The 60,948-nt window shown below is 41.4% G+C and overlaps 4 protein-coding genes across 8 annotated transcripts in view; 2 read left to right on the top strand and 2 right to left on the bottom strand.

The window, feature by feature from the left end:
• Positions 1-2,755: 2,755 nt before the first annotated feature.
• LOC137295643 (clotting factor C-like) lies at positions 2,756-21,623 on the top strand. Of its 2 annotated transcripts, none has more exons than XM_067827103.1 (18): positions 2,756-2,960; positions 4,279-4,603; positions 5,593-6,358; positions 9,354-9,507; positions 10,485-10,645; positions 11,403-11,492; positions 12,158-12,316; positions 13,188-13,259; positions 13,944-14,060; positions 14,261-14,450; positions 15,154-15,270; positions 15,740-15,849; positions 16,445-16,505; positions 16,722-16,918; positions 18,236-18,522; positions 19,144-19,441; positions 19,635-19,745; positions 21,097-21,623. In XM_067827103.1, exons 3-18 carry the CDS (start codon positions 6,352-6,354, stop codon positions 21,240-21,242), a joined length of 2,277 nt encoding a protein of 758 aa, XP_067683204.1. In that variant the 5' UTR covers positions 2,756-2,960; positions 4,279-4,603; positions 5,593-6,351; the 3' UTR covers positions 21,243-21,623. The 2 variants fall into 2 exon arrangements, with proteins under 2 accessions (XP_067683204.1, XP_067683205.1); XM_067827104.1 differs by having other exon boundaries at positions 2,794-2,960; positions 5,590-6,358.
• Positions 21,624-21,724: 101 nt separating this feature from the next.
• LOC137296644 (protein-serine O-palmitoleoyltransferase porcupine-like) lies at positions 21,725-49,785 on the bottom strand. Of its 4 annotated transcripts, XM_067828460.1 has the most exons (14): positions 49,590-49,785; positions 46,636-46,733; positions 37,899-38,184; positions 37,174-37,387; positions 36,355-36,395; positions 36,006-36,193; positions 35,213-35,319; positions 33,172-33,297; positions 31,712-31,812; positions 29,697-29,773; positions 28,113-28,176; positions 27,819-27,904; positions 26,105-26,209; positions 21,725-25,921 (listed from the first exon to the last, which is right to left on the bottom strand). In XM_067828460.1, the coding sequence occupies exons 3-14, from the start codon at positions 38,170-38,172 to the stop codon at positions 25,823-25,825; spliced, it is 1,482 nt and encodes a 493-aa protein (XP_067684561.1). In that variant the 5' UTR covers positions 38,173-38,184; positions 46,636-46,733; positions 49,590-49,785; the 3' UTR covers positions 21,725-25,822. The 4 variants fall into 4 exon arrangements, with proteins under 4 accessions (XP_067684561.1, XP_067684562.1, XP_067684563.1 ...); XM_067828461.1 differs by lacking the exon at positions 46,636-46,733; XM_067828462.1 differs by lacking the exon at positions 46,636-46,733 and having other exon boundaries at positions 49,594-49,785.
• On the top strand, positions 43,183-45,063 carry LOC137297369 (uncharacterized). Its single transcript, XM_067829377.1, has 2 exons — positions 43,183-43,711; positions 44,453-45,063. The coding sequence occupies exons 1-2, from the start codon at positions 43,183-43,185 to the stop codon at positions 45,061-45,063; spliced, it is 1,140 nt and encodes a 379-aa protein (XP_067685478.1).
• A 9,438-nt stretch (positions 49,786-59,223) lies between the features above and the next one.
• Positions 59,224-60,948, bottom strand: part of LOC137296715 (sodium/glucose cotransporter 4-like) — a 19,759-nt gene continuing 18,034 nt past the window's right edge. The window contains exon 16 of the mRNA XM_067828545.1: positions 59,224-60,654. Coding sequence (XP_067684646.1) covers positions 60,350-60,654 — 305 coding nt within the window. The 3' untranslated portion in view covers positions 59,224-60,349. The remainder of the gene's footprint in view (positions 60,655-60,948) is intronic.

The following is a 60,948-nucleotide window of genomic DNA, read 5'->3' as shown; positions in this document are numbered from 1 at the left end:
ACTACTACTACTGCTGCTGCTGCTACTACTACTGCTGCTACTACTACTACGACTACTACTGCTACTACAACTGCTGCTACTACTACTGCTACTGCTGCTGCATCTACCACCACTACTACTACCAATTCCACTTAGCTAATACCAATGATAATGCGACTTGGTACAGAGCAACACCAAGAGTACCAACATGTCATAACGCTTTACCAACTGTTTCTCTTTTCACAACAATGAAGATTTAGGACATAGATATAAAACTTTTGAGATCGACCCTCTCAGGCTGTTCCCTCCTTGTTGGAGAAGTACTAAATGCGTAATTGTTGTCCATAAACACGCTGTGTGAACTTCCCGCTTGGAGTGCATCATTTCGCCTATACAACAACCCAAAGTGCATGTTTCCCTTATCGTCAATAGTGTCCACATGTTGAAATTCTTCAAATGTCAAGCCTTTGTTGATGTTCCTGTAAACCACAGAACCAGGAAGAACGCTGTTCAACTTTCATGTGATATAATTATCATGAAACATGGATGCTATATGGGAAGGTAAAATGTTACACATTATTAAACAATGCCATAATTGTATCTCATTGTTTCTGTGTATTTCAGGATCAGGCAGCTGTGTGCAGGCTGGTCTGCACTGTTCTAACTGCCTTTGTTGCCATTTCTACTATTGTTATTTCATTCTGCCAGCAATTACGCTGACAATCTATTGTCTCCTACAACCGAAATGGCCTAAATTGTCAGTTATTTGTTTTGATCTCTAAACCGTGTGATTTACGAATGCTGGTATTATATTAACTGAGTAACATTTTTTATCGTAACATGGTTTTTGTTTTTGGTGAACCTATCGTTGGTTGGCTGGTTTGGCCCTTGTCCCGTTTACAGACAGCTCACACATCACGTATTGATTGCTGCTAAGTCGAACCCAAAAGGTACCTTTCGAGGAATATGTACAGTCCTCAAACACTGCAGTTATCATTACTGAGCGTGTTCTAAGTCCAGTGATCTTGGAGGCAAACCTGGGTACTCTCCCTGTGTCAGCCAACCGATCTCGAAGACACGAAGGAGAATAATACGTGATATTTCTGGAGTGAGGTCCGCATATTTGCTATCCATTTCCCGAATCTTTTCAGTCACATGGAAGGATAGCAAAAGCCAGTAATATGAATAATTCCAGTAGCTGTTTACAATAAGGTAAAGTCTGGTATGTTGGCTTCGGCGTCTGTGTATGGTCCAATTCCATTCATATTTGTCTTTTTCCATGAGACATTCAAGACATCAAGCATTAGAAGGAACGAGCCACGTCATCATATGATTTGAAATGATGCGGTTGTGCGATCTGTGGGCGTCTACGTACAAGGTGTTGGACCTCTTTGGGGTCATTACCTAACCCATATTTAAACTGCAAGTAGGAAGTGACCGCTATTTTATCACAAACAGAAAGCCCTCTGTTTCACTTTTCAGACCAGCCGACTCCTAGGCGAAGGACACATCAGGAATACTCTTCTCAACACATGAACTCGGTGCAGCAGTCGTTTGAGAGAGCCACCCCTGACAACAACTTAACCGTGGCTTATGTGACGCGACAGTTCACTTGGCTGGCACTCATTCCTTATCGTACAAATGTACAAGACCGTCTTTTTTGAAAACTAAGTTTATTATCATCATTATTTTTCGTTGCAAGGTATACGCGAAAAAGAACCCTAAAACAACAAATACAACCAAATATGGATTTAGTTCAGGTAAACTAACACTCCATCACAGCAGTAATTTTATATCCAACCTCCTTTCTTTAGAATGTCCTATGAAGAGAAACCAAATCTGGTTTGAATTAAACATATTTTATTCACAAATGTGAAAGGGATTGGGGACAAGTTGTCCCACTTATAACTCGCTCCCTAATATTTACATACATGTACATACATTTTCAATTACATGTATATACAGAGAGAAGACACACACGTTATCACAAAACGTTTTGATTGATAAATTAAGGTTTGCACATATTTAAAAGCGTATTCATTGTGTTGAATTGCCATACCAGGACTTCCAAATACCATCGATGACAATGTGATTGGAGAGTCGTGTTTACAATGCTTTTTAAATGTAATAAAAGTATCTCTTTTTGAATGTTGTACAGTTTACACGCTAATAAGAAGTGATGTGCACACTTTTCACAAGCATTGCCAGTTACAAGGGGCAGAATCTTTCATGCTGAAACGATACAGATCATAATTTAGCTGACTAGTCATGTATCTCAGCTTCGTGTGTATAATATTAAATTTTCAAATTCAAAACGAGTAATATGATGGAGTTCCAGGTTGCTCGCACTTTTATTACGACTTGAGACTTTGTAATGAAGGTCGAGTTCTTTCAGTATAAGAAATATCATTCCACATTATTACACTTGATGGAAAAGGGGACCCATACTGAAGTCTTAACTTTGCAAGAGGTGTGATAATATTGTCAGTATTCCTAAGGTTATAAATAGATCCTGAACCCAGTCTATCTGGAGTAATATCTTTAAACTATGCAGGAGCTAAATTGTCTAAGTTTTCTTGTTTTCATCTTTCAATGAGATTTTTGATTAAACTGAAGCTGGATCTGGGCTAAGGTATACATGGCCAGATTCTTCCAACGACGAAGACAAACATATATCTGGTAATTATCGTGAGTGTGTCCACAGGGTTAAGTATTATCATGAATAATGACTGTGCCTACATCTACTTGTTACCCGCCTGAGATCTCAAGAGGATTCAAAGGTTAAACATGGCTGTAATCTACATGGGTGTTACCGTTTGGAATTAAAGTTAATACTAGGCCACAGCGTGCACGGGCGTGTTATTCAGGCAATTCGGAGATTTTACTTGGATACAATATGTATTGATGAGATGAAGAGAACAATATGTAGCAAGATGGCAGTATGAAAAGTAGGTCAGCAGGCTACGCGGCACTTGTGTCAGGTGAGACAGAGAATGCTCATATACACCCGCTGCCCTGCACGTCAGAGAAGGGGTATAAAGCTCCCATATGCCAACTCCACCTCTCAGTCGCACACCACCCTACCACACCTCCTACCAACCTACTCACCAATCCATCCAACTGGTTAACCAACCCACACCACCACACACCAACCCACTCTATCACATACCGACCCACCCTACCACACACCAACCCACACCACCACACACCAACCCACTTTACCACTCACCAACCCACATCACCACACAACAACCCATTCCACCACACACCAACCCACATTACAACACACTAATCTACTCCACCACACACCAACCAACACTATCACACACCAACCCACTTTACAACCCACTCTACCACACATCAATCCACATCACCACACACCAAACCACTACACCAAAAACCAACCCACTCTACCACACATCAACACACACCCCCAAAAAAAAAACAAAAACAACAACCCACTCTACCACACATCAACCCACACCACCACACACCAACCCACTCTATCACATACCGACCCACCCTACCACACACCAACCCACACCACCACACACCAACCCACTTTACCACTCACCAACCCACATCACCACACAACAACCCATTCCACCACACACCAACCCACATTACAACACACTAATCTACTCCACCACACACCAACCAACACTATCACACACCAACCCACTTTACAACCCACTCTACCACACATCAATCCACATCACCACACACCAAACCACTACACCAAAAACCAACCCACTCTACCACACATCAACACACCCCCCCCAAAAAAAAACAAAAACAACAACCCACTCTACCACACATCAACCCAAACTACCACACACCAAACCACTACATCACACTCCAAGCAACTCTACCACACACCAATCATTCACCACACTCCAACCCACTCCACCACACAACAACCCACACTACCACTCACCAACATACTTTAACACACACCAACCCACTCCACCACACAACAACCCACACTACCACTCACCAACATACTTTAACACACACCAACCCATTCTACCACATTCCAACCCATTCAACCACACTCCAACCCGCTCTACCACTCTCCAACCAACTGTGCCACACATCAACCAAATCCACCACTCTCCAACCCACTCTACCACACACCACCACACACCAACCAACTGCACCAAACTCCAGCCCGCTCTACCACACACCAACCCACTCCACCACGCTCCTACCCACGTGGGTTCTGTCCACGTGAGCGTATGTGAAATTCTAATTATAAAAGAACAAATTTGCATGTGTGAAATTGTTTCTGCATTTCAGGATATATATATCCCGTGTCCTTGTTTCTACAATGACCTACCCCGGACTAACACGGAGAAAGAAACAGCCTTGAAATAGACTCCCATAGAGCACTTTTTGTAACAGTTGACGTGGGATCAAGCACAAGGAATGTCACAGTGGTCTGGTTTTCTGCGCAGTTTCCTATACTTGGGCATCCACATGAATCAAACAGTTCTCCTAGATACCACGTGGCGTCAGGTTGGTGTCAACGTGACGTTACTGTCAGACGGGGAGAACCACGTGACACAAAACATGTGACATACATGTCATGCAGCGGGTCAGTCTGTATGTCACGGCGAACCAGGTAATATTGATTGTCTCCAGAGCACGATGGCACCAATTGATCGAGGTTAGGTAACCCAGGTCAGTTCCTTGGGAATTCCAGTTCTCGTGAACTGGTTCTATTCTCAGTGCTTGAGTCTTCCATACGGCTTGTGAGGGTATTGATTCTGGTGCGATCGTCTAATTGATTCTGATAAAGCCAACAGTAGCTGTTTGTTGGTTTCTTCCAACATCATCCAAGAAGAAAGCGGGCGGGCGGAAAAAAATAATCAGTTGATAAACATAATGTGTTGTGTCTTACAGTTTATAACGCACATCAAATCGCTTTGCCTCGGAAACCTTTCCACATAATGTAGAAAGATCAAGATGACCTGTAATTTATAAAATGCAAGGGTAACACTAAGTGTATTTGCTGTATCTGGCATCAATTTGAACTGCGGCGTAGAAAAGTGAGACGAGACATAGCGAATTTATTATTTCACGCCAGAATGAAAATTTAGGGCGGGGTGAGATGGAAACACGGGGGACATGGAACAGACCAATATCTGAGAGTTATCATAGGATGTATGTCACTGTCGCTGATATAGATTCGTCATCTCATCTCGGACGGAGATCTTAGTGACGTAACTAAAGCAAGTTTACTGGGCATCCAGTGATATTGATACACATAATTGCATTAGAAAGGAAACGCTCAGAGATTTATTTATCTGTGCACATGAAATAAAGAGAATGGTCCCTACTGTTAGAAATAACGTTCTCCCTGACCATCATAACCTACACATAGATTTACATTACTATCAATTTTCCATCAAATCCGATAATATTACTGATGCAAGGGACGTACTGCTAACAGGAGTCACATCCTGAGTCGGTTTTGTAGGGACTTTCATTATCATTTTCATGTTCCCTGTCATAAATGCCACCTGGTATATATATATATGTGTGTGTGTGTGTGTGTGTCTATATATATATATATAATGGTATATTGCTGAACACGTGATATATCAGCAGAGGAGGGGGAAGAGGCGATGACTCCGATGTACAACAGATGATGTCAGAAGCTGTCTCTCGGAGATGCGAATAGCCAGCTGTATCCTATGACCGACATCCGAATTAAAGTTACGTCTGTTGAATATTTATGTGCTCAAGTCAAATCGACTATATTCTTCAAATACCCTCAGAAATCTCACCCACAACCCTCCTTCCTTGAAAACAAGAGGGAACAGTGAGCAAAAACCCACCCACCTTCTCACCCACAACCCTCCTTCCTTGAAAATAAGAAGGAACAGTGAGCAAAAACCCACCCACCAAAACAACGAATCGTATTTACATGATCACGAAGTAACACGACGTCATTTGTTCGATGATGCCAGCAGGGTGAGATACTACCTACCCGCGTTATACTTATGTACCACGAAGGCATAGAGTACATAATTTTGAAGTGCCAAATTTTGATAAACCTTTCTTCAACAATACCGCAAAACACAAACAACCCACGTACAGACAACTTTGTAAAGATCGGAAAATCCTCCACGTTACAAATGATAAAACCTGGTTCACGTGATAGAGCGGTTTTACAAAGTATTGTGGACAGGATCGTTAGAGGTAGGAGCTATTGATCTCGCCACAATATGGGGAGTCCCGTCTACTTCCTCCTTTCTGTTTCATCCTGCTACCGCCGTCCTGGGCGTCAGAGCTGTACACACCGCGGGGTCTGCGCTGCTCGCTAGATTGAACAAGTGTTCATTTGGCTACCTGGATGTCCTAAACATGCTTTGTAAGTACTCCTGAAATGCTCTGTAAGAGCACATGACACGACATCCTCTGTAAGTACATATTTCTCATGCTCTGTAAGTGCAGATTTCACATGCTCTGTAAGCACACATCTGACATGCTCTGTAAGTGCACAACTGACATGCTCTGTTCGCACAAATCTGACAAGCTCTTTAAGCGCACATCTGAGCTGCTCTGTAAGTACACATCTGAGCTGCTCTGTAAGTATGCATCTGAGATGCTGTGTGAGTACAATCTGACATTCACTGTAAGGGCAAATCTGACATGCTCTGTAAGCACACATTTGACTTGCTCTGTAATCAGTCATCTGATATGCTCTGTAAACATACATCTGACATGCTCTGTAAACATACATCTGACATGCTCTGTAAACATACATCTGACATGCTCTGTAAGTACACATCTGACATACTCTGCAAGCACACATTTGACTTGCTCTGTAATCAGTCATCTGAGATGCTCTGCAAGTATACATCTCACATGTTAAGTGTACGTCTGACATGCTCTGTAAGCATACATTTGACATGCTCTGTAAGTACAAATCTAACATGCTCTGTAAGCACACATCTCACATGCTCTTTAAGTACTCAGCTGATGTGCTCTGTAAGCCCATATCTGACATGCCCTGTAAGCACATATCTGATATGCTGTTTAAATAAACATCTCTCATGCTCTGTATGTGCACGTCTGACATGCTCTGTCAGCATACATCTGAAATGCTCTGTAAGTATACATCCTACATCCTACATGTACTGTAAGTACACATCTCATATACCCTGTAAGTACACATCTGACTTGCTCTGTAAGCACACAACTGAAGGCTCTGTAAACACATATCTGACCTGCTCTGTAACCACACATATGACTTGATCTGTAAGCACACATCTGACATGCTGTGTAAGTTCACATCTCACATGCTCTGTAAGTACACATCTCACATGCACTGTAATCACACATCTCACATGCTCTGTTAGCACACATCGTACAAGCTCTAAGCTCTAAGTATGCATCTGACATGTTCTGAAAAGTACACACCTGACACGCTCTGTAAGTACACATCTCACATGATCCGTAATCACACAGCTAACATGCTCTGTAAGCCCATATCTGACATGCTCTGTAATTACACATCTGACATGCTCTGGAAGCACACATATGACATGCTCTGTAAGCACACATATGACATGGCCTGTAAGTACACATATGACATGCTCTGTAAGCACACATCTGACATGTTCTGTAAGAATACATCTGAAATGCTCTGTACGTATACCTCACAGATTCTGTAAGTACACATTTGGCATGTTGTGTAAGTACATATATGACATGCTCTGTAAGCACACATCTGACATGTTCTTTAAGTACACATGTAACATGTTCTGTAAGTACACATACAACATACTCTGTAAGTTCACATCTGACATGCCCTGTTTCTGGTCACACCTGAAATGCTTTGCAACTACACCATATATGTACATCAAATTCTATATGTTCTGGTAGTACTCAACACCTGACATAATGTAAGTGCACAATATCTAACACGTAAATTTAAATGCCCTTCCGACACAAACATACGCTGTTTAGTTTGTCGATAACCTTTATGCAATACCTTACATAGATACTGCGTAACTTCGTCTGTATGAAGGTGTTGTGTATACAAAGGTGTTTTGCTAATGTGATTCATGAAGTGTGAATGTTGCCAACGTCTTGTGATTCATGTGTTGTTGAGTGGTATGTTCCAAGATGGGGACCAGGTTACTGCATTATAGCTGGCGGTCAGGGATGGCGTATTATATGTGATGAATATAAATGTAGATCCTTACCACTAAGGGCTTACGTCAACTCATTATGTCATTTCTGTTTGGTGTCCCAGGTAAGTGTATTTAGGCAGACATTTAAACAGTTTCGAAAAGGAATATATATACACACAGAATGCTCTGCACAAAAGCATATTCACAACGGGTGAAACGTGCATACATTATTATTAAGTGGATTCACGTATAGCCTGGTTTAAGTAAATTAGCAAAGGCACACACACACACACACGCACACACACACACACACACACACACACACACACACACATGCATCAAAAGGGGATGGGAAGGTTTGATTATTCATAACCGTGTATATGGAACAGTGTTGTATGTAAACATCCTACTAAATGGATTTGAAAGGTTTAAGCAGAGGTGTATATCATCGAAAGACACCATGCACAGAGAGTATCTGGTGGTTAGAGAAATATACATATAAATGTTTGAGAGTAACTAAACAAGGAAAGAACCCACACAGAATCATGGCATAGATGTGTGTAAAACTTCATACGTGATCGGCGGGTCGCACGTCGATTAGAGGGTCAATATACATGATAACGGTTTTATACAATAACATTCAGTGGTGAATGCTCATTGAATATTCTATCTTACACGCAAGGATCTATAATCATTAAACGACATGCACCATTTTATACAATATTTTTCGTCATGTGATATGGAAGTGCTTCAAATATTTGAGAAACTGGTCTTCATATGCATGGTCGGATTACGTGAGAAGAAAACTCAGAAAGTCATGTATGGTAAAGTATAACCAGACTGACAGTGCATATTTGACATATGCCTTTATGCTTGATTGCACTAATGTACTTCTTCTAAAAGGGGCGCGGTCGTCTGATTCGCAGCAGTTTATTTTGCAGAATTGGGTCACTCGTGTCCTTAACTCGTGAGTTCGAATCCCATCTTCGTTCTGCTTAAGCCAAGGTGTGTCAGCACCCTACCCGTGGGTTTGGCCAAAGAGTTAAATGTAAGTCACATGAACGACACGGCGCTTGCTTCACCGTCAACTGACACACCTTGATATAACTGAAATACTGTTGAAACCGGTGTACGAGTACAGTGATGGCCACCTCAAACGCTCCCGAATTGAGGTACTAGATGTTGTTTACCATGATGTATATATAGTGATCTATCTGCCCTCTACAGTCCCGGTGTCCGGTTGCATCTGCTTGTTGGGACTATCTTGTCTTGTCAGCCCTTCCGCCTTGGCGTTTTACTCCGGCGCGGAGAGATGTTCACGTGGGCATGTGACCTGCAAGTGTGGTCAGCAAAGGGAGAGAATTCGGATATCAGTCAGAAGGTAATAATACCTCTTATAACATGACTAGCAGATATCAGTATGGTACAATGGCGTTCCTATTCGTATGCTGGATTTTGTTCGGCAACACAGCGCAAATGATCGGGTCTAGAGCAGTCAGACCAGTAGTTGAACACCAACTGGACTGACGTATATATCAATGTTCTTTCGATAAAGAGCTTCCTGCAGCTGGATATGAATACGACTTTTTTCTACGTCCTAGTTTAAACAATCTTATTGATACCCAAAAATTGCAGACCTAATTCATACTTACTTGACACGATACAAGAAGCTGTATCGAAACGTCGCTTCACCCGACTAAAGAACTTTGCTCTTATCTGATTCACCAACTTCTAAAAAGCTTAAGGAAGTTAATAGCAGAAACGCGTGAAGCTTTCATGCCTTGTAAATAACAAAGCTTCCATGTCTTGTAAATAACAAAGCTTTCATGTCTTGTAAATAACAAAGCTGGTGAAATGTAACTTGTAAATGCCACATAGCTGGAATATTGCAGACTGCGGCCTTAAACAACAAACAAAAGAAAAATGTAAATGCTTCACCTACGTCAGCATTGAAGACATTGAATCGACACTGATTCCAACTGTACAAGCGTACACAGTTGCTAATCACTTGCATGATATACTTTTATCTGGCGCCTGTATTCATATATGGAATTTGAAGCCCTACAGTCTAACCTTTCTTCACTGGTACAGCAAGTTCTTTGCTGCTGGTTGTCATCATGTTGTTGTTGCTGCTGATTGTCATCATGTTGTTGTTGCTGCTGATTGTCATCATGTTGTTGTTGCTGCTGCTGCTGACGCTAATAAAGATAGTGATGGTCGTAAAGTAGTTGTTCATGCTGCTAGTTGTAGTGATGATGATGATGATGATGATGATGATAGTGGTGGTCGTAAAGTAGTTGTTCATGCTAGATGCCGATGGTGAAGTTGCTGTTGTTGATGATGATGATGTCGACTCAGGTGTAGCCTCTTTGATGGATACGAATCCTACTGTGACTACTGTACGCCCCGCCGGAAGCTAAAGCGGATACTGTGCCCTCGATATCGCTATTGCTCCACGTGCAACAGTGAGGGGTGTGTCACCTGTCCCCCAAACAAGTATGGTCCGCGATGCACTGAAGGTGGGTGTGGCTGTCCAAATGTAGTTGTCTGCAATGACAGACAGATCCTCTTCGTGAATCTAAGATGCCAAGGGTTTCTATTGGGTCACCTATACATTTTTGATTTTCACCTCTATCTGTAACAATGGAAAAAGGAAATCAAAACAGAGTTTTTAACTGATTATGTAACTACATATATGTATGGTTTAAATTTAAATCACTTGGTAGAAGATATCAATATGATTTAAAACAAAGATCGAATCGATTTTCTTCGGAAATACAACTGAAATAATATAGATGAAGAAAGGTTAAGCAAGGATAGAAGAACCTTTTGTCACATATGGGCACATATGTCTATGGTTGAGCGGAGAATTAGGATAAAAAAATTCACTCGTTTGTCTGGTTTTATTTGTATGCAGCGATAAACTGATTTGCTCGCTCACTAGATTATCCAAAGATGGCGTATGAACTGAGTATGGTTTTACGCCGATGTTAGCAATATTCCAGTATTATCACGACGGTACACACCAGAAATGGGCTTCACGTATTGTACCCCTGTACATGGAATCGAACCCGGGTCTTCGGCGTAAGGAGTGAACGCTTTAACCACTAGGCTACCCCTGCGTATTTATAAAAACGAAAACAAATGTATACTGCTGTAGACATATCCTTGTTTGTTATAAATGTGATGTGATAGTTATAGCCTGTAAGTTCATTATTTCGTCATCTGACACATGTTCAGTATGTGTGGTGCTCCTTCCATCCTTTGTGTCTTCAGACTGCAGTTCACGATGCTTCAACGGAGGAACCTGTATCAACAACCAGTGCCGATGTCCTGATGGCTTCACTGGGGATCGATGTCAAACAGGTACTGCTGACTAGAAAGTCAGAATCGTACAATTAAGTCTGCTTCGATAACATTTATCTCTCTTGGGCAGGGTTCTGTGTGTTATATACTGTGAAATGAAGGCCTATGCTCCAGTTGGTTTCCAAAACTATGAGCTTAAGTGTGCTGTCTTATCCGAGCTCGCACATGCCACATAACCTTCACGTGTTCAAGAGTGTCCTGGTGTTCAAACACTGTCGCTCCGCGAAGGTCCGGGTTAGAATATTGGTGTTCAGTGAGCCATGCTTGTGGTAAGAGGCACCTGACGAGATCGCCAGGATCGCTGACTCGGTTGATTCATCGCGCAGATCGATGTCCATGCTGTAGATCACTGGATCGTCTGGTCCAGACTCGAATATTTACAGGCCGCCTACATATAGCTGGAATATTGCTGGAATGTTGCGCAAACCTAAACTCTCTGTTGCGCCCATGGGTAGTGTTATCCACACCTCATAGTGTGCACGTCTAAATACCCTATAGTTAAAGGTCTTTAATAAAAATGTCTTCGTGCAGCCCAGCGTCCATATCTCTTTCCGAAGATCTTCATATTGCCTCATATGATTATTTATCCATGTTCCCTACCAAGATCATCTGTTCATATTTTTTCATATCTGTTGCCGTGGTTATACCTGCCCATCTCGCTACAGGTACGGAATGCCGCATTGTCACGAAGCCCGCTCACGGTGATGTTAAAGTGTTGGGGATGATAGCAACGTACACCTGTTCCCATGGTTACTCCCTAGTGGGTCAGCATATCCTGCAGTGTAGGCCGAACGGCACGTGGTCATCGGAGTCTCCATATTGTGGTAGGTACCATTACATGTAACCTACGTACGTGACAGACGTGACGATAGACTCAATGGAAGGGTACATACGTCACAAACGTCAAGACGGATTGTGAAATACGTCACATGTCATGACAGACTCTTTTGTAGGTAACATACATTATACGTCATGATTTACTCATCATAGGTTACATTTGTCACACACGGTATGACGGATTCTGCGGAGGGCTACATACGTCACACATGTCCCAGAGGGCTCTGTCATACGTAACGTCATCACACACCGTATGGCAAACAATGGGAGAGGTGGCTTACGTTTAATGCATCCTGATATCACCTCTAACAAATACCTACGTCACACACGTTGACGAACTATATGGTAGGATAGATACGTCACACGCGTAATGACGGACACTATCGTACGTTACATACGTCACACACCTTGTGACGGACTCTGTAGTAGGCTACATACGTCACGCACGTAATGACGGACTCTGCAGTAGGCTGTATTCGTCACACAGGAAATGCGGACTCTGTAGTAGGCGACATACGCCACACACGTAATGACACGTAATGACGGACTCTGCAGTAGGCTACATACGTCACACACGTAATGGCGGACTCTTTAGTAGGTTACATACGTCACTCACATCGTCATGGATGCTTGTTTCTGAACTCCATTGAATGCCGGATATTCAATAGTCACGTGGCCACATTAATGGTTACGTTAGACCAGAAAGACAGGACATATCTATGTTGATCATTGCAATATGTGAGTCAAGGAGAACTAGTTTACGTTGCGGTAATGACAATATTGGTGGAAACGGCCTCAATAACTGTCTTTGTGTTCCACTAGAACTCTGTCCGGGTGTATTGCATTATTTCATTGCAGAGCCAATCTGCAGGCACCCCAATGTCAGTGACCACATGTACTTTGACAGGGAAAGACTGGACCAAGATGAAGGTGAGATGTTTTCACTACCTAGAGGCATGTTATTATGAGGTATTACGAATGTGTTTCCAAGGAATCAAATATTCTCGAATGACCTTAGCCAGAACATTCATCACGCAGAAAACGTCAGTAGCTTTCCTCAGTCTGAATTGTCTCGGGGTGCTGTTGTAATGGTGCACCGGTCTGGGTAGATTACAATTGCAGACGAACCAGGGATTAGTACTCATGACCAGAGTATCCTGGCACTGTTAAGGGACGTAACTCTGTCCTGTCTGGACACTGCATGAAATACCGCATTTCCGTGTGTTATTTTTCTTTAGGATAAGGTTTGGAATAGTTGGATACCATTTCTACAGACATCTATGGGAATTCGCAAAGAACATAACACTAACTCTGTGTAGCGGCTATCGTTACTTAACCTGAAACAGCGATTGCGCTCCTGTGGTTAGCATTGCAAGTTTAGAGAATCTAAACTACCAATGTCCTCTCATGCCTTCGTGATCATGTATGCGACGAAACACGCGTTTACAGGAGGATGAGTACTTGAAGTGAGACACTGTTACTTACAGTTTGTAAACGTGAATGAAATCAGCTCGAAACGCACGTGACAACCCCATTGTTTAACACCAACACCCTTGGCACCAAAGCGAAACAATGTCTTTATTACAAAACAAAATATATACATTTTGTTTTCAGCGCCCTTCACCGCTTTGGCCAAGGTGAGGGTCAAATGTGACGACGGCTACAGGGTGGTGGGGGCACGATCCATCTACTGCAACCTCGACGGCAAATGGTCCTCTATGCCCAAGTGTGGTATGTATTTTCTACGGTTTACACAACTGGTTGAAATGACACAAAAAGAAGCATCCTCAATTGACGTCTTTTTTCCAGGTTTAATTCTTCCAAATTGGACTTTGGTTCCATTCAGTACAAGACACCATTCACAATGCCACAACGCTAAAGCATCATCCACGTTTAACAAAACTGATAGGTGTTGGCATTTCGTGTTTCAGAAGAGCGTAAGACCTGCACACCTCCCAGTCTTGTAGCCAATGGCATCCATCAAACGTTTGAGGAGGTCCGCGATGACAGGTACTACGAAGGGACGGAGGTCATCTACGAGTGTAACCCTGGCTACGTGCTGAAGGGACACTACTCGCTGGTCTGCCAGGAGGATGGGACGTGGAATCACCAGACTCCCAGGTAACACATTCCAGAAGTGTGAATGATAAACGTCCGTATATTTCACAACTGTTTGTGTTCAAGTTAGGTCTGTGGAGGGCTAAGACTCGCCGGGACCGGGTTTGTGTCCCGACGTAAGATGAAGTCCATTGCTTTATTAACCACGATGTTATTGCTGTAATGTGGCCGAAAACAACATAAATACACATTCACATTCTATTCTAGTCTGTATACCTTCCTTTCGCCTTGGACAATATCACTGAATGTAAGAAGACGAGAAAGAAAAGCATCACTACTCCAAATTATAACGGGACGCTTTCCAAAGCAGTGTAGCCTTTTCTGCAACTCCACAGTATACGAGTGGTTCAAGCGTTTGCTGAATCCGGGTTCAGCTGTGCATGTTGATACAATGTGTGAAGCGCCATACTAGTGCCACGGTCGTAGCTGGAATACTGATAGAGTGGCATAAACCCCTACACACTCTCTGACACGTTGTCGTCGTTGTGAAATGTTGCGGATGTGGCGTTAGATTTTAACTCACACAGACATTGTTGGGTTATTTGAAACATGGCGTAAAACAATATTTTCTTTGTCTGGCTCGATTTGAGGCCTTCTACATGCTGTGTTGTTGATTCATGCGTTGTTCTGTGGTGATGGAATAAACACGGCATTAACTCTTCATTACATACATATTTCAATTGGTAACCCAAGCTGCTCCCCACAGGTGTGAAGAGGTGGGGCAATTACCCAAGGTCACGTGTCCTCCTCTGAAAGCGCTTGGTAACGGATCCCTGACACGAGGGCAAGAATCCCCGACTGACAAGAACGTGCCCGGAGTCAGGTGAGCTTCGGAACCCGCAGTGCTCAATTCTATAGACTATGTATATTTCCTTTTGTCATTTAACATTGTTGTGAATTTAACATTGTTGTGAATTTAACATTGATGTGAATGATTGTTATAATTTCTGACAGAGACAATTAAATTTTCAATAGCACTCACTTTTTCCTGATAGTCTAAGAATTCTGCAGTTAGATGATTAAAATAACAACACACTATAGTTGTTCTGGGGCTGTAAACAAAATGTTTGTAGTTATCAAGATGAAACTTACCCTATGCGTAAAAGGACCAAACTCCATAGTACATCCTTGTCCACCGCCATATTCATTTATCCAGGCAGAACCGATGGTACTGAGGCAACAGCGACTGATACCAGACTCTCTTTGGGTTGGAGCGTGTCCTCCTCTGACATTCTGATATATATGCGAGTATATTATATATATGTATCAACTGCATGGCCTTTGTCCCATAGGGTCGTGTACGAGTGTGATGAGGGGTTTGTTCTGCATCCCAACATACCTGAGCGTTATTGCCACATCGACGGAACGTGGTATCCGCTGATACAGCCCAACTGCGTCTCAGGTAAATCATGCAAAAATAGCAATTTGCATTGAACTCGATAATTGAACAGATAATAAGCATTAAAGTCAGCTCCCCAAACTCACAAAGTAGAATGACGCTAGCAACGTGTGAAGGGGATAGGAGGTGACCATATAGGAAGGGTTGTCAGGCTCGGGCACTTGTTTCACGACGGCGTTCCACGGCTGCGTGTGTCGTTGATCATGTACACTTATCAGAGGGGTACACAAAGTACGCAATCTAGACTACCAGTTGTCCGACTTTCATTTTTGTGAGCAGGCTAGGCGGCTGACTTTGTGTGCTGGCGATTAGGTGCCTGACTCTGAGGGTGCGGGTTCGAATCCCGGATGGGACTCAACCGGAAAAGTACTAGAATTTGTACTTTACTAAGAAAGTGAAATCCCAAGTATGACATAAGTTGCATTTGACCACTTTCTAAATGGCATCGTGTAATCATACCCTGAAACATCGTTTTCGTCATGTTACACAAGTTGACACACATGAATCGCCTCCCCTCTCATCCCAACTCCTTCCCTTTATGCGTAGCACTTTGTGTCATTCAAGGCTGTGTACATGTGTGTTACCTGTCTGTTTGCAGTGGTCACCTGTCCCGATCCGGGCAAACCAAGGAAAGGGAGACGATGTTTTGGCAACGGATGGTAAGTCGCTGCTAAGCAAATACCGTCGCCTTTCAGGCTTTTAAGATGTATAGGGTATGTTCACATTTGTAAACGGCATTGGCGATGTTGCTACCAGATCACTCAAGTGCACAGTTGGGACAATATTAAATATGTTAATGTCTGTTTCCTTGCATGTTTTGTAAGATGATACGTACGAGACGTAACATATCAATAATTACTGTCATTCGTTACTAGCTCTCGCAACTCCACGTGCCCGTCAACATCCCGTGTGACTGTTGGGAACGAGACTGTGTTCCTGCCAGAGGGTATCTATGGGGAGGGCGTACGCGTCCACTACAAGTGTAACCAAGCCTACAACATGATTGGGCCCAAGTTTAGACGTTGCCAGGAGGACGGTACTTGGACAGCCAACTTGCCCCACTGTATTCCAGGTATTGGTCATTGTAAGATATATAATATAGCTTTAATACGATTAACTATAAACAGAATTCACTCCACCACATGGCGCATCCATGCAAATGCTGGATCAAAGAAACGGTTTGCCTGGGAGCCAGATGTGGCTTTTGATGTGTAGCGTGAGATATTTTTAAAAATCTTATTTTTTAAAAATATATCAAGACATTAATTACTGTTTCATCATTATTGCCTTAACAGACACTAGAATGGTGTCTTGATTTATGGATCAAATGGTTTACTCTCCCAAGAAAAGAAACGCATTGCTGACTTCAAAGTGAGATGTAATTCCGAGCCAGTGCAGGGAAATTTCAAAGTGTGAAAACTGTCTGTCAACATGTATAGTTTATGAAACGTCCAATAAGAGAAGGTGTCCGTTCCAAGTGAGGCGTTGTGTTCAATATATGTAATGACCACTATTAACCCCCAAACCTGCTCTGCGCCGTCTCATCATGGCCGAAATAAGTCTTCGATTTCATACTTGTGGAGTTCTGGCCCATTTCCCTCGCAAGTTGACGTTCACGCACGAGGTAGGCCGAGCATACCAAAACATAAGTCTCATTAACCTATTCAGACACTGACCTTCTTTTCGGCCGATCCGAATTTTCTCGTGTGAAAGTGTAAATCGACACTTCAAACAATTCTAGTTAAACTGAATTTCAATTCCTTGTTTCATAAGAAAATGATATTTATAAATGAGTTGTAATTATAAAGTTTAACAACGCCGTCTTTCTATACTTTATGTCGAGATTCAGGCAGCATACCTAAACTATGGAATCACAGACTGAACCTGTTTGGTGAGATCGTAACATGATTCACAATGCATCGGGCTCACTGGTTAAATCTGTCATGTAGTTTTTGCGCTTATTCAGCGTAGCTCTGTAATGCATAATGAGGTTGATGTAATACCAGTTCCGTCAGACACCGCCAAACGTTTCTAGCTGCAGAGCCTCGTTTTGAGATTTCCACGATTTCCAGGTTTCCGTTTGTCAGAGCTCGCTGTACGACTGAGCACGCTGTAGGACGTGTTTGCTAGAAATAGAAGGAGCTTAGTGTTGCAATATACAACTGCGTAGACTTATCAAATCATACTGATTAATATTTATGCATCCAGTTAAATTACAGGGTCTAAAGATTCTGGATTGGTTATCGTTCCATGTACACAAAACGGCAGTGTAACGGCGAAATGTACTTTGATTTTGATAACTATTTAAAATTTTATAGATATCAGTTTCACCACCATGCATTTCTTGTCTGGAAGACTACAAGAAGCATAAAAATCCATTCTCTGTCAGAGTGCGGCAAACCGACAAAAGGCACTGTTGCCCTCATCTCAGGGGGCACCGAGTCAAAGAGCCAAGATTGGCCCTGGCATGTTGTGGTGAAGAAGAAGACGTCCAGCAAGGAATGGCGACACGTGTGTGGAGGGTGTCTCCTTGGAGACTCCTGGGTCGTCACCGCCGCTCACTGCGTCACGGTGGAGAAGACTACTGACCCGCTTCCCTGTTCGGACATTGTGGTGGATTTTGGAGTGTCACACGTCAACGAATCAATGAGAGATGAGCCTATTCAAAGCAGGGGGGTAAGAGGGAGAATGGGTGGGTAAGTGAGTGAGTGAGTGAGTGAGTGAGTTTTCAGTAATGTTCCGTTGAGATATCAACGCGACTGCTTGACGTGGTAGGAAAGCAGACGTTGGTTTGACCACAGAGAATGTAAGAGAATTGGTGTTGTGAATCTAAAGTAGAATCAGGGCTGATCTGGAATTCGAACACAGATTCCCAGTCAGAATTACAGAAACTGGTTCAATTCCTAGAATCCCGGCGCCTGTCTGCGCGAAGGGATAGAACATGAACAAGACAACTGAACTATTCAGTCAATTGACAAGATCGTGAGATGATGTCACGATTTGGCTTCTATTGTTGAATGATCGATATTCTGCCAGTCAAAAATCTTTGTTAGGGCGGCTGACAGCAATATAACAGGAAGTCAGTGACTTTCACTCATTTTGATTCTGTTGGCGACGGGGTAGTCAAGCAGTGAAAGTGTTAGTTCGTCCCGCCGAAGACCCCTTCTTGATTGGATGATTTAACTTGATGGGACACTAGTGACAATGGCTAGACATTTGAACTTATGCATTGCACTTGTGTCAACGCAGTACTAATGTTTTAGTTACCGCAAACACATCATTGCGTTTCCTCTCCAGATTACCAAAATCTACGTAAATGGCAATTACAATGCAAGGACATACGACTCCGACATAGCCCTTTTGAAACTGAAGAAATCTGTGACTGTAAACGCTCGAGTTCAGCCTGCCTGTCTTTCCAAAGAGCGGAGTTCTCGAGGCAACCACACCAATCGCTCTGATCAAATTCTGCCCCGCTACGTCGTGACCGGATTCGGCAAGGTGGCAAACACCGAGTACTCGCAGACGTTGCGCTCAGCTGATCTCCGGGTCGAACCAGACAACAAGCACTGTGAGAGAGTTCTGAGCAAAGACGGAGGTAACACTACTAATGCAAACATTTCATTACCTTTGCATTTCCTAAGGGGCAGATCATTTATGATAAGGGTGTGGATGAGTGTTTGATAATTGTATTATGCGGCGTACTAGAGGCCATTGCTGAAAAGTAAGTTGGGGCTGTCGCATCCTCTTTGGCGTCATCGTCTATGACAACGTATCATTTTATGTTGCAGTGAACAACAGCGTCACAAGGAATATGCTCTGTGCCGATAACGTGGCTGAGAATAAACACCCCTGTGCAGGGGACTCCGGAGGGCCGCTGGTTAGACAGAGCAGATATGGACGTAAGTCATGTTTACAAATCATTAAGACACAGTCGTGAAGATCCAGGCTAACATTTGTGATTTGGCGAGTAACCTTTATCCAATCCTATCTTGGCGAACGAAGCCAGAATGTCATCATAGGAGACAATCTTGTTGAGCCAAACTTACATGTGGAGTATCACAAGGATCGGTTCTGGTTCCTTTACTATTTGTGATATATACCCATCAACTTGGCGAATCATATAACAGCATGCACGACTTCGGTCGCCAATCATAAGCTGATGATACCCAAAACTACAACGTAGTACGTGGGGTTGTTGCGCAACCCCACTTTCGCTACAGTTTGCCTGTGGTCGAAGTGAACAGCTAACCCCTTACACACCACCCAAACGACTGCGATCTGAATGCAAATTTCTTATTGAAAACTCCCTCTTATGGACTGGCCTCTTTTGGAAAACGTTCTGTCAGTGCTCTGCCCCTCGCTTTAAAAGGGTTTCTATCTTTTGCTACGTTCAAACACATCGTAAAACGCATTTCTTTTCACTGCACTGCTGTCTCTAATGAAACATTATTTTTTGTCACCCACATAGAGATTGGATGTAGGGCTATATATATTTTCGTTATTACTATTATTGGATGGTCAGGCGATCTGACTGCGTGGACACATGTCGTCTTATCGTCATCATATAGATGGAAGTTGATGCTGTTTACTGGGGTTGTCTGGCCCATTATATACAGGACAGCAAAAGACAGACAGACAGATACACACATACACACAGATACAGACACTGACACACACGCACACACACAGACAGACACGCACACACAGAGACACTGTCACGCGCGCATGCACACACAGACACAGACAGACAGACAGACAGACACACACACACACATGGACCTCCCAGATTTATTACTTTGTGCCGCTGTTAACAGTATCTCGGCTACATAGCGGCGTTAGTCTCTTTACATTTCACTAAATTTATTGCTAGCCAACCCGATGGTCTGGCGAAAATTTTAGATTACCTATTCCACACATCTGTGTAAAGTCACCATATCTTAAAACATTATTCAAATTGAGTGTGACATTTAGAGTTGACAATTACTGTTTAAACCCTGAACAATCATATCACAAACTGTAAGCACTACGTTGACATTAAGTCTGGTCTGGTTAATTCCATTTTGGGTGGGAACGTTTTAACAGCCCTGATTGATGTCTGGCTGGGGTTCAGGCGTCTGTCATGCACAGATTAATGTCTGGTGTTTCAGAGAGACGCTGGTACATCGAGAGTATCGTCAGCTGGTCGTCTGAACGCCTGTGCCAGGGTCTTGTAGGCTAAACAGTATTAAACCAAACTATCTGATGTTTCAGTGAGACGTTGGTACCTGGAGGGCATCGTCAGCTGGTCGTCTGAACGCCCGTGTCAAGGACCTGTACCCTACAGCGTCTTCACCAGAGTGGATATGTTCTTGGACTGGATTGAAGAGAAGACATCGCCTGACCTGTCCTACTACTGAACCAACGAACATACCCTCACACCAGCATGTCCTGTCCACTACCATCCTCTGGGTTCAAGGGCAGACTGCATGTCACCTTCATGATGATTATCTTGTCTAAGTCATTATGTTTCTTGCAGGATAGGGCTTCTACATATGCCAGTATAACCGATGACCTTACACTTAATACATGTATGTTACTTCAGTGAGTGTGTCTTAAGGATTAATGAAACATATACGATGCGAGTGTTGAATACACGTGAAGAGACTGTCTTATTAACCACTCTATATTTAGGCACCCATGGGTGAACGTGAAGTGTCTAACTGTACACAATTCATCATTTTATACTGACCATGCAATTCTTCAGTTCTAATTTATATAATAAAATGCGCGTATTTACATTGTGTCTTGTGTATGTTTCTGTCTTTACAGTGATACATCTTGTTACATGTATTTCTCAGACCTTCCTTTCTCAATGGTGAAATAATTACAAACACAACACTGATTATTACAAAATGAGATTCCTCTTTATTGGCTATACAAGTGGCGCCATAACATCCATTCAGTCTTATATCTCAACAATATGAATAGCATCACATGTATAATTGACATTGTTAATAACATCATTTAGCTACCCAAAGACAAAGGACCTGCATCACCTTTGACAATCCACAAGCCCACATTCTCAACACCAGATTAAAGTTCCCACCTTCGACACTAGCAGTGGTTCAATATGGCCTACCCTACTGTTTGCAATATCCCTCACAATACCCAGACACAAGGGGTTTTGGAGAATGTACCCTTGTATATTTTGAACCCAGTTCTTCTGCAACCAACACAGGTAATTCATGTCACCTGTGTCAGCATCCCTCCACCTGCCAGGACTGCTTGAAACTACATGATCTGTGCCACAACAGCCTGTCATATTCAAAGACTGCACATGAAGAGAGATGTTCTATTACATGAAAAGTTTTCCATAGTCCCAGTGTCCAACTCCAGAAGTTTCTTGAAATATCAGTCTGGATGATTCAAGTTGAGCTTGTGACCAGATGAAAATATCAAGATGACATACATCACTGACCCATTTTGAGAGGGAGAAACTACACTTTCTGTTGTGACGCTTCCAATGGTCAAACGTTGTGTCCCCATCAGAATGCTACAGCCATATCATAGTTATGTAAATAAATGTAAGCAAGCCTTGTTCTACAGAGCTTTTAGCAATATTCCAGCAATATTAGGGGACACCTCAAATGGACTCATTGTTTCCACAAGGGGAATCCAACCAGGTCTTTAGTAAGACAAGCAGATGGTTTGACCACAAGGTTTTGGCCTTGGTCCCACATGAAGCAGATAAAATATGTCCTGAACTGGAGTGGACAAGAGTGAGTAAGTTACTTGGGTTTTACACCGCTTTTAGCAATATTGTGGTAGGGGATTCCAGAAATGGACTTCACACATTCTACCAATGTGGGGAATCGAACCTGTGTTTTCAGAATGACAAGCAAATGCTTAAACCACTGGGCTACCCACCATCCCCAGAGTTGAAATGAGCTATCAGTATTAAACAAGGTGTCTGGAATCACCATGCAATGTGTTTGTACAGTTGGCTGGGAAATACAGGGATGTCAAGTCACAGAGTGAGAGGCGAGTCAGCCTGATGCTAGACAGTATAAACAGTGACCATTGACATTACTGGACACACATTCAATACATCATTCAACCCATAAGGCTCTGCGTTAGAAGTAACGTCAGTAACTCATACTTGTTGTATGATCTAACTAACGGGATTGCAGACTTAGTTGACATATCCTTAGTTCAAAATCATCCAGATTGATGCTCATGGTGTTGATCACTGGATTGTCTGGTACAGACTCGATTATTTACAGACAGCCGCGACATAGCTGGAATATTGCTGTGTGTGGCATAAAACTAAAGTCATTCACTTAAGTCCACCGTTTAGTCTGCTGCTGCTGCTAAAAGGGATGTGGAGGACCTACTTCTGCTGTCAGATACTGCCGTGGCTCGTCACTGGACTTGAACATCTGATGAAGGAGACTAATACGCCAAGTTTCATCAAATGATGAGTAGTGTAGTGGTTAAACTATTCCCATGTCACGCTCAAAACCTGTGTTTCATTTCCCACATGAATAGATTGTGTGAAGTCCGTTTCTGGCGGGCCTTATCATGACATTGCTGTAATTTTGCAAAAACTGGTGTAAAACCATGCTCACTAATTGAAGGACAAAGTATAAGCACAAGCTGGGATGACACATTCCGAGAAATCAAGTCCTGACGATTTATGACAGGTATAGATGATCATACATTGCGGTTGGTAAATGTAAAACCTGCAACAAAAAAACACTCTCGAACGGAGATTACTACATTAATTACATCTCAATAAATATCATAAAAACAACAAATATATATTTTCTTCCTAACAAGGAAAAGTCAGATGACCGTGATAACAGAAGATATACTGTAAACTGCTGGGATGACTCTAGAAATTGAAATGAATTTCTGCTTAAACTTGAGTGCAATATACATGCCAATCAACAATGACACGAGTCTGTGTCTCCTGAAAGTAATATCAAGAGTGACTGTCAATACTTTGGCTTGTTTACAAATATCACCATTGGGCATGCCTAAGTTATAACCCTGCTTGTTGTATCCCTGCTTGTTTACACATGAGCTTCAGTGTAGTACAATTACGAGAATATGGTTACATGTATGTAGCCTTCAGTACATGTCCAGTCACCACATGAATTACATTGGTCAACTTTGGCACATGATGTAACATGTTCTAATAACACGTAATAAAAGCTGATATAGCAATGGGTTTATATTCCACAATGGTCAGAGCTGGTGATATTACAGATACATAACAATGGTTCAAGAGATGAATATTCAACAATGGTCTATGTTAGTAATATGACAATTACATCACACTTGTGTGATATAGTGACGTTACAGCTGTATCACAGGGGTTCAATTTTCATTATGCTTTGAACTTGTAAAACACTGATTGGCAATTAAGACGATGAAGGAGACAATCAAGGAAACATGCTCACAGTAATAATGATATCATTTTTAAAAGTTCCTTGGTTATTAAATCTGCTCCAATCACTCAGTTGAAGCATCTCAATTCCTGGTATGACCAACAGAAGGTTTCAGAGCAAATTTCTGTCAAAAAATGTAAACAGGATGTTCTGAATGTAAAGGCTGCAAAAGAAGACAAGGTATTTCTGAAAACGTTTTAGTTGTATCGTTTTGTCCAACCACACATTTCGTCAGTTTTATTTCACCAATGTCAATAAGTAGCAAATGTCCCTCACATTAGTCTTCACATATACCTGTATCTGTTTCAGTGGTTGCCAACTGATTCCCTAAAAACGTCACAGATACTTTGATTCTTTTGGGCATCAAAGTGTGCCTGTACAGCAAATAAGTTATATCAGCCCCCTGAAAACATCTTCCGCACCACACATAAACAAAGTTCTGATTGTGTATATCATCTCAAACACACATAACATCAGCCCCAGACACATATCTGATCAGACACATCAACTCCTGAAGACGCACAAATCACAACGGGCCACACAGAGAAGCACACACTGTACCACACCATGTTGATCAGGGAGTAAAAGTGACATGGGAGATAACTCTGCATGACTAAATGTGACATGTTGGACAACTGGTAAAATGTTTAGAGTATTTTTTGTGTGCCCAAAAGCAGTAACACACCTCTGAGCTCATGCTATCATTATACAAATTAAACACTTTAATTCACTTAAAGTCTAAGCAGAACTATGTGAACATGATTGTCACTATTAACACCAGTTCATCTCCTTGACTGTCAGTGAGATACATGAACACTTGCCAAAACAATGTGATTCAATGGTGTCAGATATGTGTAAAAAATAGCACCTTTTCAGGATCTCTCACATCAATGTATATCTTCAAAGCACATTATGTCTTAACAGTTTTACCACTGATAACACGAAAAGAACCCACAAATACCCAAAATATTCTAAAATTGGTACCTTATTAAATGAGCGTAATTAGAATTTGAACATTTAACGACTGTTACCTGTGCTGTTTCTTTAGCCAGGTCGTCAAACATCAGCAGTGATGTCCTCATGAGATGGTTTTTGGTGTTTGGTGGATACCTTCACAAGTTTTTACAAAAAGTATCATTGTATTATGACAAGATCAGAAAACAACAGCACGAATATTCTGCATTCTTTGGGCTTTTTAAACAGTGGTATTTACATACCTAAAACAGTTGTCTTATGTGGAAACTGTTATTGACAGAAATTACTGCCTGTTCTTCTGACAAAACCTAGACTGGATAAAAAGCAAGCCAAGGGACAGATGCATCCAGGGTACAGTGGTGAGTTATCATAACATCAAGATTATCAAAGGCATCATTGAACATTCTCTGCAGTTCGTTTCTTATACACCTTACACAGCCTCACTAACCACACTCTCTGCAATAATACATTTGTACACCTTACACAGCCAGTATGCCACAAACCCTGCTGATCAGAGACAGACTGTCCTTGAGAGAACCAGTGGCCTTGTGGAGGATGGTGTTTTTCAGCTAGATCATCCAGAAGAAGATGAAGGTCCCCAGAGCTGTCCAGTGACTGGCATAGTCCAAGGCTGACCACTTCCGTAGGGTGTGAGTCATTGTATAGCCCTGGCAACAAGCACACAGTGTCAGCAGAGAGCCAGAGTCATCTGCATAAACAACTTAACAATTTCTTTAGATGCTAATGTCAAACTGATCATGCAATTGGCAATATAGCAAACTCATTGATGGTAAAAGCTTCCATAACACTTTCAACAATATCTCACCTGGAGGAATCTATCAAACACTTACCTTTTCCTCTTCTGGACTACTATCAAACATTAGCCCCAGGTACGCAAGGTGAAAGACAGAGAGGAGACCCAGACACACATTGGTAAGTAGCACTAGAGGGTGGTCCTGAAACAGACCCACATAGACTCACATTGGTAACAAGTATAGTGTTAAAGCTGTTTCATTAACAGTTTCAGAATAGAGCCGTATCTGACAAGACTTGGATAGTAAACCTAAACACCTTCAAACCTACTGTCGGCTAAGAGGGCCAAAATATGTAATACATGGACTAAAACACATTCAAATCAAATCAAATCAAATTAGAGTCCTGTTCATGTGCACTCAGTTAAATGCATGTTTGAAGAGGATGGTTTTGAGACAAGATCGGAAACTGTTGATATTTAGGGGATAACTGTATACATGTACTGAGTTTGATGAATTGGGGATGTACATAGTGGTTATATAGATGCAAATTTAGTTATATCAGTGACATGTAAGCGGAGCCAATATAACGTTAAATTTGCTGAAACATAACCACCTGTCATAGCACTGAACAATTAAAGTCGTGTTACATACTATGTTGAATCAGAATTTCTTATTTTCTGACATTTTCAGGAAATCCATTCCAGAGTATAGGACCCGCTGTGCTAAATGTTCTGTCCCTGTATGTTGTGATATGGACAGACGGAACATCTAAGCTTTGCTGACTAGCTGATCTGAGTGACCTTCCACACTTGTAAAGGTTGACTAGTTCCTGGAGACAGAATGGAGCAAGCCCATACATGGTCAAACACACAAAATTTGACCACAACTCTGTCTTTACCAGGGAGCCAGTGCAAGTCCTCAAGGATTGGTGTTATGTGCACATACATATGCGTAAATGTTATGAGTCTGGCAGCTGTGTTTTCAACACACTGTAGCTTGTCGATGTAGACAGATGCCATAGTCTAGAGGTGATGTAACAACTGCAAACCTAACTGAGTCAGGGATTTTACTGATGGTGTGTCCATGTCCCTGCTAATCTGTCTGATGTTCATTTGGTAGAAATATGCAGGTTTGTAGATGTTACCGACATGATTTTCCTTGCTTAATGTCGAGTCAAAGATGACATCTAGATTTTGAGCATGGCTTTCTGACTGAACAAACATGTTTCCAATTTGAACTCCGGCGACCTTGAACTCTGTTTGGAGCTGATGATGAGAATCTCAGTTTTGTCATTGTTCAGTTTAAAAGAAATTACTGTTTATCCAACATTTGATCTCAGCAATGCAATTTGTTATTGTCTGCTGGGTTTTATGTACAAAAGATGCAGTTAGTTTCTTGAATGGGAGATATAGCTGAGTGTCATCAGCATAGAGATTATAACTGAGATTGTGATAGATCACCAACGAGTATACTTCGAACAGGACTAGGCCCATGACAGAGCCTTGTCAATCCAAACCTTAATTCTCTGCACTCCGATGATACCTCATCGATGATAACTGATTGCTTGCATTCTGTGAGACATGATCAAATTCATAATAATGCATCGCTAGTGACTTCAAGACATAACTGTAGAGTTTCCATGAGGGCGGAAAGGTCTAATGTGTTAAAAGCAGCAGACAGATCCAAGAGGACGTTGCTCTTTACACTGACCTTCATTAAAGAAGTTCCTTTATACATTACTATGTTTATATGATAGGGAATTGTCTGCTCCAGGACATATTGTTTCTGTCCTCAAAACTGATCAACTTACTTGTTTGTATGTGTGCTCACAGCTTTCTTTGCAGTGTCTTGCCTGAATGCAAGCATTAAAGATTCGGGACAATTTATTTCTCAGAACTGCAACAGAGAAAAAATTCATTTCAGTTGGTGATAAATATTTCACATAATAATGTCTTTATTCTACGTTAAAACTGTGAAACAGGAAGACAGTGAAATGAGCGACAAGTGCTGCTTCATGAACTCTCCCAATGAAGATGTGCATGCATCATTATTCAAACAGTCAAAGAACACGTAAGTCTCAGTGATGAAAGCAGCCATAGCTCACCATATTCTGTGTATGTATAAAATCCTAATGAAAGTAAAACTGCTGCTAACTGAAAGTTGAGGCCCTGCAACAAAAAACATACATGTAGCTGACTTTACGGCAACACTCCGTGATTAATGGTCAAACAATTTACAGATAGACGACTGATATATCACGTAAAAACAATGTCTTACATTAATTCTGTAATAATAAGGCTACAATTTACTGATGTGTCACCGGACTATTCAAGGGAAACTTTCATTGTTTCATGCAATATATCTGCACAAATGTGACATGTTAGTTTTCTGAAACATTCTGACAATATGCTGATTGTTGTTGTCTTTCTGTTTCTTTTGTGACAAATAGAAACGAGGACAAATACCATCGTCGGTGTGCATGAGTTTGCCTCAGTCATGGCGTCATGCTTTCAGAAAATATAATTTATTGTGATGAATCTAGGAGGTCATTGGAATACACCTATTCTATTTAACCTTTGCCTGCTACTATAGATTTCCCATGCATGTTCTAAAATTAGTGCGTAGGTGTATGCAACAAAAGTAGGTGAACAGATAGTCGGATACACAGTGTGAAATCTGAGACTGGCTTTGCTTACATTTCAAGTAAGTGGTCCATTCAGAGCAAACCATCTGATATATTTTATGAGGTTTCACTGAAACACTTGGTATTGGTGACAAAGACTATTTGTAATTCAATCTTAAACCGTATGAACAATTCAGGGATTCCTGTAAGGCAGATAGTGTTGAAGTATACAACTGAAATTATGGGTGAAACATAATTGATATAGATCCATGTAAGGTGTGATATAAACATTCTGCTATATGTCTGAAAATTCACTTTGATGTTGATGGTGTTTGCACATTTTCTAATACATTCTCAGCGATTCTCTGTTCATCAACAACATTTCAGAATGACCAAAAACAACACAAATACTGCTTATCACAATAATACAGTTTTTTTAAACTAAAGGTCCAGTAGCATTGTGTCAACAATGACTCCAGTTCCTAAATTCACTGTGTATTTGAGATAATTTGTGCATCAAATACGCAGGTGTTCTGCCTCAGGGCAAACACTGGGAACAGATGGTTCTTCAGGCCAGATGTAGAGGTAGTGAAAGAAAGAGCATATCTGAGGTGAAGAATGTGCCATAGCATAGCCAGTGTGCGAAATAACCACTGGTGAAAAATACAGTCTGGCCAGTAAATCTTCAGTCACTGGCCCACAGTCATTTGTCAGCTGAACAAACATTTCTGGAAGGTTGATACACTGGTTTGATAGTTTCAAGATATGGAGTGGACGTCTTCTGTGATCAGTAGTTTCGCAAGGTACAACAAAATCACTTTGACTCCTACAGCCCTATATAAAAGAATTAACAGTTTTTACAGACTTTCTCAGTGAGCCATGGCACACATGAACCTGTACACAAACAAAGAAGTCATCTGGGGTCAGAGTGCAAATTTCATGTCATGTCAATTCCACAAGCAAAGAAATATATAATTCAAAATAAGTTGCAAAATATGTCCCTGACAAGTATTCCACATGGTGCATCTTCACGACTTAACCACATAGTGCTACCTCTCTACTTACATGTAAGATGGAGCTGGCTGCGTATGTTAGCAGGACAGCAATAAAATTACCCAAGGGCCTTGCTGATTTAAATACATCTGAAACATAGGAGAACAACAAAATTACACATTTATAGCACGATTAGCCTCACCATGGAAAGGTGACTTTGTTAAAAAATACTGTGGCAAACACCACTCCTAGTTTCTTGTAAATAGTTTTATCTAACTCAGGTGCTGTTATGTTGTGGTATTTTAGAGTTGTGAGGATAGCAGTTATCTTTCACCTCTCCTAACTATGCTTTTGGAGCAGCCTGTTATTGTAAAGGGGTTTCAGCTTATTCCATGTTTGTCATTGTCTCTTTGTTTTAACCCAAGTCTTGCTTTCATTGGTCAAGTTAAACTGTTCACATTTCATCCACCCTGACAAGACTTTGACGTACAGACTAGTGAGTGAGTGAGTGAGTGAGTGAGTTTAGTTTTACGCCGCACTCAACAATATTCCAGCCATATGGCGGTGGTCCGTAAATAATCGAGTCTGGACGAGACAATCCAGTGATCAACAACATGAGCATCGATCTGCGCAATTGGGAACCGATGACAAGTCAGCGAGCCTGACCACTCCATCCCGTTAGTCGCCTCTTACGACAAGCATAGTAGCCTTTTGTGGCAAGCATGGGTTGCTGAAGGCCTATTCTACCCCGAGACCTTCACGGGTCGTACAGACTAGTCACAGACACTACTTGGGATAGAGGATTGGTCTTGTTCAAGGTTAGTAATATGTATTATAAGTAGGTAGACTTAGCTATGTTTAAAACACATTTCAATGTATTTAATATATTTATTCTATGTCAACATAGGTACTGTCTCTGTAGGGATAAAATATTCTGATCTGTTCTAACCTCCCTCTGTGAATCTCCCTGTGTGGATGTTCAGCGAGTGAATGTGTTATCAATTTGAATGTATTATATCTGTTTACGTCAAACGCTCCCCTCACTGATCATTAGAGACACGTGTCTTTAGTGTAGTATTAGTGTAGTGTAGTTTAGACAGGGGAATCCATTATGTGTCTGAGTGTCATATATTTGTATTTTTGTGTTCCTGTGAAGGTGAATACTGTCATTCAACGTGTAAGGCGGCTGCCCAGGGCAGTTTACACCCTGGTAACACCCACAGGGTATGGATAATTTCAGCATTAATTATTGTTCTTTGTATACATTGTAAACAGTACATTATGACAACTATGTACCTCTGATTACATTTCATATCACTGGTATCACAATGTGATAATTAGTTTTACTATTAAGAACATGTAATATAATCCATAACCATAATGTTTTTTGTTTATGGTATGCCTCATGTATATTACACATACATAGAGTTATCACCCTTGATAAACCATTTGTGTAATCTAAACAATGATTTTATATCTCTTTGACCGAGATAATCACCTGTATATAAAGGATGAACCATGTTTCTGAGATAGAACACTGATTTTTATGATACTGTCTTATTGTTATTGTATTGTGTTACAGGGTGTCAATACTGCTCTTCCGCAAATAAAATGTCACACCCGTAGCCTGTGTTTGGATGTCTTCTATACCCAGCACAACCCGGTTACAATACCACTGTTCTGACAGTGAATGAGTACCTGATGGGATAGATGGTCATAAGACTGAACCAATGAGCAAAGTGATGTGTGAGCAGTTTGAACACATATAATCTTTGTGTTTTTGCCAGGGTAATGTGTACACACATTAATGAGTACAGTGTTCAAATGCACAAATACAAGTTTCTAAACACTTTTAGATATTTACAGCAGATACCATGGCTGACTGTTTATACCCTGTTCTGTTGGTCTGAAGGTCATTTCCTAGATATTTATAACTGAATACATTAACAGAGACTTTACCGACATTAATCACTACTTACCGTCAACTTACTGTCAAGAAAATCAAATGGAGAACAGCTGGTTAGACCAAGAAACAAATGCCAGCACTACATCATCACGCAGTGACTGCTCCCTTAAAAGCTACTCACATGTCTTCAGCCAGTAATGCATCGGGAGGTTCCAGTTCCGTACCACGTCCACCAGTGATCTGGGCAGCTCCATACTCAACGGTCGAGCCACTGACTTCTCCCTAAGACAACATGGGGGGGATGAACATATAGCCAAGAAAAGATGTTCACTGAGAATGAAAGGTCCAGTTTCAGACCTCGACCAAACTTTGCTTTAGTTGTTCCGTATCTCTTTACCAGATTATACACAGTCTTATCGAAATCACAAAATCTACATCCAGAGCAAGTTTGTACATAAACAAAATGGTGATTGCAGTGTACAGTTGGGACAGTTAAAACGTGCTGAATATCTTTACTGTCGAATGAGCACATGCATAATTTTAACAAATCTTTTCACGCTATTTATCATGGTGTTAAAAACATCTGTATGTATTTTGTGAGGAAGACTCACTTCTTGTTTATTGATATGATCATACAGACAGCATGCCACTGATTTGTCTGAAGCAAGTGATATGTGAGATTGATTCTGAGTGAGTGAGAGAGTTTGGTTTTATGCCGCACTCCACAATATTACAGCCAAATAATGGCAGTCCATAAATAATTGAATCACTTCCAGACAATCCAGTGATTAACAGCATGAGCATTGATCTGTGCAACTGGGAACCAAAGACATATCAACCTAGTCAGTGAGTCTGACCACTCGATCCCATTAGTCGCTCCTACGTCAAGCATGGGTAAGTAAAGATCAATATTCTCACACAGATCTTCATGGGCCTGAATGGGCAATAAAAGAACATAGCTGGGACAAAACACATAATATCCACTGCTGGTGCTACAGTCAGCCAACAAAGTCCAGCCTAGTTAGGTTAGGGAGGAGACTGGACTTGTACAAATAGTTTTTCATAATCCTCAAGAATATGTAATACTGTCACAGTTGATGACTCTGAAGTGGACCAGTTCAGGGGACGGTGTGGTAGCCTTGTGGTTAAAGCGTTGGCTCATCATGCCGAAGACCCAGGTTCGATTGCCACATGAGTTCAATGTGTGAAGCCCATTTCTGCTGTCCCCTACCATATTACTGGAATAATGCTAAAACCATCCTAACTCACTCAATCAGTTCATGTTTCATCTCCCTTATAATTAATGCAGAGGGCCAGATAATGGGATAAAAAGATCTTGCATCTTTAAAGGTATAAGTGTACAGATGTTTCTGACCATGAAAAGACATATGATGGCATTTCCAATTAAAGTGTGATGGAAGGCTGAAGTGATGCCAGTGTTTGTGAAACCACCAGTTATGGTATTGGTGCTGACAAACTAAGAATTATCATCAGGGAAAATGTGGGACTCAAACCAACAATCAACACATCCTAATGCAGCTAAGGGAGGTACACAGAGCTGCCATTACAATAATGAACTTTACAGATCAATGTGTCTATCCATGTAGTGGTGAACTGTTCATACTGTAACCTAGATCTCACCAGAGAACCTGGTCTTCCACAACAGTCGAGCCCAGACCAGACAGCGTCGATGTTGTCTCCGAGATGTAGCTGACAAAGTAGTGGCTGAAGCGGAAGGACTGGGCATCCCGATAGGCTATTATCCATCTGAAACACATGCAAGCTCCAGTGACAACTGAACTGAACACACTACTCAGAAACCTCAGGTAGATCATATCTGTGAAACCGTCTCTATTCCTTCATGCATATTCAGCACCATGTTCCAATATCTCTACACTGCAGTATAATACTGGTAGTGATACTACAACAAGTCAATATTACTACATGGATATATGAATACACATCAGGATTTCACATGACATGGTTCCTACATACTAATTAAGATTCCTAATTAAGATTAACAAAAATGCATTTCATTACATTTAAGTGTGAAGAAAATGAACGAGTTAGTTGTTGAAAATAAGCAACATGCAAGGTTTGAAAGCTATGGGTCAGATAAGCCAGTGACCACATTTGCTCAAAGACATACCATCTACCAAGTCACTCAGCCTGACCATTGTGAGACAGCTACATTACTACATTGCTACTTCATAAGAGAGCTTCATTACTACATGGCTACATTGTACGACAGCTGCATCACTACATGGCTACACTGTAAGACAGCTACATCACTACATGGCTAAATTGTAAGACAGTTACATCACTACATGGCTACACTGTAAGAGAGCTTCATTACTACATGGATACATTGTACGACAGCTGCATCACTACATGGCTACACTGTAAGACAGCTACATCACTACATGGCTACACTGTAAGACAGTTACATCACTACATGGCTACACTGTAAGAGAGCTTCATTACTACACAGCTACACTGTAAGACAACTACATCACTACATGGCTACACTGTAAGACAGCTACATCACTACATGGCTAAATTGTAAGACAGTTACATCACTACATGGCTACACTGTAAGAGAGCTTCATTACTACATGGCTACACTGTAAGACAGCTACATCACTACATGGCTAAAAAGTAAGACAGTTACATCACTACATGGCTAAATTGTAAGACAGTTACATCACTACATGGTTACACTGTAAGAGAGCTTCATTACTACATGGCTACACTGTAAGACAGCTACGTCACTACATGGCTACACTGTAAGACAGCTACATCACTAAATAGTTACATTGTAAGACAGTTACATCACTACATGGCTACACTGTAAGACAGCTGCATCACTATATGACTACACTGTAAGACAGCTACATCACTAAACAGTTACATTGTAGGACAGCTACATCACTACATGGCTACACTGTAAGACAGCTGCATCACTACATGGCTACACTGTAAGACAGCTACATCACTACATGGCTACACTGTAAGACAACTACATCACTACATGGCTACACTGTAAGACAGTTGCATCACTACACAGCTACACTGTAAGACAACTACATCACTACATGGCTACACTGTAAGACAGTTACATCACTACATGGCTAAATTGTAAGACAGTTACATCACTACATGGCTACACTGTAAGAGAGCTTCATTACTACATGGCTACACTGTACGACAGCTGCATCACTACATGGCTACACTGTAAGACAGCTACATCACTACACAGCTACATTGTAAGACAGCTACATCACTACATGGCTACACTGTGAGACAGCTACATCACTAAACAGTTACATTGTAAGACAGTTTCATTACTAAATGGATACTTTGTAAGCTACATCATCACTGTATGGCTACATTGTAAGAGAGCTACATCACTGCATAGCTACATTGTAAGACAGCTACATTACTGTATGGCTACAGAGTAAGAGAGCTACATTACTACATGGCTACATTCTAGATAGCTAAATCACTATTTGGCTACATTGTATGACAGCAACATTACTGCATAGCTACACTGTAAGACAGCTACATCAATACATTGCTACAGTGTGAGACAGCTATATAGCTACATAACTACATGACTACATTGTAAGACAGCTACATGACTACTGTGTAAAGACAGTTACATCACTACATGGCTACTGACTTGTTCGCACTGTCCAGGATGAGCCACTGGGTGAGACAGGTTGAGTGGATGAGACAGACAAGGGAGAGAACTGCGCTGGACACCACCTTCCACACCCATGAGAGAGACTGCAGGAAAATAAGGGTCACACAATATAACTCTCCATTGACACAGACATAGAAACTACCTGAAATGTCAGTCTACAATGCCAGGTATCTAAACTCAAGAAACACTAATGATTTCAGTTCTTGGTACATCATCTCAGAGCAATATCATGGGAGAATTGTTGAATTTGCACCAGAGTCCTTCTTTAGCTAGCTGTGAGGCATCACTTCTTATGATGTCACAATGAAACATAATCATTAATCTCACCAGACTGAAGATGTCAACCTGTATATATTACACTCTAAGCCTTAGTTACTTACACAGTGAAAGAGATGAAATTTCAACAAAATGTGTACTGATATCAGACATCAACCCAAGTTGATAAAAGTTAAAATTTACTTGGAAAACCTACAATCATACACACTTTTATCAACTTGTGTTGAAATATGTGAAATCAAAACACATTTTCAAAGACGCATCAGCAATAAAGTCCAATGTCATGATGGTAGAGCGACTGACATTGTGTGCTTGCGATTAGGTGCCTGACTCTGAAGGTGAGGATTTGAATCCCCGATGTCAGTCAACCGAAAACAGCATCTGAATCTGTACTTTACCAAGAAACTGTAATCCCAAAGTGACACATTACAGATATGAATTCTGATTTTGAAAAGTTCATGCCTGACAACTGATGCTGAAGACCTCTACTTACTATTGTTTGTGTACTTTGTTCCAAGGTTGTAACATAATCCTGATAGCTGACCCAGGGTCCAAACACTACCGTTCCAACATTCAGAGAGTAGCCAAGGAATTCAAATATAGTTGGAAGAGACATAACAGCACCACTCCCAATGTCAAACGACACTGATATTATCTTCATGGACAGAATCATCTGAGCTCCTAGAATGATGAAGTAGAAATACAATATGCATTAAACAAATGGTCAAAGCATCAATTCATCACAAAATTGAACTACATGCATTTATTCTTTCTTGCTAAAAAAACAGCTTTTTCTTAACATTTGTTTTAGCTTCAAGTTCTGATGAAAAACACATACAAACCTCGTATCATATGCCAGGTAGTACTGTCTATCAGGAATTCACTGCAAAGGAAATATGTGTAACGTATAATTGTACCTGCAGAGTGATTGATTGAGAGTTTAGCTTTTAAATATGCTTAGCAATATTCCAGCAATATCACAGCCGCGGTCACATTGTACCCGTGTGGGGATTAGAATACTCTTTGGTGTGTACGCAGTCACAGTGCATCCCAAGTTACAATACGACTAGTAAATGTATGTGGAGATTATACCAATTTGTTGTCACTGCCAAGCCCTGTCTGCCAAGGTGGGTTATTGTTGCTGAGATAGCAATATTACCATCCATGTGTTTACTGGCATAATCACTGCTTTTCTATTAAAATACATCAAAGTTTGTAATGACCCTCTATTTTGTACTCCCACAGGGATACCTTTGCAATGACATGGTAAATATCAAAATACAGTTGGTAATTACATATTTCTTTGTTTGCCAGTTCCACACATGTGGACTGATTCTTGACTAACTATTGGTTTCAAGTTAGGAATCAATATGCAACATTATATACTAATCAATAAAGTAACTTCATATCTTATTAATAATCTTCTGTGCAAGTGGAGATCACAAGCTGTATCTTTAATAAGATGTCAAATCAAGATCAATATGTAGGATTCAACTTTATCAACCAATGAAAATGACATTTCAGAAAAGATGTACATGCAGATGCCTGCATTAAACAAGTGAATCATGTACCAGCAAATACACTGAAATATCATACCGAAAGAATAACAAGTTGAAATCCATTCATTGATATTGTTTTCATTAAGAGATTAATCCACGTACCATGCTATGATATATACAACAATCACTATGGAGACGGTGGTGCCACAGTGATGGCGCCAGTAGACACTTGTGACTACCAGAGTGATGTAAGCAACTGTGCAGCCAGCAAGGAGGTACAAGAGGGAGATGTTAAAGAAGTTGTGCAGGACAATGATACCAAACATGGCACTGGACAGATGCAGGAGCCAATGGGGAGCACCAAGTTCACCAGAGCCTGGAGATATACAAACCAACTGGAAAATAACAAGTGTATAGCAACATTGTACATAACATATAAACCTGGACAGTATGGTCCAGATATGGGTAAGTCATATTACATAACACTGGCCACTGAAACTAACAACCTTTTCCATAAACTCATCCTTTTCCCCAAATCACACAACATGTCAGTCCTGATTCTTGTCCATATGACCAAATTGAAGTGACGAAACCTGTGATTCTACACCCTGCAACTCCTATTTATCGTTACTTGCATACCTATTGATCTCAAAGATCTCTATAAACAGCTAGCCCTATTTGACAGACTCCTTTTCACCACATACTGGTAAACTGATGGAAGAGAGATAGATTACAGCAAATACTAAATGTAGCATCTTGGGTTACACTTCAGAAACATGTTTCTGGAGGTAGTTATCAAGACATTAGCACACTTGAAATAGACAAGCAGTTACAGAGAAATGACCTTGGGTCCACAGAATGCTCTGAAATCTCCCTCGTCTGCTTACCCCTGGCACCCAGAAGGCACACAATTCTGAAAGACAAACACATGATGAGGAGTGTCAGCATGTTCTGGACGGCCTGGGTTATGGTTGGGTGGAGGCAGTTCTCGTACAGGTCCGTGAAAGGCAAACGGGTGTATTCTGGATCAGATTCCATCTCTTGTTTATACGAGGCCAAAAGTTCTGCCAGTTCAGGCCCATATTCCTCATCTTCCAAGTACCGCATCAAATCTGCCTCGTCATAATCTTCATAAAACTCGGGGTCAAAGTCCATCTCCATCCTGAGGTCTGGCTGAAAAAAGAACAGATTGTGTGGTTCACAAAGACTTCTCCTGCAGTGTCCATCTATAGAGGTGACCAATGATCTCAACACAGGCATCATGAAGACACATTACGTATCACAATATACATGCCAAAACAGGTCATCTGGACAAGGTTCATTTGAGCATCAGCTACAATCATTAGAACATAACAAAAAAAACTGTGTGACTGTCAAAGCAAATAAAGGTATGATCTCAGGGACTGATTTTGATGTATCCAGGCTACTCAAGCACATCTAAATGCGGCTAGTGCTGGTAAATTATTTTCATAGCTTGCACCAATGCAGGTAAAATATTGCTCATGAAGGTGACATGCCCTACTATACTCGTGCAGTTAACTTGCAGGAGGACAAGAGTGAGTGAGTGAGTTTATTTTTTACACCACACTCAGCAATATTCCAGCTATATGGCAGCGGTCTGTAAATAATCAGAGTCTGGACCAGACAGTCCAGTGATCAGCAACATGAACATTGATCTGCACAACTGGGACCGATGACAATTGTCAACCAAGTCAGCGAGTCTGACCACCCGATCGGGTTAGTCACCTCTAACGACAAGCATAGTTATGGCAAGCGTGGGTTGCTTAAGGCCTATTCTACCCTGGAACCATCACGGGTCAGGAAGACAAAATGATTTCATGAAGAAGCACATACAATCTGGAAAATTACCCACAACCCACAATAATTTTTAAGCATAATGGTTTAATATTTACTTATATGTACAAAATTGCTGACCACAAATAAAACATGTACAAAATTGATGCTCTACCTACCTCCCCACAAAAAAAATGACCATTTCCCCCCCACACCCATCCGCACTTCATTAACATCAGCATCAATCCCCCTAGCGATGAGTTTTGGAAGGTCCATTAGGTCTGGTGACTATGAAGTCAGCCATGAGTATATATCCATCTCAGTCTGCTCATCAGTAATCTGCTCTTTCTGTCAGTAAAGGGACTGGTGAAAACATGGTGCAGGCTGAGCAATTAATTTTATTGCACCTAGTGCAGGTAGTGTAAAATATAAAATCATATCCCAGATCTAAAATCATATCCTTATCAGGGACTGCCCTTCGCAGAGAACTTGGGAAAATTACACAAAATATTGCTAAATATGTGAGTTTAAGTCCTTTTTTCTTTAAATTCAAGAGTAATTAAAATTGCTAAAATTCCCCATCAGCACAGGAGGGGAGCACTTAACCGATACACACAGCTCACAATTCAGTCAACAAACAACTGAATGCCTTCAGTCCATTAATCATGAGCCAAATTCCATACACCAAGTGAAACCTGGTCATGCACTGTGATGAATAACATGGTGACGTATTCAGTCCATGAACCCTGGGGATCTACAGCTCAAGTTGCCTGTGCTGGAAGGTCAACTATCACATAGCTGTCAGCAGTAACTATAGCTATGTCCTACCCCACGATTGCATTGTCACAGTAGCTCACACTATTGCTTTTATTTCCTATCCCACAATTATATTGTCACAGTAGTTAACACTATTGCTGCTATATTCTATCCCACGATTATATTGTCACAGTAGCTCACACTATTGCTTCTATTTCCTACCCCATGATTATATTGTCACAGTAGCTCACACTATTGCCGCTATATCCTATCCCACGATTATATTGTCACAGTAGCTCACACTATTGCTGCTATTTCCGATCCCATGATTACATTGTCACAGTAGCTCACACTATTGCTTCTGTTTCCTATCCCACGATTACATTGTCACAGTAGTTAACACTATTGCTTCTATTTCCTATCCCACGATTGCATTGTCAAAGTAGCTCACACTATTGCTGCTGTATCCTATTCCAGGATTACACTGTCACAGTAGCTCACACTATTGCTTCTATATCCTATTCCAGGATTACACTGTCACAGTAGTTAACACTATTGCTTCTATTTTCTATCCCAGGATTATTTTGTCACTGCAGCTCACACTATTGCTTCTATATCCTATTCCAGGATTACACTGTCACAGTAGTTAACACTATTGCTTCTATTTTCTATCCCAGGATTATTTTGTCACAGTAGCTCACACTATTGCTTCTATATCCTATCCCACGATTACATTGTCACTGTAGCTCACACTATTGCTTCTATATCCTATTCCAGGATTACACTGTCACAGTAGTTAACACTATTGCTTCTATTTTCTATCCCAGGATTATTTTGTCACTGTAGCTCACACTATTGCTGCTGTATCCTATTCCAGGATTATACTGTCACAGTAGCTCACACCATTACTGCTGTATCCTATTCCAGGATTACACTGTCACAGTAGCTCACACTATTGCTTCTATTTCCTATTCCACAATTATATTGTGACTGTAGCTCACACTATTGCTTCTATTTCCTATCCCAGGATTACACTGTCACAGTAGTTCACACTATTGCTGCTGTAATATTGAGATACTATGGCCATAGTACAGTTACAGTAGTAAACCAACTTTAAGGTTTCATAATTACTTCTGTTGCTGTAACAAAAATGAATGAAGAACTGCTAACAATTTCAAGAATGGCTGTTCCCCTATCTATTGCAACTAAACCAAAAGAAAACAACTCTGACTCATGGTGTTCTTTGCTGAAAAAACACAAACGCTGGAAATAATTATCTATAATATCACACTAATTTTCATTTCACACATACTGCCTATGATCGCGTTCGAAAATATCTATAAAAAATTTGCTATCAAAACATTTGAGAAAATTTGATATTCCAAGGCACACGTTAGAACCATCTTATCAGCTAGGTGAACAGGGCCAATTCCAAACAAGCTGTGGCCTAAAAACAAGCCATACTTGATGGTCGGGTGAGTGGGAGAGTGGGAGAGAGTGAGTGAGTGAATGAGTGAGTAAGTGGGCAAGCAGGTGGGCAAGCATGTGAGTGAGAGTGTGAGTGGGCGAGCAGGCGGGTGAGTGCATGAGTGAGTGAGTGTGTGAGTGAGCGAGCAGGCGGGTGAGTGCATGAGTGAGTGTGTGAGTGAACCAGTGAGTGGGCGAGCAGGCATGTGAGTACGAGAGTAGGTGGGTGAGTGAGTGCATGAGTGAATGAGCGAGCAGGCAGGTGAGCTTGTGAGTGAGTTGGTGAGCAGGTGGGTGGGTGCATGAGTGAGTGAGTGAGTGAACAAGCAGGTGAGTGAGAGGGTGGGTGGGTGACTGAATGAAGGAGTGAGTGGGTGAGCAGGCAGGTGAGCTTGTGAGTGAGTGAGTAGGTGTATAAGCTAAGATTACAGCTATTTTGGTCAGGGATTCCAGTCATACCATGGTGTGTTACCTTGGGGAAAACTGCAGCTGTCAGTGATGTTTACTACTTCAGTTAAATCCAGGAGCACTTGTGTGTTGTCACAAACTAACTAACATAATTAGGGAAAATCACAAAGATAGATCTTCTGCACAACAAACACAACTCCACACAACTAACTGTACGTCAGAAAACTGGGCTGCCCATGCTGTTTATCACTAAGAGAAGACTGACGGCCTCAACAACTCACAAGTATCAGTTAATCTTTGTGGAAAAACATGTAGGTAAGGAATATTCCTGTCTGTAAACACATATGAAACAAATCCTACGATATGGCTAGCAACATAATCACAGGCTGGGTGTTAAACTTAAAGCTTTTTGGAAACAATATCTTGAATGTTCGGACATATTTCACACATCACAAAACATCACATTCCATCCATTATTCAAATCAAACAAACCAGGTGTTTCAAGATGGCATGACCACTTTACCTGGGCTGCTAGAGAGTTCCCACTTATAGGTGTACCAAAGTGAGGGTGGCGTCAAATACTCCTGGGTCTCACAATAAATCCTGCAGCCTCTGGCAGGTGTGACATAGATCTGGGTGTCGAGTTACCCCTAAATCATTAATGGCTATGTTTTCTCTTCACTAGCTTCATATGCTGAAGGGAAAAAACCTGATGAATATTTGATTCATTGATGCTGAATACCGCTAGTATCTGGTACACTGCGCAGTGAAATATGTTCATGTCTAGTTGAAATTACTGAAATTTGACACCTTGTTACCTCAACAGGAACTCAGTCTCAGCTGGTGTTTCTAATTAACTGATAATCACATTGCATTCGTTTACCAGTACTTGCTTCAGTTCAATTGATTCTTCGAGGTAATAGTATCTCTGTTAGATTGGAGATAAACAGAAACAGGATAAAAATATATCATTGATGCAAAATGAGAGCAGCTTCAAAATCTATTTTCTGACTAAAAGTACTAAAACTGAAATGGCAAATATATTATTGATGTGTTTTAGGAGTGTGCTCTTTATCTGTTCAGCCTTGCTCTGTGTTGAGTTGTGTGTCATGAGAATTGTAGAAACTATAAAAACTGGTGTAACAATTTCTTAAACATGCTGGAACTAAGTATAGACTTCACATAAAATAAATCATTTCATGAAACAATGTGCCACCATCAGGAGCTAAAAATAACCTTTGTAAAGCTAAAAATGAATTTACTATCAGAGTGGTTGATCACAGATGCAAAGTGAGTACATCGCTGAAACAGGACATGAATTGCTGAATTACTTTGTGATGTGAAAATCTTCTGTTTTGTTCAGTTTAGTTAGAACCATGCAGAAAAATGAGATGACCCTCTAATTTAGCTCAGTGCATTGTTCAGCTCATGCTCAAGATATCTGCACGAAATATTCCTTACGTGGACGACAATACTATAAATATGAGTGTAGTTCCTTTTATATTTAATTTTCAGATCTGTGGTAAATAACGGTGTAATGTTTTAAGTACTCCGCGTACGCTTCATATACAATTCCCATTTTGTAGAGAAAACGTGGCATGGCATGTTGGATAGAGTTAGTTCAGGAGTCACGTCCGCCATGTTTGTACCTTAACGGTATTAAAACCAAAATCGAACATTTATCCATGTTTTGTGATCCATCACAAAATTGGCGACGAGGTAAACTAAATCTACATGTTCAGCAGCATGTCTGGTCACCATATTTTCGGTGAATTCAAGCCTAGTGAGGAAACTTGGGCATGTTACATCGAGCGGTTGGACGCATACTTTGTTACCAACGATGTAACCGAAGAAGAAAAGAAACGATCGTTTCTCATCAGTGTTGTGGGTCCTAAAACTTACGGACTTATGCGAAATCTAGTTTCGCCTGATAAACCGAAGGATGTTCAGTTCGACGTGCTCACCTCGGCTGTTCAGGATCACCATCACCCCCGACCGTCCGCCATAGTGCAACGTTACAAGTTCAACACATGCTTCCGGCAGCCCGGTCAGACTATCGGAGGATATGTAGCCGATCTTAGGCAGATCGCAGAATTCTGTGATTACGGAGAGGAACTTGAAAACAATCTGAGGGACAGATTAGTGTGTGGCGTAGCGGATGACCGCATACAATGGCGATTACTCTCTGAAACGAACTTGAACTACAAACGTGCTTTGGAAATCGCTCAAGGCATGGAAATGGCCGCGAAAAAGATATCGGATATACAACCTCAAGGTCAGTCTCACAAGAAAACAACGGAAAACCACGGAAGTGTCAATTACGTGAGTAAAAACAAAAAACAATTCTCATCCAAGGGGCGTAACTCTGGTTTCTCTTCATCAAACGGAAAAGTAAACAAAGTCAAAAAGCCATGTTACCGATGTGATAGTGACTCTCATACCTCGGACAAGTGCAAGTTTATTGATGCAGAATGTTCATATTGTCACATTAAAGGCCATATCAAAAATGCATGCAGGAAAAGGAAAGGAAAAAAGCACAGAGTTAATTTTGTTGAGGGAGAGGAAAATGATGACAGTGAAAATGATGAAACTGCTTATGAACTGTTTTCTCTACAAAAAGGGAACAGCAAATCTGAACCATTCATGATTACTGTAGGTCTTAATGGCAAAGAAACAAGCATGCTTTATGACACAGGTGCAAGCATTTCCGTGAGTGAACAGACATACAAAGCACTTTGGCCTGACAATGCTCCTCCCATTAAACACGGACCAGTTGTTCTGACCAGTTATTCTGAAAACAAACTTGACGTACTTGGATACATTGAGATTGAAGTTACATGCAAACAACAAAAAACATCAGCTCAGCTGACAGTCATTAAAGGTAAACAACCCAGTTTGTATGGCCGAAATTGGATCCGAATGTTCAAGATAAACAATCTTTCAGATTTGAATTGTGTTTCAAGTGACGTTTCCCTGAATGACATTCTTGACAAACATGATGATGTGTTTCGTGCAGAACAAGGTGAAATCCAAAACATGGTAGGCAAGATTTACGTTGATCCTGATGCTAAGCCTATCTTTTTCAAGCCACGCCCACTTCCTTTTGCTATGAAGGAAAAGGTGGACGCTGAGCTCGATCGACTTATCGATCAAGGTATCATTTCCCCGGTACAACATTCTGATTGGGCCACACCCATTGTACCAGTTCTCAAGGGGGACAACTCAGTGCGTCTCTGCGGAGATTACAAAGTGACTATAAACAGGGTGTGTCAGCAAGACCCCTATCCTATTCCTCGCATTGAGGATTTGTACGCTAGACTTTCGGGTGGTCAGCGTTTCACTAAGATAGATCTCACAAGTGCCTTTCTCCAACTACCTATTGATGAACAGTCAAAGAAATATACCACAATAAACACACACAGAGGACTCTTCCAATTCAACCGATTACCTTTTGGTATAAAATCGGCTCCTGGGATCTTCCAAAGGTGCATGGATAACCTACTTCAAGGCATCAACATGACCGGAAGTTATCAAGATGACATCATCACCACGGGCGCTAATGACAAACAGCATCTACAGAATGTCACACTGTCCTCAGCAAGCTCTCAGAGGCTGGAGCTAGAGTGAAACGTGAGAAGTGTGTCTTTCAGACACCCGAGGTTGTCTACTTAGGACACCGTATCAGTGCCGACGGATTGCACCCAATGCAAGACAAGGTATCAGCCGTAGCCAATGCACCAGCTCCGAAAAACGTGACTGAACTGAAATCCTATTTGGGATTGCTGAACTACTACGGTAGGTTCCTGCCAAACTTATCTACAGTGTTAGCACCACTGCACACCCTGCTCAAGAAGGATGCTAAATGGCAATGGGAAGCCATGCAACAGAAAGCCTTCCAGAAGTCAAAAGAACTTCTACAGTCTGCTGAAGTTCTCGTTCACTTCGACCGTGACAAAGAACTGGTGCTTGCCACAGATGCATCTGCCTACGGCCTCGGCACCGTACTCTCACACAAGATGCCCGACGGTTCACAGAGACCGACTGCCTTCGCTTCACGTACCCTAAACCAGGCGGAAAAGGGCTACTCACAAATAGAAAAGGAGGGACTCTCAGTCATTGTTGGTGTGAAAAAGTTCCACCAATATCTCTACGGCACCCACTTCTGGATCTCCAATGATCACAAGCCTCTACTATTCCTCTTCGGAGAAAAGAAAGGGATATCTGCCATGTCATCGCCAAGAATACAGAGATGGGCAATCACCCTCTCAGCATATGACTACTCTTTCATGTACACCCCGGGTAAGGACCTGGGTCACGCGGACGCTCTCAGCCGTTTGCCTCAACATGTGAACATACCTCCTGTGCCGTCGCTCCCTGAAACTATCTACCTCATGGACTTCCTGGAGACAACACCAGTTACAGCCAAGGAGATAGAGAAATGGACAAGTCGTGATCCTGTGTTGTCCCGAGGACACAGACTCGTACAGCATGGTTGGCCAGAGTCAACACACACTGATGCATCACTCCGACCTTACTCAGCCAGACGAAATGAGCTCAGCACTCATGGTGGAGTGATACTGTGGGGATCTCGTGTCATTGTCCCTGAACCAGGACGGAGTCGAATCCTTGATGTACTTCATGAGGGACACCCAGGTATTGTAAAGATGAAAATGCTCTCGCGCAACTATCTGTGGTGGCCAAGACTAGATGAAGACATTGAGCTGAAAGTAAGAAGCTGTGAGCCCTGTCAGATCAATGCAAAGGCCCCGCCTGCTGCGAACATTCACCCCTGGGAGTACCCCCGTACTCCGTGGCAGAGGATACACATAGATTTTGCTGGACCCCTCATGAACAAAATGTTCCTGGTGATAGTCGATCCACATACCAAATGGATGGATGTACACGTCATGAACAACTCTCCTTCCGAAGCAACCATCGGTAAACTACAGTCTTCCTTCGCAAACTTTGGTCTCTCCAAAACTCTAGTCTCAGACAACGGGACTTGCTTCACAAGTTCTGAATTCCGTGACTTCACACAGAAAAACGGAATAAAACACGTGTTCACTCCTCCATACCACCCAGGCTCAAACGGTCTCGCTGAGAGGTCAGTCCAAACTCTAAAAGAAGGACTAAAGAAAATGGACGGTGGTAGTGTAGAATACAAAGTCTCACGATTCCTGTTCAGATATCGTTCCTTACCTCACTCAACCACAGGGAAATCCCCAGCGGAGCTGATGTTCAGCAGGAGAATGAGGACCAGTCTGGACTTGTTACACCCTGACGACTCTGAAACAGTGCTAAAGGCACAAACCACTCAGAAACATTACCGAGATACTCACACCAAACAGAAAACAATCTTAGCTGGTGACCCAGTCTACGTCGCAAACTTCGGATCGGGTCAGAGATGGATTCCGGGTAAAGTCAGCGAAACATCGAGTTCGACAGCAATCATAGTCCTCAACGATGGCCGAGTAGTCAGGAGACACTTCGACCACATCAAGCTGAGATACAGCACGAGCGAAGACGCAACACAGCTTGAGACACCCACCATGTCTCAGGCAGGCGAGACAACCATGTCTCTGGTGGGTGAGACAAAATCGAACACTTCGACAACGGAAGTTGGGCCGACCAACTCGCGACCAAGAACTGTGTCAACGCCGGTGACCCCTGCTAGTACACGCTCTGAGGCGTGTAACCTGAGGCGTTCGAGTCGCACGACCAAACCTCCAAAGAGACTGATCGACTCGATGTGAAGACCTGATGTTATGATTATATGAACTTTAAATGTGTTTCAGTGTTAAAGTTTAACCCAAGAATGGGACAGTTTCAGTTTTCGTTAAATTCTACAGTTCTAAGTGATTTCCAATGGACACTAAAGTTATCTAAAGTTCAAGTGATTTTCAGTGGACTCTAAGTCTTAAAAGTTTAAGTGATCATTGATCATTACCTATGACAGGCAGTCACTCCTCTTTTATTTCACAGAACTATTAAAATCTTAAAGGGGGAGGTATGTAATGTTTTAAGTACTCCGCGTACGCTTCATATACAATTCCCATTTTGTAGAGAAAACGTGGCATGGCATGTTGGATAGAGTTAGTTCAGGAGTCACGTCCGCCATGTTTGTACCTTAACGGTATTAAAACCAAAATCGAACATTTATCCATGTTTTGTGATCCATCACAAACGGACTACTTCCCAACACAGCAATCAGTACATGCATACCCAAAGTTCGAGGCATACCTAAGATATCTATAGTGTAACAGCCACAGCATTTCTGAGTCCCTTGCTGGGGTTCGAACCATGGACCTTCTGATCTGAAGTTGAACACCTTTTCAACATAACCAAAGATGTCATCACATGTAGGCTAAAGTGTGGGTTTTGGTATTGGGAATAAAATGGATGTAAGTGTTAGAGTCACTTTCATGAGAAAATAGCAACAGGGGTATTGTGAAATGGGGCTGATCATCCTGTGAAACGCTAAATATGTAGGCAAGGTGATATGTAAAAAAGACAGTTATGTTGAAACAGAGGCTGTGGGTTGGTGGAGATGAGAGGGGTTTTGCATCTTGTTCAAGATAAAGTTGTGGGTTCGATGAAAGTTTAATAGTACCAAAAGATGTTAAAATATGGTACTTGCTGAGCCCTGCCTGGCACTCAACATCAATGGGTACAACAAGGACTGGTTGCCTCAGAGTCAGTATAATGTGCCTGGGTGGGCCTAAATGCAGGATGGTATCTCAGTGAGCTAGTACTAACAAGCTTAAAGGTCACATGCAACGTAAAACACAACTTTGCAGATTCTGATACCTTTCGGTATGTACTTACACTGATTTATGAGTCATGCACCCGAGTCCTGCCTCTGCCACAATATGTAATTAGGCAGGTGTGATACTTGTACACATGACATGTTTTTTGTCTGTGGGTTACAAACAAACTACATACATTTTCCACGGATTTGATGGAAATGGTGCAAACTCTTGTCAGTTTTAAGTCCTGCTTTGTACTTTGACGAATGACAGTTTCCAGCCACTGATTGGATCGAACACAAATTCAGAGAATATGTATTTACAAAACCCAACATCTCTATATATTCATTCTTTATTCTTAACACTTCTTCTAGTGTATATGATTTTGTTTGACAACCGTATATGAATCCATACTGAAACGACAAGTACAAGAAATCAAGTACAATAAAAGAAATTGTTACAGTGCCATAAAGAATCTTACTTTCTTCTGACTTGCCATACTTCTAAAATGCCCATCAAACAGATCATCCTTCTGTACACACAATGAGCCCTTAGCATATCAGCAAATGAACCAGCCAATTGGAAGGTGTCGTTACACTTGTGTGCACTCCCACCCGCTATGACTGGGTTTGGTCTCCCGAGGGCTTTGTTTCAAGGGAAGGAGGCCCACGTACAAAATATTGCACTTTTGAATCGCGATTGATTTTTTACAAGCAGCAATGTATAATATATGTCATAAATAAGTGATAAGTGTGTTTTAATTATGCTTGATTTTTTGGTTGCACGTGACCTTTAAATTTGGGCTTGTATATGCAGCCACACATACACATGCATGCACACGGTCATGTGAGCAAAATATTCTTATGACATTAAACCTCACCTTTCTTCAATGCCACAATCCTTGAATGTTCCTGACAGGCTAGTGATTGTTTACAAAACTTTTCTTTAAAAGTTGTTGAAAAACAAGCTTGATCCACAAAAGCATTGTTTCTGTTTTCAAGATCTGTTAATTGACATCTAATTCAAAAGTTGGCCCCAAAAGTTAATCGCACACACATTTGACACATATTAAGTTAATACTCCTGCCTCAACCAGAGACCATATGGTCTCTGTCTCACCTATTATCAAATGAGAACTCGGAGGAGCTGAGAGAATATAGGAAGTAAGGGAGGTAATTCACCCTTACCCGGAAAATATAATCTGCGTTATTAGCCCGAAAACACGTTACACCACGGTATTCACACGCATGGGGACTCATTGAACAGTCTCGATGGTGTATACAAAAAGATTTAATACGTGTTGATCCAATCATATTTATAACCACTTACATACATGCACTGCCAACCAAACGAATAAAACAAAACTCGTATCGATGACGTGTTGAAATTCGACACTTCAATCACTTACTCACTGTTCAGCGCAAGATCCCCGTTCCAAGATAGTCTACTGGCAGTTACCAGTTAAAGAGTGGGGCGACTCTGGAAGCTGGTTGTACATTACATATTCATAGGTTGACGAGCCATTACACTTGCAATCGGCCGTGCTTAGCATCTGCCCGTGTTTACGGAGTTCATATTCGGACATATTCTCAGTCCGGCCCGATTACTTCAAGTAAGCCGCCATGTCGTAAAGGACGAGTCCATTTTCAGATGATAGGGGTGACCGTTGCCGGATTTTAACTACTCTGTTTTCAGTCCGAATGTATGTGTATATACAGAGGACAAGTGGTTCCAGCTACTTGACATGAGAAGCTAGGTGTCAGTGCTTTAACTGTGTGTGGGTAATAAACACCAATACGAAATTATAGCGCCATCGGTTAAAAATGAAACGGTCCCTGTGTCTGATCAGTGATATGGATGTTGACAGAGTGATGTTGCCAAGCTTGACAGAATATTTACCGTCGAAAGTGTATTTTGTGACGATCCAAACATGGAAAAACGTTATCCAAGGAGGTTTTGTTGAAAATCTAAAGTAAGGGCAAATTTGAGGAGAAATGTCTTTTTACGTTTAACATATATACATACATACATACATACATACGCAGAGAGACAGACAGACAGACAGACAGACACAGATATTGAAGAAGCTTCTTGAAACTTGAAATGTCAATATTTCTTTGGTCACAGTTTTCAGAGATACTTGATTGCTTTTGTTTCAACATTGATGTGAAAATTTGATGAACTGAACATTAATAAGAAAATAGTTGTGGAAAAAACCCAGCGAAGTCTACTCCAGAGAGCTAGGATAATGTCGACGCAGATTGTATTGCGCAAGCAATACCCAATTGCCAATAGCACTGAAAATTAGTGATGACACCAGGTGTTCGCAAAAAGGAGTGAGTGAGTTTAGTTTTACGCCGCTTTTTAGCAATATTCCAGCAATATTACGGCGGGGGACACCAGAAAATGGGCTTCACACATTGCACCCATTTGGGGAATCGAACCCGGGTCTTCGGCGTGACGAGCGAACGCTTTAACCTTTAGGCTACCCCACCGCCCCCTCGCAAAAAGGAAAACATGCCCAACCTTACCAGTTGTACCCACCCCTAGCACAACTTTCTGTCATGGTATTGTGACATCGTGCAGATCAGTTACATGGTTGTCTCATCAAACACCTGTATCCGGGATACGTCGTAAAGCAATGTAGATAAGTCCAGAACTTATTCATTAAGTAGATGCATATGCAAAGAGGAAAAAATGGAGTTCGATGAAACAAATCAATATGTCGAACAAATGTAAACTAGGTTAATATGAATAATTACTAAAAATATAAAGTTGTGGCACAATACACAGTAATGCTTATACAGCTGACATCGGACCACATCCATCTCCTCGCATTTTAATGTATAGACATGTGACATACGCCCCTACCTTTCCAACAGTCACCCGCCTTGGATAATTGCGTTATAACTTGTGTTACAAACTCCACCTTCCCTGAAATTATTAATGTTATTTAATATATAGTGCATAGATGTTGATGAGAAAGAACAGCCTGGGTTGGGTCAGTTAATACCGACTAACATAATGTGATGTTTATCGTAAATATCTACATCATCTCTGTATAAGGTTTCTAAATTAACACCTTTATACGTCTTTAATCTATATTGTTGTTAAATCATATACAGATATTCCTAGCGACATATTTCTAATTATTTTCCTGTCAGATGGAAATCCTCACTGAATTCTGTAAGTAACGCGACACGTCCACGTATGGGAGTTATACGTCAACGTATAACAGATCCTTTCAGGTCTAAGATAGCGAGCGATAAAATAGGACAGAACTGGAAACGTCGCCGAGCAAACCGTAAATGTCATACCGCAGATAGAATGTTAAAGCAGCTTAGACATCTTCCTATGTTTAAATAGATAAAACAGCGTGTAACAGGAAGCCTTGGCAAAATGAATTACTGAAGAAATGGCTTCCTATTTTCCAATTTGTCTCAAGTTATCTGAATGAAAAACGACGTACGAAATCGATGTTGAATATATACTAGTGGTCAAAAGAAAGTATGCAGTGTGTTTGACCAAACTTGAAAGTTTCATTCCTGTGGGAACATTGTTGCAGTTGTTGTGGTGGCAGGTGGCGCTGGTAGTCTTCTGATATGTAGATCAAGGAAGTCCCATAACTGACCTTCTATTGGGTTGATGATGGGATAGCCAACGACACCACTGTGACCTCGGCAAGACAAGCGTTAGCATTAACAATGTTAGTAAAAAGGTAACGTGTTTGTTGCTGGATAAATGGCAACAGAAACTCCATCCTTGTATCTTCGCGCATTCAGGCTGCCCTGAATAAACACATTTCTCGTTTTGAGACCACCGCTAACCCTCCCTTGTCCATCACGCTCCAGCTCCAAACGGCCGGACTTAGTGAATTCACCTACTCGTCTGTAATCCAGTGTCATTACTGTACAGAAAAGCATACTCTCGTCGGTGAACATCACGTGACGTCGGTTTTGAAGAATCGGGCAATATCAGGAAATATTTTCCCCAGTTGCCACCCTCCTGGGAGAAGTGACACGTAAACGTGTTGACAAATAAAAATAAAGTATTTTCCATGGAGGTAAAAGTATTTTCCATGAAGGTAAAAGTATTTTCCATGAAGGTAAGATAATTGTGCGCATTAATACGCAGCAAATGGTCTCGCTATTTCAGGGAATCAAATACCATTCGATCACGTTTTTCACCCAATCAGATTAAAGAACAGAGTTACTATTGGTTTACAATGCCATTTTTTGTTAGTATGTAATATTTTGCGGTGTATAGTTTCTTTTGAGCACTAGTTTATTTAATTCTTCGCTAACGTATGAAGTTTGACTGATCAATTGATTGACTGTGTTTATGTTTTTGGGCCTCAAACACTAGCTCAGATACTTGTTGTATGCTTGTGTAGGCCCTCAGACTCAGTGCTGAGAAACCTTCATAAGCTGTATGAATTTCTGATCCAATACAATGCAATATAATGTCCAGCACAATATACCCACGTCTTGTGTCCATAATTAGAGACTATATAACTAACCTATTATACGTCAGGTTAAGAGGCGATGCCAGCAATTAATGACAACCATTAATAAATAAGATAAGGACTGAAGTGCAGTGACATAGACTGCCCGGAAACCTATAAAATGAAGGCATATTGTGCAATACATAATAATTAACGAACAAAGGACTTAATAAGAAAAAGAACTGCTTTCAATCCACATGACTCCAAAGCAATGAACAAACTTGAAGATGCATATGATGTAAATTTCACAAGCGACGTTTGGACTGTCAACTAAATTTTATAATACAACTACCATATATACAGATATGCTTAAGCATATTTAAACATTTTAGTTCAGATCATTATGCACACGGGCTACAATTTTCAACAAAGAAACGTTTTTAATAAACGTGAAAAAATGATCAAATGTAGATTGAAAAAAGATCTTATTTTATACATAAATGGAGTCATTTTACCTTCAAAAAAGAAGGTGAGTGAGTGAGTTTAGTTTTACGCCGCACTCAGCAATATTTCAGCTATATGGCGGCGGTCTGTAAATAATCGAGTCTGGACCAGACAATCCAGTGATCAACAACATGGGCATCGATCTGCGCAAATGGGAACCGATGACATGTCCCAACCAAGTCAGCAAGCCTGACCACCCGATCCCGTTAGTCGCCTCTTATGACAAGCATAGTCGCCTTTTATGGCAAGCATGGGTTGCTGAAGGACTATTCTACCCCGGGATCTTCACGGGTGTCAAAAAAGAAGGAAATTGCATTTGAAAGCAAATCATCTAATTTTAAAAAGATTCCCAGGGAGAAAAAATCACCGGTCTGATTCACGTGTGCTTGGTAAGACATCCCTAGCACCATGGCCTAGATTTTCTAAAATAGTCTTAAGTGAACTGTGGCCATACACTAACATTAATTTACGACTATCTTAGCGATAAGAGATATTGGCCCTGGGCTCAAGCCGTTGAAGATAATGCTATTGTTCATCTTTGCCATAACCAAACAAAGCGACCATGGTCTGCATGATGTGCCTGTTGGTACGTAAATCATAGTCTAGAAATAGTCTTCTGGGACACACTGGAACCGATTTTAAGGTTCGGGAACGGTGACCAGAAAATACAATTGTGAAAGAATTAAAAACTCCGACGCCAACACCCTAATGTTCAGCAAACATTTATATTCTTTTTCATAAAACATGTATTCTTTAGCACACCCAGAGTATCAAACAGATGACACATAGTAAATTTGTTACTCTATACTCCTCAGTAGTCGAAGATCGTGAAGCTGACAATTGGTAGTTAGAAATTTGAAACTTCACGTCTTTGTTTGCATCGTCTTTCAAGATTATTGGCGGTCATGTTTTCTACTGTCATGCTTAGCAACCCCAGGTAATGAGTTGTCTCTTTGATCACACAGCCATAACTGGACACCAATATCCTTTACAAGTTTGGAGTTTTAAAATATTTGTGAGTTTCCCTACTTTTATTGTAGATTAATGCACTACAGTTCCATTTCAGACAGCATTGACTGTATATATGATAAGTGTTGCACGTGTTTAATGTGTACTTTGGATCTGTTTCTTGACTGTGTATGTTATAAGTGTTGCACGTGTTTAACGTGTTGTTTGGACCTCTTTCTTGACTGTGTATATTATAAGTGTTGCACGTGTTTAACGTGTTGTTTGGACCTCTTTTTTGACTGTGTATATTATAAGTGTTGCACGTGTTTAACGTGTTGTTTGGACCTCTTTTTTGACTGTATATATTATAAGTGTTGCACGTGTTTAACGTGTTATTTGGACCTCTTTTCTGACTGTGTATATTACAAGTGTTGCACGTGTTTAACGTGTTGTTTGGACCCCTTTCCTGACTGTGTATATTATAAGTGTTGCACGTGTTTCACGTGTTGTTTGGACCTCTTTTTTGACTGTGTATATTATAAGTGTTGCACGTGTTTAACGTGTTGTTTGGACCTCTTTTTTGACTGTGTATATTATAAGTGTTGCACGTGTTTAACGTGTTGTTTGGACCCCTTTCCTGACTGTGTATGTTGTAAGTGTTGCACGTGTTTAACGTGTCCTTTGGACCTCTTTCTTGGCTGTGTATATTATAAGTGTTGCACGTGTTTAACGTGTTGTTTGGATCTCTTACTTGACTGTGTATATTATAAGTGTTGCACGTGTTTAACGTGTTGTTTGGACCTGTTGTGGCAGGGTAGTATCTTGGTTAGAACTTTCGCTCGTCACGCTGGGTTTGACTCACCACATGGGTACAATGTATGTGATATTGCTGGAATATTGCTGAAGTCGCACACGTGATTTCCGCGTTTGTCGGGCCAGAAGGGTCACTGTTCCATTTTCAAAGAATTACTCTTTTTGTGAGTGAGTTTTATTTTTACGCCGCTTTTAGCAATATTCCGGCAATATCACGGCAGTGACACCAGAAATGGACTTCACACACTGTACCCATGTGGACTCGAACCCGAGCGAGCGCTTTAACCAGTAGGCTAGCCCACCGCCCTACTTAGGCATGCAAGAACCACTGACAGCTAGCTTAAATAAGTAGGGTCAGTAAGATCTTTATGGTACATGTACACCCATCAACTGAAATTTTAATCCGAGCAAACCTTTTACAGAAATAGGTCATGTCAAAGTCAGATTATAACGGACTCCATTTGACGTACACTGTAAAAGGCAAAACAGTGAGAATTATATGGCTTGAAATCAGTGTTCACACCAAGTGTTAGATCGCAAGAAAAGGGAATGAGTTAGCAGGTGAAACATGAAGAACATGACTAAGGTTGTGAAACAACTAAACCTCACGCTCTCACCTTCATGTATTCGAGTCCGTTGATCCAGGTTGACTTCATCACCTCTGCTAGTGACATATTGAATTTGACCGGAAGCTCTAAATCCACCGTCCTAGGGTGAGTATAGGTTCCAGTGAAGACATGTGCACAACACTCCGGGACTGTGAGACAAGAACGCTCTACCCACCGACACGATGAAACGCACTGGCCCCGCCTCCAATAACAACGCCTCTGCTATCACTACAATGTCATGTGTACGCTACGGCACTGAAATGAAGCGGACACTGAGCTCTACTATCAGAAGAATTGCTTCCAGCCGATTGGAATGAAGACGTGTACTGTGTTCTATATCAGTGAAGTGAAGTACGCGCTCTGAGTTCTTCCTGGTGTCCAAGAGATAAAAAACAGCAACTCTTTCTTTTTAACGCAATGTTTCTACTTTATTAATACGTACATTCAAGGATCATGCCATTCTGCAACTATATATGATGAAGAGGGATGTAAAAAACTATATGAAAGTCCGCGACTCCGCACTGAGATGAATGCTGGCGCAGTATCCACACGCGGGTGAAGACACTCTTGGTGATGAAGCCACAGGCTCTGGGGGATGAGAGCCCCCCCCCCCCCCCCCCCCCCCCCCGAGATGAAGGAAGACTAACGAAGACAAGCAGACGACCAAGGGGATAAGATTCCCTTCTCCCCACCGTGACAAATCCCCATTTGAAGGCACCGAGTGAAGTCCACACTCTCCCTCGATCTATCTACTGCCTTAATGTTCTAAAGACAATTAGGCTGGGCGAAGGAGTAGAATGTCTTGTCAAAAAACTATGTCCTGCCCTACTTCAGATGTAATGTTCATGATCAGTATAATTAACTCCGGTTTCCTTTCTCGGCGTACAGTAGCGAGTAGCCACATCTGTGCAAACGTTCTAGACATTTCCTTGATTCGAACACAGAAATATATCAAAAGTAGATCCTCATTAGCAGTTCCTATCATAGTACTATGGTGGTGACGTCCTTGTAAGCTGCCCACGTGGTTTTCGCCGTCACTGGCTGCATCAACGGCATGTCTAGTGTCTGATTTCATTCACCGAGGCGTCACAAATATTTATGTACAGCGGCAGATAATATTAGCGTCCACCCAGTGATCTGGGATCATTACGTGCGATGGTAAAAGTGGCGACATGCGTTCTAATCATGGTAGTTTCACAGCTATCCTTTCAGCTGCTGCTCCAGGAAACACACGCATATTCCTCTTTGACGCAGTGCCTGCCGCACCGATAATGAGTGAGTGAGTGAGTGAGTTTAGTTTTACGCCGCTCTCAGCAATATTCCGGCTATGACCGATAATGATACGACACATGACACGTGAATCAGATAGATGGAATACTCTTGTGTCATTACACAAATGAAATCAATCATTCGCGATGAAACGGCACTATTGTATATACATCTATTTGATAAAGTATCGTGGTATGTTGTAACCATATACTTACTTAGATGCCGGGATATAATCATACCTCATCACACTCGTCTCGTATTTAACAGAACTGGATGAAACAAATACAGAATTTCATTGTAAACATGTTACCGCGAATCGATGAAACTTTAAAATTACGACTCTTGCAGAAAACGTTTGTGGTCGCCGTTGATACATTTGATATGGAAAGACACAACAGGAAAAGTTGGTCTTAAATTTTCAAGTCATTCTTAAAATTTTCCCTTCACATACAATAGATTGAGAGTTATTGCATTATATACAGTATTCGCTTTTCTTAAACGAATCGTTTGTTTGAAATTTAAAGGCACATCGTGAACGGCGAAGTTGCTGTGATGTCTGATTCAGAAAAATAACATCGTCCAAATATTTCTAGAAACCATAACCTACATAGCTAAGCCACGTGTTATAATGTAATCTGCCTTCCATTAATTACTGTGTAATGGTCCCGAGCAGGATAATGCCGGTCTTTGGAGTCGCCCTGGGTTGTGCTGGAGAACTCCGCTCACCTCATTTATGTATACTTGTCTTTGACGCGTGGAACCATCTGAAACATTTGAACTCAATTATACCCTTGTCTTCGTCAGCATGCACTTCATCGTCATTCAGAGCTAATTCCCCAGTAGAAGGACTATATACGACTCGTTGACGACGTCATTTAGACACAATAACAAAATGTTTGCTAAATTACGCAACGGGAAGAGGTCCGTTGTGACTATGGCAGCAGGCGTCTGCCATCGTTTTGAAAACCACCATCACAGGCGCAGCAATCTGGTATTCGAACTTGCTACCAGTGGCTCATGACTATCTGGTGGAACAGTTTTTAAACAACAGTTATGGAACAAAAGGCCCAAAACTTTTCCATCGACTGCTGGAACAATTCGGCTAAGTTCCTACCTCTGACTTCCAAGTTCCTGCCTCTGACTTCCAAGCTCCTGCCTCTGACTGACATGCTAAATAAATGTTAACTGGAGTGATGCGGTACAAATAGGATCTGTAGAGTTAGAAAAAACCATAATCTAAAAGTTTTGATCAAATACATGAGTATGCATAAAAGGGTTAGCAAAAAGTTACATCGACCAATATTTTCTCAGAAGCCTTGAAGGAGCTGAAAGGTATGTTAAGATGAAGACCTACATTTTGATACTGGTGAATAACCATCATTTTGTACCCAGACTCCGAGTAATTATATGTCAACATAATCGATATCTCAGATACTTGTATCATGGGTTTGTAGGTTCCATATTCTACTTCCAAAAAGTGATGTAGATTGGATATTGGTTCCGTTTCACACCCTCACTCTGAAATGACTCTATAAAACTCCATAGTGGCATATGCAGTTATTTCTGAACACAAACGTCACATCTGAGTCCCCACAAAGCGTCCAAACATCAATGGCAAGTCAACGCCTTAGTGCACGTATGACAACCCCCACCACCTGCTGCATCTCAGCTCAAGACGGTGGATTTCCAGAATGGGCAACAGCAGCTAGTCCTGATCGTTTCAAACCTTCGTCGAGTTCAGGCAAATTCTGCAGAGGAGAATCCAGTGTCTGTATTATACGCCCAAGGATGGCATAGAAGTACTCCACCGGAATCAACGCACCACGTTGTATGTGGCTGTCACTGAACGATGGCGTTTGGCGGTATCATCCATGGCCAAACTCTTGGTGTCTGTCGATATGGTCGATGTGTCGATTCTAGTCGATGTGTGCACGTGTAGGTGCCTACGGTGAGGTGTGTATATGTCGGTATCCACGGTGAAGTGTGAAGGTGTCTACGGTAAGGTGTGTATATGTAGGTGTCTACGGTGAGGTGTGTATATTTGGGTGTCTACGGTGAAGAGTGTATATGTAGGTGTCCATGGTGAGGTGTGTACTTGAAGGTGCCTAGGGACGAGGCGTCTTGTGTAGGTATGTGCATGTAGGTGTACGTATAAGTAGGTACGTGTCGGTTTCTACAATGAGGTTTGTACGTGTTGCAGTCTACGGTGAGGTGTGTAAATACAGGTGTCCACGGTGAGGTGTGAATGTATAAGTAGGTACGTGTCGGTTTCTACAATGAGGTTTGTACGTGTTGCAGTCTACACCTGTGTGTAAATACAGGTGCCCACGGTGAGGTGTGAAAGTGGTGGTGCATACGGCGAGGTGTGCATGTGAAGGTGTGTATGTACAGGTGTGTAGGTGTATATGGGTAGGTGTCAATACGTCCAACCGGAAGAAGAAAAAGCAAAACGATGATTTTGAAACAGATTTTTCTCTTTATTTCGACTTTCTTCTTTTGCTATTGACACAAACGTTGCACAACACAGAACATCTTCAAACTGATTAGCTCATGAAGATACATTTTTACTAATTCCTAAATTTGGTAAACAGACAAATTACTTCTCAGTTTTCAATTCACATTCTTCAGTTCGCCTTTCACTAATTGCTAGTGATCTGGTTAATATAAATTTATGTTCTGATAATGAATTAAATCACCCAGTTAATAAAGAAATTGGACGTCAGGAACAGATCGCCTGCAGTTCATTCATGTGGGTTAAATGCACTGGGCTTAATGATTGTAAGTTTACCTCTGAAACTGCTCGCTTTGAAATGCCATCGTTGCTAATTTCAAATGTTACGTCACAACGAGCTCAGTCATATAGATATAGGAGTTCATCAAGTGTCATATCTCCGTGTCGTCTCTGACATTAATACATGTCATGAAGGTTAGTGGCAACCTTGCTGTTGTCATGGCAACATTTTACTTACGTGTTGAGATAAGAGAACCAAGATGTTAACAAATGTACACGATGAAACACATCCCACGACCAGCAACTCATCACCACACACGATAGTAATAAAATCAAGATCAACTCTCGGTGTGAACGGTCTTCCATATTACTACGCCCCCATCGATCTTCAGTATATTTCCATACTATTTTGATAAAGTATCCCATTTGGGACTACAAAGGCTTCGTTTCTGGGTCGGATTCAAATTCCAATTATGCTTAAAAATGATGCCGAATCAAGTTACAGTCAAAAGGGAACAGAACGAGAGTAATGTGAAAGATTAAAATGGAGAGAGTAAATGAGAGTGCTCATGTGTTGACTGAAATGCGGCCTTTTGACCAGTTTACCTGTATTATATATATCCTCATGTCAAAGGAATTCGGAAAAATCCCCAAGTGATGCAGGCCTTAGACAATTACCACAAACCAAGAAATCCACGATCACCGGTTTCCGGTGGGCCCCGAAAGGTGGGAGGGCAACTGTGTACATCGAATGACGGTGCTGAAACATTTGTACCTCAGGTGCCCAAATCTCTGAATAATCAAAGATACATATATGTACACATGAAATCTATCGTGCAACCGAGAGCATATTACAATGTAACATTCATTGTTGTCATAGACGAATTGTAGTCTCCAGGAAGAAGAGAAGCAGCGCCCTCTGGATAAAACGGTGGCGTATCAAACTGGTACAGCGACCAGAATATGTACATAGCTATTCCTATCCCCATGATAGTACACAGGCCAAGCGTCAACCCGATTTTAACCCATTTGTTCTGCTTCAAACTCGCCATTTCCTCCAGATGGTCCATCATTGCCTGGGTCTTTCCTTCATCTTCGTCGATGCTTCCGACCCCGCACAGGTAGTTGAAAATGCGACGCCCCACGCCAGGAGATTCTGCTTATCGGAAAATAGAAACAGTGAACACACTGGAAGTCATGGTAAGTTGATTTGATTAGTAACAAGGATGGTGGGTAGATTTAGGAGGAATATCTAGTCCGTTCGGATTGTTACTAGTCTCGTACTAACGGACTATGAAGGTGTCTGTCAATAGTCAATGTGTATGCACAGTTTTACTCCAAGTATACCTTTTGATTCCAGCAATTTAGGACGGCAGAAATCGTCTGAACACATGAAGGGAATCGACCCTTGGCATTGTAATATGTAAGACAGAGGCCGAAATAGTCATCA

The sequence above is a fragment of the Haliotis asinina genome, chromosome 9 (assembly GCF_037392515.1).
Source record: "Haliotis asinina isolate JCU_RB_2024 chromosome 9, JCU_Hal_asi_v2, whole genome shotgun sequence".
Lineage (NCBI taxonomy): Eukaryota > Metazoa > Mollusca > Gastropoda > Lepetellida > Haliotidae > Haliotis > Haliotis asinina.
This window is presented reverse-complemented; position numbering and strand designations above follow the sequence as displayed.

What these genes read in the sequence shown, in the direction of transcription:
- LOC137295643 (XM_067827103.1), top strand. An exon ending in TGGAATCACCAGACTCCCAG is followed by an intron (nt 14,451 to 15,153) that starts GTAACACATTCC and finishes TGCTCCCCACAG; the next exon opens with GTGTGAAGAGGTGGGGCAAT. An exon ending in AAGAACGTGCCCGGAGTCAG is followed by an intron (nt 15,271 to 15,739) that starts GTGAGCTTCGGA and finishes TTTGTCCCATAG; the next exon opens with GGTCGTGTACGAGTGTGATG.
- LOC137296644 (XM_067828460.1), bottom strand. Translation starts at nt 38,172, where the DNA reads ATGGAGATGGACTTTGACCCCGAGTTTTATGAAGATTATGACGAGGCA. An exon ending in GTTGTATATATCATAGCATG is followed by an intron (nt 36,396 to 37,173) that starts GTACGTGGATTA and finishes TTTCCTTTGCAG; the next exon opens with TGAATTCCTGATAGACAGTA. An exon ending in GCATTACTGGCTGAAGACAT is followed by an intron (nt 29,774 to 31,711) that starts GTGAGTAGCTTT and finishes CCTATGTTTCAG; the next exon opens with ATGTATTTAAATCAGCAAGG.
- LOC137297369 (XM_067829377.1), top strand. Translation starts at nt 43,183, where the DNA reads ATGTCTGGTCACCATATTTTCGGTGAATTCAAGCCTAGTGAGGAAACT. An exon ending in ATCGGATATACAACCTCAAG is followed by an intron (nt 43,712 to 44,452) that starts GTCAGTCTCACA and finishes TGTTTCGTGCAG; the next exon opens with AACAAGGTGAAATCCAAAAC.